Raw genomic sequence first — 72,089 nt, forward strand, 5'->3', positions numbered from 1 at the left:
ACTTGGCGCATGCGCAGTAAAGGCCCGCCGTCAGCTGTTACAGTGACGGAGCTGCACCGGAAGTGACGGGGTGAGGAATTTTCATAAGTCGCAGGAAATTTTACCACACCGGCAATAGAAAATTGTGAAAAAATGGCATGGGGGTGCCCCTAAGCCATACCGGGCCCTTTGGGTCTGGTATTATTTTAAGGGGTACCCCATGCCAAAATGAAAAAAAAACTGTGAGGGTTCTCCACAAAATCTATACCAGACCCTTATCCGAGCATGCAGCCTGGCAGGCCAGGAAAGGGTAGGGGCGAGTGCCCCCCTTCTGAACTATACCAGGCCACATGCCCTCAACATGCCCTTCCATGTTGAGAGCATGTGGCCTGGTATGGTTCAGGAGGGTGCTCGCTCATCTCCCCCTTTCCTGACCTGCCGAGCTTTTTTCACACAAAATAGAGCTTTCGTTTGGTGGTATTTAATCACCATTGGGTTATCTATTTTTTGCTAAACAAACAAAAAAATACAAAAAATGTTGAAAAAAAAGCAAAAGGTTTTTCATATTTTATTATAAAATTTTGCAAACAGGTAATTTTTCTCCTTCACTGATGTGCACTTATGAGGGTGCACTGATGGACACTGATGGGTGGCACTGATGGGCACTGATGGGGGGCACTGATGGGCACTGATAGGTGGAACTGATAGGCACTGGTAAGCAGCACTAATAGGCAGTATTGATAAGTGACACTGATGATGAAGTACTGATGGGCACTGATTAGGTGGTACTGATGGGCACTGATAGGTGGCACTGATGGGAACTGATAGGTGGCAATGATGGGCACTGAGATGGCACTGATGAGGCTGTACTAATGGGTGGCACTGAAGGGCACTGATATGTTGCACTGATGGGCACTGATAGGTGGCACTGATGGGCACCGATAGGTGGCACGGAGTGTTGGCACTGATAGGTGGCACTGAAGGGAATTGAAACATGGCACTGTTAGGCACTGATAGGCAGCACTGAAAAGTGACACTGATTATGAGGCACTGATGGACACTGACTGGCAGCACTGATGGGTACTGATAAGTGGCACCGGTGGGCACTGATTAGCAGCACTGGAGGGCACTGATTAGCAACACTGGTGGGCACTATGGGGACTGATATCCCGCAATCAGAAGCCAGTTAACGGCTTTCTTCTTTTCCCAAGGACTCGGCAATCACAGAGCAGGCCGCACGTGCGCCCCAACACCCTCCAGGCATTTTAAGCCCACACTGTAACCGTCTTTTGGCTATAGTGCAGGTGCCAAGTGGTTAAAATCCATACCAGACCCAAGGGGCCTGGTGTGAATTGGGGGACCCCCACGTTGTTTTCTTTTTACATTTTTGGATTGCCCGCAATGGTATTGTATTGCCGTCAATTTAAATGTCACTTTTTTTTCTTTATAAAACACTTACAACACTGTAAAAACAATCTCTTTAAAAAAAATGCATTGATACATGTCCTTCAGGGCAGTAACCAGGCCCCATATCCTTTTTATGTCCAACAACTTGCATAAAAAATGGGGAATTGTGACTTTTCAAATTCGGGTCCCATTGACTTCAATGGGGTTCAGGTCTAAACTTCTGTGATGTTTGAGAGTTCTAGTGTGAACCAAACCGGGGGGGGGGGGGGGGTTCAGCCCAACTCTACTAATAATACTGTAACTACATTGCATTGAATTTACAAGTACATTTAAAAAATCTACAAATACACTTATACATTTTTAGCTATTAGTCTTACATTACAGTTAGATCCAACTCTTGATAACTTGTTTCCTTTTGATGGGGTGGACCGGTGATAAAAAAAAAAACCCTTACAACAATCTGATTTGATGTTAAACTGCTTATCAGCATGTATTCTAGGCATAAGGGTTGCCTTTAAATAACGCAATTGCAGTTGTAACTTGTGCCATACAGAACTGAAGACGCCAGGTAAAATATCGTTTTTACTCTATTTATTATAAACTATTGTATATACATGTCATAGTTTCTCTTAATGTATCCATTGTCTGTATTGTATTGGAGATACTTCAGTATTTTTACAAAATAAATATGTGTACATGCCACCCAGTCCTTATTTTAGTTTCATCAGAGTTTCTTTTTATCTGTGAATTTCCCTTGGATGGATAATTCAGATATTTGGTGTTAAATGACTTTGTATTTAACCACTTCAGCCCCGGAAGAATTTACCTCCTTCCTGACCAGGCCATTTTTTGAGATACGGCACTGCGTCACTTTAACTGACAATTCTGCGGTCATGCGATGCTGTACTCAAACAAAATGGATGTGCTTTTTTTCCACAAATAGAGCTTTCTTTTGGTGGTATTTGATCACCTCTGTGGTTTTTAGTTTTTGCACTATAAACAAAAAAAAGTGCAAATTTTGAGAAAAAACACAATATGTTTTACATTTTGCTATAATAAATATCCCCAATTTTTTTTTTTTAAACAATTTTTTTCTTAGTTTAGGCCGATATGTATTCTTCTACATATTTTTGGTAAAAAAAAAATCACAATAAGCATATATTGATTTTTTTTTATTATTTCCAGCTCTAAAGAGCTGTTTGGTTTGAGCAAAAGTTATAGCGCCTACAAAATAGGTTATTGATTTATAGCATTTTTTTGTATTCCTTTTTTTTACTAGTAATGGCGGTCGATCCGCAGGATTTTTATCGTGACCGCAACATTGCGGCAGACAGATCAGACACTTTTGACACTTTTTTTAAAAACCATTGACATTTATACAGCAATCAGTGCTATAAATAGCTGGAAATAATAAAAAAAAAAGACAAAAAAAATGTCACTGGCAGGGAAGGGGTTAACACTAGGGGGTGATCAAGGGGTTAAATGTGTTCCCTCACTGTGTGTTCTAACTGTGGGGGTATGGGACTGACTGGGGGAGGGGACTGATCAGTATTCCTATATACTAGGAACACACAATCTCCTCTCCTCTGACATGATGTGGATTTGTGTGTTTACACGCACAGATCCACGTTCCTGGTCTGACATGAGCAATCATGGGTGCCCAGCGGACATCGCGGCCGCTGGGCACACTTATCGGCTCCTCAGAGAAGCGACGGCATGCGCGCACACCCTATACCTCCTAAAGCGGGAACCGTACAGCTACATTGGGTGGTGGGCATGTGGTTAAATTTGCCTTTTTGTTTAGACTTGTATAGATTTTAGCTTAGTAATTATGTTGAAGTCCAAGGTAAAGGACCATACAAATATAATTATGCAGTTTATAAGTTTAGGTAGATTTGTGCAGAAACTAAAAGGTACATGGGCTCATGTCAGATGCAATGGGGTTGTTTTACTAAAACTTGAGAGTGCAAAATTTGTGCAGTTCTGCATAGAAACCAATTAGCTTTGTCAAAGCTTAATTGAACAAGCTGTTGGAAGCGGATTGGCTACCATGCACAGCTGTACCAGATTTTGCACTCTTGTGTTTTACCAAATCAAGCACAAAGTATTCATACTAATTGGATGAGGTTGCATGAAACATTGAGGCTGATTTACTAAAGGAATAGAAATGGTTCACTTTGCAATTTAACGTTTACTTACTTTAGTAAATGTGGCAAAAATTTGCTTTGCAAACCATACCTATTCATATGCGAGAAAACTTTAAAAACATGATTTTTGCATATGTTTAGATGATAGTGGTTAACAAAAGCTTCATCTCAATCATTGAGATAAGTGAACATTTCCTAGACATGTGAATATTCACTTTGCAAAGAGGACATGCTTTACTCCTAATGCCGCGTACACACGACCAGACTTTTCAACATCAAAAGTCTGACGGAATGATTCCGGCATAGTATTCGATCGTGTGTGGGCTGCAGCGGACTTTTGATTTGCAAAAGTCTCACAGACTTTAGAAATGGAACATGTTTCAAATTTTTCCGAAAGAACTCCGCCGGACCCAGTTCCTACCGAGAAATCCGCTCGTGTGTGTGCTAGTCCGACGGACAAAAACCGATGCGAGGGTAGCTATTGGCTACTGGCTACGAACTTCCTTATTCTAGTCCGGTCGTACGTCATCACATTCGAATCCGTCGGACTTTGGTGTGATTGTGTATGGCCAAGTCCGTTCATTCGGAAAGTCCGTCAGAACTCCATCAGAACTCCATCAGAACTCTGTCGAAAGTCTGTCGGACCTAAGTCTGGTCGTGTGTACACGGCATTAGGCAAACCAGTCACATTAAAGTTTATGTGAAACACAAATACTGAAATTGCGTAACTAACTCCCTTTTTGCCTTGTAAATTAAAGTTTTTGTTAACTCACAGGGTAAACTTTACATTATCCTCTTTGATGATTAATCTAATGTCCTCCTATGCCTGTGCTTTATTAAAAAATGGACCTATATACCTTTTTACTGATCGCAGATTGCCGATCATGTGACATGCCGCCTTTCTCTTCTCTCGGAGACATGTACGCTGACTCCGGTATCAGAGCTCAGCAGCCCTGATATATCGCAGTCACCGCAGAGAGGGGAGGGTAGAAACTGGCAGAATCAGACAGGTATTACAGGTGTTACAGGGGGCCAAATGACACTGCACAAGCACTGTGCTGTATATAATGCTTTAAAGGAGCAGGATCTTTATTTTTTATTTTTTTGGGTTAACAAACTCTTTAAGTTATGCAAGTTTTTTAGATTGTATGAGTAAATGTTAATAAATACCCGTAGATCCTGCCAGGTTCCGTTCTCTCTGCAGTCTTCTTTATTATGGTAACAACGCAGCATACAGAGCCGCACTGATATGAACCTAGCCTTAGAGTTTACTCTACTGACTAATCTCCAAATTTCAATATTTAAAGTGAACCTTTAACTGAAAAAATATGAAAATAGGTGAGCAAGCTGGCTTTTGAATGCAGAATAGACATAGTGGGGGTGATTGACTAAAGGCAAATAGACTGTGCAATTTGCAAATGCAATTGCACTCATTTTCCCCAGGGCTTATTGAATGTGGTGAAGCTTCATTTTGTAAAGAATACCCAGGTGCAAGGGCGGAAAAACATTTTTTTTCGCTTACATAAGATTGGATGATGGAAATCAGCAGAGCTTCACCATATTTACTAATTTCTGGGGAAAATTAATGCAAATGCATTTTCAAAGTACAATCTATTTACTTTTATTCCATCAACCCCACTATGTCTCTTCTGCAAGGATCCTTACCTGATTATCAACAAGCTGGGCATGAGCAATTCAGTGTAAACTTTGGCACTGCTAGGATTAATGAACTCTTGTGCATGAGAGTTATATCAACCTGGAAGATCCCATACCCAGAAGGAGAATCAGTTGAAGCGGCTGGGGAAGAAGGTTGCAAATGTTGCATTAGTAGAGGGGAGTATACTTCTGCTTTATTGCAATACCAATAAAATATGAAAGAATACGCACAATGTAATAAAAGGTCAAATATGTGTCCATTGACGATGCACTATACTTTACCTTTAAGGTATTTATCAAACACTGATCAAGCATTGCCTTTGATCCACTCATTTTCTTTTCCTTGGTGGAATTCAATCTGCACCCCAAAAAAGACCAACAATTTTACTGATTAGGTTCATATGTGTATCAAAAAATATACCCAAAACTGTAAAGTTTGATTGAGGGTTTGTTTCGGGATAATGAAAAGGAGAGGTCATGATGACTATAAAGGAGAAAATATATGAGATGTAAACTTTTCACTTCTGCAGGATGAAGACTTTCCTGGTTTTAGCAACAGTTATTCTTGCAGCTTCAGCTGCACATTTTCTTGATGAAGAATGGAAAGTCTGGAAATCCAATTATGGTAGGTGAAAGTAATTTCAGTTTTACTACAATGATCATTATTTAGAAAAAAAAATGAAACATTTCACTTCATCTACAGCTTTCATAGAATATATGCTGTTATCCAATATCATAGCTCCCAACTGTCCCTTTTTTCGAGGGACTGTCCCTAATTTGGAACAATGTCCCTGTGTCCCTCATTCCTCTTCATTTGTCACTCATTTTGGTCTGATCTATATATTTTGTATATAAAATGCACTATTTATATTTTTAAAAAGTGTTTCCTCAGTGTTAAACCTTTTATCCAAGTTCTAAATTGCTACATTTGTAAATACCAAAAACCAGTATAAAGGAGTAGTAGTAGTAGTAGTAAAAAGCACTTTGGGTTTAGCCAATCATTTTTTTTATACAATTCTCCTTTAAGGAGGGCATGGCAGGGGATGTGTCCTATACCTACATACCTTTACTAATAGGTGTCCCTCATTCCCATTTCAGAAAGTTGGGAGGTATGTCCAAAATACTAAAAATGATGTAGGGAGGGAGGGGACACAGCATTTCATAACACTGTATTGACATTGGGGACAAAATAAGGAACCAAATGGCCTTTTGTTTTCAGAATATCTTCAGTCTGTTTTGCATGAAATTGCCATGCTTGCATTAGAAAAGTGGGTGGCACGGTGGTGCAGTGGTTAGCACTAGCAGTAAGAAGGGTCACTGGTTCAAATCCCAACCACAACACTACCTGACTGGAGTTTGCATGTTCTCCCTGAGCCTGCGTGGGTTTCCTCCAGGTACTCCAGTTTCCTCCCACAATCCAAAGACATGCAGGTAGGTTAATTTGCTTCTGTCCAAAATTGGCCCTAGTATATGAATGGGGACCTTCATATACTATGGATTACTATGGGTTGTAGGGACCAATGCGAGTGTGCAATGTACAGGGATAGGGACAATTGTAGATACTCACTCAGGTTGAACTGGATGGACTGGTGTCTTTATTCAAACTTACTAACTATGAAACTATGAAAAGTAACAGCTTGGAAGTTTTTCCCCAGATGGGATGCAATGGGTAGACTAAGATAATTTGTTTTGCATGAATCATGATATTCTACTGCAAGGTGCAATATGGCTACAGTTTCAAAGTGGGAGGTGGAAATAAAAAACCCTTAGGGCATGACAGAACCCACCAGTATAGGTGCAAAACAGGAAAAAAATAGTAAAAAAGAGAGATAAAGTGTTTATGTTTCATATTTCATATTCACAATGCATAGACAAATTCAATAGGACACCTATAGTTATACAAGTCAAACACCTACACCAATGTCATATGATAGTCTGATTACCCATCAGTTTCAGCAAGGCAAAGTAAATTGCTCTTACAATTCACAATAGTATCGATCTGGAAGATTGTTAGGTAATCACCCGGCACCACATCCCAAACTCATAAATAAGAAGAGGTTTGCTTATGGAATAGTGAGTCTTTTAAGGTACAATCCAAAATGTACAATAGGTTTAAAGACACTCAAGACACACAAAAATTACTGAATTAAAAACATATCAATAAACGAAGAAGCATTGGTAGTCACCAACACATCGTTAAACAGAAAATGCCATCCAGATTAAATTTCTATTGTACATAAAATACTACAAATATTGCATTAAACCTTAAATACGGGTTTCGATTTCTTCACACTAGTACAATAAATTAAGAAAATATATATTTTAATTATGCAATCACTTGAAAAGCAAATTCCTGTTGACACTGAATTTCCAGTTCTGTGCAGTCATGTGAATTTTCACGTAATGAAAATACAAATTGGATAATGGAAGTGAATGAATCTTTTTATTTATATTTTTAAAATATCCCTAATTACAATAATGCTGTATATATTACAAACATTATTATATTTTATTTACTTTGTGGCAATAATGACTGACGTGACTAAAAGCTACAGAGACCTAGGATAAAAAAGAGACCCCCCCCCCCATGTATCATGTATACAAAGAAAAACATGATTTGGTAATATTTCTAGAACATTTGGGTAACAGTTTACAAAAAAAAAAAGTTAGAATAAATTCAAATAAATAGTTTATGGTTGGGTCTAATGACCTCTTGGTAGCTCCTGTCCTCAGCATATAAATATGTCATAGCTAATGCATTCTACAATAAGGAATTACAGTTGATCTACAGTATAATAAAAGAGTGAAACTGAATGCTGTAGACATCCTGTTGATTGGATTGTATGGTGTATGTGTTCATTGTTTCTGCAGAAAAGAAATATGTTAATAGTAAGGAAGAAGCTATTCGAAGACAAATTTGGGAGGAAACTTGGCACAAAGTACAGAAGCACAATAGCTTGGCTGAGAAAGGATTGAAGAATTATACTTTGGCAGTGAATATGTTTGCTGATCTGGTGAGTTAAAAAGTTTAAGAGATTATTTGCATTGATAAGATAGTTTAAATGCAAAATGAATGCTTGCTTTTGATGGAAATAGTAAGGCTCCACTCACATCTCAGCGATCTGCAGTGGCAGCTGCAGCCGCTTGTTTTTTTTAGCTTTTTTTCTTGTTTTTTTACTTGAGCGTTTTTGGAGCGGCACCATTGCTTTGAATGGATTTTTGCAGCGAGTGTACTGTGATATGTCGCCCGACCATGTTTAGGCTGCCTAAACGTGTTCCGTGTTTTGCCGTGATGCTTAGGTGTGAATGGATCCTAATGCCGCATACACACGATCAGAATTTCCGACAACAAATGTTCAATGGGAGCTTGTCGTCAGAAATTACAACTGTGTGTAGGCTCCATCGGAAATCTTTTGTCGGAATTTCCGACAAAAAAAATTTGAGAGTTGATTCTCACATTTTCCGACAACAAAATCCATTGTCCGAAAATCTGATCGTGTGCACACAATTCTGACATACAAAATTCCATGCATGCTCGGAATCAAGCAGAAGAGCCGCACTGGCTATTGAACTTCATTTTTCTCGGCTCGTCGTACGTGTTGTACATCACCGCGTTCTTGGCGTTCTGAATTTCTGGCAACATTTGTGTGACTGTGTATGCAAGACAAGTTTGAGCCAAAATCCTTTAGAAATAAATCCAGGATTTTGTTATCGAAATGTCCGATCGTGTGTACGCGGCATAAGAGAAACACATATATAAAATAGAGCAAAACAAAAACACAACTGGGTTGATACACTAAGAGAACAGAGGGTGTTCACTTAGGAAAGTGAATACTCATTTTGAAAAGTGTATATTTATTTTACAGAATGAATGATAGTAAATAGGTTGGACTTGTGTTTATTGAATACCTAATCATGAACAAGGGACATTTTTTTATTATTTTATTTATTCTAGCATATGATAGAGAGGACCACAGGTTCGTCATATTTACTAAGTTCAGTGCACATCCATTTTGGAAAGTGAACAGCCTCTATTTCTGTTGCAATTGTTTTTATTTAGGATTTCAGTAAGCTTTCGTTCACACTGAACATGAGTTTGAAATCGCTGAAGTCGCCAAAAGTAGTGCAGGAACTACTTTTAGAAATCAGTGTAGTGCCGCAAAGTCGGCGGCGCACCGATTGGGACAGTGCCGTTAACGTTGTTCTATCGATTTGTGCCCTCCGTTGAAAAGTGCTCATGCAAGTGCAGAACAGAAAGGCCTTTCCAGCTAAGTTGCCAATCAGCTGGAGTGACGTCACCATAGCGCATGCGCACACCGTAGGAGTTTTTTTTTTAATGGGCGATACCATTTCACAGGCACAATTGAAAGCTATGCAAAGAGTGGAGGGACGCCGTAGATGTCACATTGTGCCTCACTGTAAACTCGCAGTGTAACATCGAGGCACACTATGACAAATACGGTGTCCCTCCACTGTTTGCATAGCATTAAATTGTGCCCAAGAAATTGTATCTCCCATCAAAAAAAGGCCCCTGCGGTGTGCTCATGCACTATGGAACATCACTCCAGCTGATCGGCAACTTAGCTAGAGTGCCCTTCAGTTCTGCACATGCACGAGCACTCTTTGATGGTGGCACATATTAGCAAAACACTGGCAATAGGCTGCGATTTGACATGTCAACTCGCATGTCAAATTGCACAGATGTGAACGGGGACTAAACAAAGAGGCATTCATCAGAGTTTCACATGAGAATATCACACAAGAGGAAACTATGTATGCATTTCCCGATCAGGTCCACCTGTCAGTTTTTCAGGTGGACCTGATTGGAGGCCCCATGCATGTCTATGGGCAGGTGGGTGTAAATAGTCTTGTGTCCGTTTACATCTGCCTTTCTCAATGCCCGACTAGGTCCAGACCTAAAGGTGGTGAGTCAGATGTAGCCTGATGTAAACAGACACAAGTCAGTTCACATCCGGTTGCCCTTAGAGCCATCATGGGTCCAGCATAGTCCAATGTCAAAACTTATATCTGTCCTGTTCTGCTCTGATCCAGCAGTGGATCTGTTCATAGATACCCTGCTGAACAGAGTAAGCCTAGGTTTACACTGACAGCGGGAATATAATCGTGCTAGTTCAGCTGAACTTGCACAATTTCATTCCCGCATGTCAGTCCTGACTTCGGGGGGGGCGATTTCAGAGACATCTGTGCGGGTTTCTGCACAGATGTTTATTGAAATTGCACCCAAAGTCGCCAAAAGTAGCACAAAAACTACTTTTGGGAATTGGTGTGGCTCCACAATGTCGTCGCACGGATTCGGACAGTGCCATTGCGAGCAATAGCCGCTGAATTGGCATGTGATTTGACATGTTAAATTGCATGTCTATCGCTGCAATGTGAACCAGGGCTTAAAAAGGTATGTGTGAAAGAACCCTTAAGTTCTAGTTCTTTAGTAAAACAAACCCATAGTAATGCATTGTATAGTGGTTGGCTCCTTAGTATGTAAGAAATATAATGGAAGGGATAACTGATACACTAGTAAACATAGGTTGTTGCCTTTTTTTTGCATCATGTATTACTGGATGACATTAACATTTTAGGATTATTTCAGTGATGCCTGGGATGACAATATAGAATTACCAAAAATAAAATGAAAATAGCTCATATTAAAGCAGATCTGTTAAATAGATACATTTTAATGAGTTGTGTTAGTGAAGCAGTCTAATTTGGAGCTTATGGGGTAGTGTGTTCTTGCATGTATTATTGCATTTTCTTTTTTGTATTAAGAAATTCAGCGAATTTGACTTACCTCTGAGTCACTCAGACTTATCCACTATATTTATACAATGTAATATGCACCCATCTTCATTAATTAAATATAATTGATTGAAATGGCTATATTATCTGCCAATATTTTGGCTGCTTCTCTCCTATCTAACTGTATTTGTGATATAAAAACTTGGATGGCCCATAATTTCCTTCAATTAAAGTGGTTGTAAACCCTTACAGCCCACTTTTACCTACAGGTAAGCCTAGATTAAGACTTGCCCGTAGGTGCAAGAAATATCTCCTAAACCTACACAGCAAAAGACAGGCACCACTGTCGACGGCGCATGCTACTGAGCGTGCCACTGCTAACGGCATGCCGTTAGTGGCGGCTCCCGCACGGGAGTGATGTCATTGCGGCTCTGGCCAATCACAGCGCTGGAGCCACGATACCCGGAAAGAAGATGGGTGCTTCGTGGAAGAGGGGACAGCGGTCACATCGCTGGCTCCTGTGTCAGGTAAGTCTCCTGTGTCAGGTAAGCCTTTGCAGGGAAACAAAGAGGAAGTAAAACCCATCAGGGTTTATTTCCTCTTTAAACTGTGAAAGACTTGGTCACGCTTATTGGCACCCCCATCAATTATGTAATGTCTTGATAGCTTATATATGGATGGCACTGTACTTGAGCTTCAGTCTAAACTGAAAAATCTTAGGGTGATATATTATGATAGTTTAACCTTTGATCCACATGTACAAAATATTGTCAGAACATCTTTTTTTCCACTTGACGAACATTGCTCGGCTGCGTCCTATGTACAAAATTCTACAGCCAGAATCCTGAGTAGGTCTGGTAAAGTGGTCACATCCCCTATCCTGGAGTCCTTGCACTGGCTACCTGTCAGGTTTCACATAAACTTTAAGATCCTCTTGCTCACCTTTAAGTTTCTTCATGGCTTGGCACCCCATTAATTATCTCTCTGAACTTTTATCAACTTACTCCCCCCTTGTAACCTCTGCTCCTCCAATTCTTGTCTTCTGTAAGTCCCTTCTACTCACCTAAAATCAATGGGAGATGGAGCCTTTTCCTGCTATGCTCCAAAACTCTGGAATTCACTTCAAAAGAACATCAGACAGTCGTTTTCTCTAAACTCATTCAAATTAAATCTAAAAACTCTTTTCTTTAGACAAGTTTTCACGTCAAAGAGAAGTAAGGTTTTTTTTTCCCTTTTATACTTACCTAGGTGGAGCAGCATTGGACCAATGCTGCATCTGTCCCCCCGCCGCCTCTACACTGAGAACCGAGCCACCGAACATCGCCGATGGCTCAGTTCTCTCCGCTCTGTCAATCAGCAGCTCTCCTCTCTGCTTCGCTGAGTTGTGGAGGGGTGAGAAGCGGCCATATCAGGCTCTCAGTGGCTCGCTGAGAGGCTGAGACAGGCATCAGTCCGGTCAAAACGGGTCACAGGAGTGCAAAACGAATTGCACTCCTATGATCTATAGGAGAAGCCCACCCAAACGAGCTCAGGCAGGACTTCTCCTTTAAGGGTCCCTTTTTCCTTTGTTTTATCCTGTGTATTCTCTGTGGATTTATTTTGTAAAGCGCTTTGAGAAGCTACCTTTAAAGGTGCTATATAAAATAAAGTTTATTATTGTTACTATTATTATTATATTGACTCTTATCCTCATATAATTTAATGCTAAATCTGTATGTGTTAATCACAGCTTCTATAGGCTATAATCATATCTAACTGTATAATGATTTATAAAATTCTTGTTACAGAGGGTTCAAGAACTGATACAAACGAAAACATGTAATGCAAAACGGATTCAGTCAGAAACATATACAAAACCAACATCCACTTCAAATTATACTTGTGATAGCAAAAAGGACGAGGATTTGGTGGATTGGAGGACTTCAGGATGCGTCTCCCCTGTAAAAAATTCAGGACTGCTTTGTCAAGCATGGTGGGCTTTTGGAATGGTAAGGAAAGTTTATATGCTTGGAACCACGTTGAATATTATGTCATTTTAGTTACATTTCATATTTACCATGTTGACAGTGGCGAGAATATAGTGTCCCATCACTAAGATCAATGAGAGAAACATAAAAGCCTCAGCATTAATGGCAGTCAGAGGAATATACAGGAATAACCCCAGTATTGGTGTCAGTGGGAAGAATATAGAGCCCCAGTATTGGTGTCAGTGAGTGGAATTTAGAGCCCCAAAGATGGTTTCAGTGGGATGAATATTGAGCCCCAGTATTGGTGTCAGTGGGAAGAATATAGACCCCAGCATTGGTGTCAGTGGAGGAATATAGAGCCCTAGCATTGGTGTTAGTGGAGGAATATAGAGCCCTAGTATTGGTGTCAGTGGGGTGAATATAGAGCCCCAATATTGGTGTCAGTGGGAAGAATATAGACCCCCAGCATTGGTGTCAGTGGAGAAATATAGATCCCTAGCATTGGTGTCAGTGGGAAGAATATAGACCCCCAGCATTGGTGTCAGTGGAGGAATATAGATCCCTAGCATTGGTGTCAGTGGGAAGAATATAGAACCCCGGTATTGGTGTAAGTGGGGTGAATATAGAGCCCCAGTATTGGTGTCAGTGGGAAGGATATAGAGCCTCAGTACTGGTGTCAGTGGGAAGAATATAGACCCCCAGCATTGGTGCAGTGGGATGAATATAGACCCCTATCATTGGTATCTGTGGAGGAATATAGAGCTCCAGCATTGGTGTCAATGGGAGGATTATAGATCCCTAGCATTGGTGTTAGTGGGAGGAATATAGAACTCCAGCAATGGTGTCAGTGGGAGGAATATAGAGCCCCAGCATTGGTGTCAGTGGAGAAACATAGAGCCCTAGCATTGATGTCAGTGGGAGAAATCTAGAACCCTAGTAGAGTTGAGCGGACACCTGGATGTTCGGGTTCGACGGGTTCAGCCAAACTTCAGAAAAAAGGACCCGAACTTGACTCGAACTTGAACCCGAACCCCATTGAAGTCAATGGGGACCCGAACTTTTGAGGACTAAAATGGCTTTAAAAAAGTAATGGAAAGGGCTAGAGGGCTGCAAATGGCAACAAAATGGTGTTAAGAGCATGACAAGTGCTCTGCAAACAAATGTGGATAGGGAAATAACTTAAAATAACATAAAAAAATGAAAAATATATATATATATGCTGGAGACCCCCTTCTCAGAAGAAGAGGTACAGGAAGTGATTAAGAACCTCAGATGGTGGGAATGCCCCAGAATATACCCTTTCTGGAAAAAAATATTCAATTTAATGGATAAGCTAGTGGGAAAATAAAATACTTTGAAATAAAAAATAAAAAATTCTAATCTTGACCTAGGACAGTGATGGCGAACCTTGGCACCCCAGATGTTTTAGAACTACATTTCCCATGATGCTCATGCACTCTGCAGTGTAGCTGAGCATCATGGGAAATGTAGTTCCAAAACATCTGGGGTGCCAAGGTTTGCCATCACTGACCTAGGAGGACGAGGTCCATATGGAGTAGGAGGTTGAGGTGGTGGTGGATGTGGCGGTGTAGGTGAAAGCGGCGGTGGAGAAGGACGAGGTAGCCAACACTGGTTCAAAAATACAACAATGGCTGGGTAAGGCCGGTGATGTGTCAAATTCTGTCCCCCGTCGGATAGTGTCCACCTTGTACTGTGCTTGCTCAGTATGTAGGACAAGGGGATTTCGAAAATCTCCAAAGACGAACAGCGATTCACGGTGAGTCCAGGTTCAAGCCATACCATCCGAGGTTCAAGCCGAGCGAAGCGAGGCCATGCCCGAAGCGTGGCGAGCAAAGTGTGGTGAGCAAGCGAGCCCTTGAGGAGCCCTGTTACTATGTGCTACCGTATGTCCACTTGGATGGTGGGGTTTGAACCTGCACTCACTGCGCAGGCGGCGTTCATCTTCCGAGATTTTCAGAATCTCCTTGTCCTCGGGCCGGACACTATCCGATGGCCAGACAGTTTTTATCAGAATACCGGTATACATGTCTATTTTGCACAAGTCCTGTGGGATCCATGCCTGGTTCATTTTAATGAACGTGAGCTTGTCCACATTGGCTCTGGACAGGCGGCTGCGCTTGTCTGTGATAATGCCCCCTGCCGTGCTAAATATACGTTCAGATAATACACTGGCTGCAGGGCAGGCCAGCACCTCCAAGGCACAAAGGGCAAGCTTAGGCCATGTGCCCAATTTGGAGACCCAGAAGTTGAAGGGGCAGACCCGTCATTCAGTACGTGTAAGCGTGTGCACACATACTGCTCCACCATGTTGGTGAAATGCTGCCTCCTGCTAAGACGTTCCATCTCAGCTGGTGGTGCTGGTTCTTGTGGTGTGCTGACAAAGCTTTTCCACATTTTGGCAATGCTAACCCTGCCTTCTGAGGTGCTGGCGGTTCCCGGGTGCTTTGGCGACCTCTTCCTCCTCCTCTGCCTTCGCCTTGTGCTTCCACCATACCCCCGCTGTCAGGTGGGAATGCCATCAGCAGCATGTCTACCAGCGTGCGCTTGTACTCGCGCATCTTACGTTCATGCTCCAGTGAGGGAATTAAGGACGGTATGTTGTCCTTGTAATGGGGATCCAACAGGGTGGCCACCCAGTAATCAGCACCAGTTAGAATGTGGCCAACTCGGCGGTCGTTGCGGAGACACTGCAACATGTAATTGCTCATGTGTGTCAGGCTGCCCAGAGGCAGCGAAAAGCTGTCCTCTGTGGGAAGTGTAACGTCTGTGTCCTCTGTATCCCCCCAGCCACGCACCAGTGATGGCCATGAGCTGGTCTGGGTGCCACCCTGCAGTGAACATGGATCCTACTCCTCCATCTCCTCCTCCTCATCCTCCACCTCGTCATCCTCCAGAACAGCCATTGTTGCCGGACAATTGTGTACCTGGCGTTTGTTGGTGCAGGAACCCACCCTCATAGCCACTTGTGAATGACTGCCCTGAAAGCCTTGGAAATGATCCCTCTTCCTCCTCCTGTGCCACATCCTCTTCCATCATCGCCCAAAGCGTTTTTTCAAGGAGAACTGGGATAGTAACGCTGAGAACGGCGTGATCGGCACTGGCCATGTTGGTGGAGTACTCGAAACAGAGCAACAAGGCACACAGGTCTCGCATGGATGCCCAGTTATTGGTGGTGAAGTGGTGTTGTTCCGCAGAGCGACTCGCGCATGCGTGCTGCAGCTGAAACTCCACTATCGCCTGCTGCTGCTCGCACAGTCTGGCCAGCATGTGCAAGGTGGAGTTTCACCTTGTGGGCATGTCACATATGAGGCAGTGAGCGGGAAGGCCGAAGTTACGCTCCAGTGCTGACAGGCAAGCAGCAGCAGGGTCAGAACGTCGAAAGTGCGCAAAAACAGCCCGCACTCTCTGCAGCAGCTCTGGCATATCAGGGTAATTTTTAAGGAACCTCTGGACCACCAAGTTCAGCACATGCACTGGGCAAGGGATGTGCGTCAAACCGGCTAGGCCCAGAGCTGCTATGAGATTTCGTTAATTATCGCACACCACCAGGCTGGGCTTGAGGCTCACTGCCACTAACCACTCATCGGTCTGTTGTTCCATGTCCCTCCACAACTCCTGCGCGGTGTGGGGTTTTTCCCCCAAACAGGAAAGTTTTAAAACTGCCTGCTGTCGTTTACCCCTGGCTGTGCTGAAGTTGGTGGTGAAGGTGTTACGCTGACCGGATGAGGAGGCGGTAGAGGATGAGGAAGCGGAGTAGGAGGAGTTAGCAACAGGAGGCAAACTGAAGCACCCTGCAATCCTCGGTGGTGGAAGGACATGTGCCAAACTTCTATCCGCCTCAGGCCCAGCCGCCACTGCATTTACCTAGTGTGCTGTTAGGGAGATATAACATCCCTGATCGTGCTTACTGGTCCACGCATCCTTAGTTAGGTGGACCTTGCCATAGATGGTGTTGCGCAGTGCACACCTGATTTTGTCCCCCACTTGGTTGTGCAGGGAAGGGATGGCTCGCCTGGAAAAGTAGTGGCGGCTGGGCACGATGTACTGTGGGACAGCCAATGCCATCAGGCTTTTAAAACTCTGCGTCTCCACCAGACGGAATGACAGAATTTCAAAGGCGAGGAATTTTGAAATGCTGGCATTCAGGGCCAGGGATCGTGGGCGGCTAGGGGGGTACTTCCTCTTCCGCTCCAGTGTTTGGGAGATAGAGAGCTGAACGCTTTCATGGGACATTGTGGAGATGGTTTGCGACCCAGGTGGTAGTGTGGCTGGCAGATCCTCTGTTTGCGGGTTGGCAAGTGCCACTGTCACTACAGAGGTGGATGAAGAGGCTGAGACTTTAGCAGAAGAGGAACCAGGAGGAGCCAGAGACCTTTCTTTTTTTTTGAGGTGTCTACTCCACTGCAGCTCTTGCTTTGCACTTAGATGCCTGGTCATGCAGGTTGTGCTCAGGTTGAGAACGTCTCAGTCTGAAGACCTGCCACGTTAGGGAAATCCTTGGACCTGGCTTTGGTGTGCTCGGTCCCTTGCTGTGTTGGGCAGTAGCAGGCGTACTGTCTAGGGGACGGACACTCAGCTTTTGCGCCCTGCTCTCTCTTCTGCTGTGCTGGTGGCTCTGTGCGACCACTGCCTCTTCCTCCGAACTACACTGGTCACCTGCATGACGTTGATTCCATGTGGGGTCCAGGACCTCATCGTCCTCCACATCATCTTCCACCCAGTCTTCACCCCTGCCCTCCTTGTCGGTCTGCACAATTGCAAAAGCAGCAGCAGTTGCCACCTGTGTTTCGTCATCATCTGAGACATGCTGCAATGGTCCTCCCATGTACTCATCATGAAACAGAAGTGGTTGGGCATCGGTGCACACAATCTCTTCCATTCCTGTGGCAGGGCTAGGTGGATGGCCCTGGGAAACCCTGCTAACAGATTCATCAAAAAGCAGAAGAGACTGCTGCATGATTTGGGGCTCAGACTGCTTGGCTGATTTGCAAGGGGGTGATGTAAAAGACTGATGGACATCGGCTGCAGGTGCCAACTCTGATCTTTCATCAGGAGACTGGGTGGGAGACAATGTCAAGGAACCGGAGGCACTGTCAGAAACCCAATCTACTATCGCCTGTACTTGTCTCAGCCTCAACATTCGTACAGCCGCATTAGGCCTGACCAAATACCGCTGCAGGCTCTGTCGCCTACTCGCACCTGAGGGAGGTGTTTCACTTGTACCTGTAGCTGGCACAGATCAACCACGTCCTCTCCCTGCAACAGGAGCTCCACCAGCAGCACCACGACTTAAGCCATGTCCCTTCTTTGACGTTCTCCTCATAGTTCCCAAATTTAGGATCTTGCCCTAAATGGGTGTTTTTGCAATAGTAGAATACACCCAGAGTATGTAACCGGTGTATCTCAGAGCTACAGAAATGCCTAAAATGCTATTCAAAAAAAATGTTTTTGCCCTAAATTTTTTTTTGGAATGGCACAATAGAAGAAAAATATATAAATTGTGTAACTCACACCTCCACATATGCACAAAACACTGCAAAGTGTTTTTTTTGCACTAAATGGGTGTTTTTGCAATAGCAGAATACACCCAGAGTATGTAATTGGTGTATCTCAGAGCTACAGAAATGCCGAAAATGCTATTCAAAAAAAATGTTTTTGCCCTAAAAAAAATTTTGAATAGCACAATAGAAGAAAAATATATAAATTGTGTAACTCACACCTCCACATATGCAGAAAACACTGCAAAGTTTTTTTTTTTTGCACTAAATGGGTGTTTTTGCAATTGCAGAATACACCCAGAGTATGTAAACAGTGTATCTCAGAGCTACAGAAATGCTGAAAATGCTATTCAAAGAAAATGTTTTTGCCCTAAATTTTTTATTTTTTTTGAATAGCACAATAGAAGAAAAATATATAAATAGTGTAATGCACACCTCCACATATACAGAAAACACTGCAAAGTTGTTGTTTTTTGCACTAAATGGGTGTTTTTGCAATAGCAGAATACACCCAGAGTATGTAAACGGTGTACCTCAGAGCAACAGAAATGCCGAAAATGCTATTCAAAAAAACTGTTTTTGCCCTAAATTTTTATTTGAATAGCACAATAGAAGAAAAATATATAAATTGTGTAACTCACACCTCCACATATGCAGAAAATACTGCAAAGTTTTTTTTGCACTAAATGGGTGTTTTTGCAATAGCAGAATACACCCAGAGTATGTAAACGGTGTATCTCAGAGCTACAGAAATGCTGAAAATGCTATTCAAAAAAAATGTTTTTGCCCTAAAAAAATTTTTTTGAATAGCATAATAGAAGAAAAATAGATAAATAGTGTAATGCACACCTCCACATATACAGAAAACACTGCAAAGTTTTTTTTTTTTGCACTAAATGGGTGTTTTTGCAATAGCAGAATACACCCAGAGTATGTAAACAGTGTATCTCAGAGCAACAGAAATGCCGAAAATGCTATTCAAAAAAACGGTTTTTGCCCTAAATTTTTTCTCATTTGAATAGCACAATAGAAGAAAACTATATAAATTGTGTAACTCACACCTCCACATATGCAGAAAACACTGCAAAATATATATTTTTTTGCCCTAAATGGGTGTTTTTGGAAGAGCAGAATACACCCACAGTATGTACAGGGTGTATGTCACAGTAACATATGCAGTGCTGGTGCACTGAGCTTGCAGATAAAAGTTATATTTTCTCTGGCACTGGGCTCATGGCAGTGTAAAAAGACTGTGCACTGCAACCCAACCAGGTAAATCTATGTAGATCGCTGAGTTATTAGAATAGATTTCTGAATCTGGACTCCTAGGTAATTCTCTCTCCCTCAAAGCAGCAACAGGAACCTTGCCCTACACTGTCTATCTTTTCTCTCCGTGCAGTGTAAAATCGCTGACTAATTAGAATAGATTTCAGAATCAGGACTCCTATCATGTAATTCTCTCCCTCACAGAAGCAGCAGCCAGGGACCTTTCCCTACACTGTCTAAAGCAGAGTGACTTGGTGACGTGCTATGCTATGTGCCTCTAGCTTAAATAGAGGCTGGGTCACATACTGCACTGGTCAATCACAGCCATTCCATTAGTAGTCGTATTTTGAGCCCAAATCGGACAGATGAGTGACTTCCTCTTCACTCTCATCTGTCAGGCTCAGAAACGTGTAGGCCTCTTCACTAGTGCACCTTCGATTGGACATTTTGGCCTCTATATTTACTGTTACATTTGTGAGACTCACAGGAAAATAGAGCACCCGCCTGTCAGTGACTGCTTCAAACACTACCAAAAAACTGTTAGTATTTGCAGGGATCAGGCCTGACTCTGCGAATGCTGCAGTTATGTGTTTAGTGTTTTGTAAGTGACAGTGATCGATTGATACTGCACTTGGGTGGGCTGGGGTGGGCGGAGGGGCTAAACGCAGGTGCTAGCAGGTATCTGGGCTGATCCTGCTAATGCTGTGTTTTTGGGAACCCTAAACTATTGGGGACACTAATATAGTTCTGATCAGATCAAAGATATCGGTCCATTCAGACACTATATTACTAAGGGAGGTGTATGGTGCGTGCGAGGGTGTTAGCGCTATTGGCACTGACCTGATGCTGCCTGGGGAGGCAAAGCCCCTAACTGATGCTAAAACCTCACTGATGTCACCCTCCGGGTGACCATATCAAGTAATATACGGTGGGCGCCCAGAAGCTATAAAAAAAAATAACTAACTAACCAGCATCACCCGTGACACTAATACGGTGATCACTGGTGACAGGGGGTGATCAAGGGGTTAAACCTTTATTAGGAGGGTCCTTAGACCTTTCTGGGCCTACTACTAAGTACCCTAACACTGATTATTGTCACAAATGACACCAGTACAGTGATCAAAGAAAAATATGAACACTGCACTAGGTGACACTGTGACAGGGAGTGAAGGGGTTAACTGGGGGGGGCAATCGGGGGGTGACAAGTGTGCCTATGTGGACTGTGTCAGTGTAGTGTTGGTGCAACTTACTCGGAGATGTCTTCTCTCCTCTCTCTGGAACGAAAAGAGTTCCATGAGGGGAGTTGACATCACTTCCCCTACCTGTGTTAACACTTACAGAGGCAGGGGAAGGATTTCATTCGCCAGAACCGATCACCAGGTCCAGGCCACATATCATTGGCCTGGGCCTGGAGACTGATCGGTTCTGAAGCCAATCCGATCATCACGGCCACTCTCAGGACGTAAAAGGTAATGTTGTTTCACCCAGCCGAGCCAACCTGCCGCAGTACAACTGTGGCGGCTGCTCTGGAACTGGTTTATTCATTAAAGTGTCATTTTTCCCATAAAATTGCACTTGAAAAACCGCTGCGCCAATACAGTGTGACATAAAATATTGCAATGACCGCTATTATATTCTCTAGGGTCTCTGCTAAAAAAATATGCAAAATTACAGATTTTTACTTGTAAGCAACAAATATCAGAAAAACACAGGGTCAGCAAGTGGTTAATATGTGTGTATAGTGTTTTTTCCGTTATTTAATATGTTCATTAACAAAAAAATTGATTTCTAAAACATTTTTTATTCTTAAATGGATTCATATTATGTGTGAATCTTTATTTTTATCGTTTACTGCCAGCAAATTGTGCTCTCCAAAGAGTAATTGTCCTGTGAAATAAAGCCTAATATCATTGTGCTGCTGTTTCTCCTCCCCAGCTCTATTGCAGTGAAGAACAGAGGGGATGTGATTGCTAATAAAAAAAGAGGAAAAAATTATTTATAATTTTTTATTTTATACATATATACAAATGTTTTGCAGTTCATTTCTATTTTAAACTGAATGGGTTGTTTACAAGGTGATCATTTACAATCACTTTGTTACAGTGTGTAAAAATCTACCATGCATTGATGGCTTAATAACCAGGCTGCACATACAAGCAGTGGCATCGCTATGGGGAGGCTTTTGGGGCTATAGACCCGAATCTGGGGCCCATAGCCCCGAGTCTCTGCAGGGGTCCCCAAGGGAAAGGGGGGCTCTCTGGGGACCCTGATGCAAGGGGGAGGTTTCACTGGGGACCCTGATTTTAAGGGGGAGGCTCTCTGGGGACCCTGATTTAAGGGGGAGGCTCTCTGGGGACCCTAATGTAAGGGGGGCTATCTGGGAACCCTGATGCAAGTGGGGGGCTCTTTGGGGACCCTAATGCAAGGAGGAGGCTCTCTGGGGACCCTGGTGTAAGGGGGTGGGCTCTCTGGGAACCCTGATGTAAGTGGGGGGCTCTCTGGGGACATATACACACACACACACACACGTATACTACTGTATATACATGTGTATGCCCGCTCAAGCATATGACTTTCTTTACTATGCTGTTATGGGCTCTAGCCCCAGATCTTTTGTAGACCAAGCGAGTAGCAATGCCCCTGCATACAAGCCTAATCAGTAAGCTAATACACACAGAAATGATAATGCATAATGTGCAGTAACAGCAACCATCCAGTTTAGTGAAATGAGAATGGTAGAAGATTACTTGCTATGGGCTACTCCATTTTATCCATTGCTGTCTGCCTACTGCCTTACTAATAAGCAGGCCACATTTAAAGAAGTACATTTTCAACTGTCATCTCTGAGGGTCCTTGCACATGATACTGATGTATGAACACCGGATCTTATTGGCAGAAAGTTCCTGCTCAAAAAAAAGTATGATCCATATAGTGCACACATACATGCACATCTATCCTAAATCTTGCAGAATGACAAATAATCTAATAATATAATTATTTTTTAAAAATGTGTTGTGCTGCCCCTTTAAACCAAATACCTCAAATAAATCCAATTATAGATAGATGTGATCATAATAAAAGGTCCAAGTGTCCAAACAAGTGACCCAATTAGTGATTCTAATGCCATATGTATAAATCTAAAAAAACAACAGTGAAGTAATCTGCAGTGCAACAAAGGAATCTATTGTGGTGAAATGCGTTGGACAGAGCTTAGCGGTAACGTCATCATGCTTAGTTATCTGAGCGACACTGCTGTTACATGTCTGAATTGCGATTGCACAATGATAATACCTTTCTTTTGCACAATATATAGGATGAATTGCTTACTAGTTCTGTTTTGAATATTAATGTTTTGATATTTGTTTTCCAATATCTGGTGAGTGCTGCTGCTCTGTTTTTACATAATTGGTTGCTCTGCACTAAATGTCATTTTTACACTTATATTTGCTTTATTTTGAATAAAAGTGTTACTGATAAGGTGGAAGGAGAGATTTACACGTTTATTCACACATATTCACTGGTATGCATGCAAAATACTGAATAATAATGCAGATTTCTGGTGTTTCTTGTTTTTTTATACCGATCTAAATGTGTAGAGATCCATTGAAAGCAATGGGCTACATTCAAATCAGTAAAAATAAAATGTGGTGTTTTTGTTGCCCATGTGCAAGAGCCCTGACAACATGATCCATCTTATTTATTGTATGTGGATTTGACTCTATAGGTGGGCGTCCTAGAATCACGTTACTGCATTAAACAAAAGCGACTATTTAAATTCAGTGAGCAACAATTGATCGACTGTAATGATGACAATGATGGCTGTTGTAGTGGAACATTTGAATCCAATTTTAAGTATGTTAGTGAAAATGGGATCATGGTGAGCAAGAAGTATGGATACAACGCAGGGGTAAAGTATTTTTCTCTTATTTATGTACTTTATTTTCATATTACCAATAGTTGGATGTTTAATACAATGTATTCAAAAACAATTGCCTCAAACAACAAAACTTTTGGGGCTCATTCACACTTTTGAGTTGTGGTAAAACATGCATGTTACTGCACCCGCTTTATGTTTGACATCATTGTGAATGCCACCCCAATGCCCCATACAGGAGAATGCAATACACCACAGTGCAGCACAATACCCAGTGGCAAACCCTCCATATGGGGGGTGAAGGGACACCACCCCCCCATCAATACGCCCGGCCCCCTAATTTATATGTGGGGTGCTGAACGCATGGATTCCCATGGGTTTTTTTTTTAAGCACGTGATTAGAGGGTCAGAAACAATGAAATCAGACGGAGACAGAAGTACAGTTAAATCACACTTGTTTAATAATAAAAGTAAAAAGAACAAGCTTGGTCAAAACATAGCCAAAGTTCAGGAACTGGAACGGATAGTCAGAAAAGCCAAACGTCAGGGAGCCGTAGATGAGCATAGTAAAACAGCAAGCAGGATCTGGAGCCAGAAGGGATGTCAGCCAAGCAAGTCTTTTAACAGAAATGCAGGAGAGCGTCTCTATGATGTTGACCAAGGCAAAGGCAGAGATTTTCCAGGCTGGACGTCTTAAGTAGGCAGGATTGATGAGCAGGATAACATCAACAGCTGAGTAACTGTGGAGAGATAGGAGCTGGCAATTAGTCGACAGCTGAGTGGCCAGCACAGAGAAGGAAGGGCTGACCCCATCCCTGACATAGAGCCAGAGTCTCTAATAGGCTTAAAAAAAAGTGGGCACCCACTTGTGTGACAATAGCAAATTAATATTTACACTGGGGGCTCTGCTGTGGGGTGGTAGTCTGGGGGCTCTGTCGTAGGGTTCCACTCTGGGGGCTCTGCCGTAGGTGCTACTCTGGGGACTCTGCCATAAGGTGCCACACTGGGGGCTCTGCCATTGAGTGCTACTCTGAGGGTTCTGCTGTAGGGTGCTACTCTGGGGCTCTTCCGTAGGGTGCTACTCTGGGGCCTCTGCTGTAAGGGGGTAGTCTGGGGGCTCTTCCGTAGGGTACCACTCTGGGGGCTCTGCCGTAGGGTGTCACTCTGGGGGCTCTGCCGTAGGGTGTCACTCTGGATGCTCTGCCGTAGGGTGCTTCTCCGGGGGCTCTCCCGTAGGGTACTACTCTGTGGGTTCTGCCGTAGGGTGCTACTCTGGAGGCTCTGCCGTAAGGTGCCACTCTGGGGGCTATGCCATAAGGTGCCACTCTGGGGGCTATGCCATAAGTTGCCACTCTGGTGGCTCTGCCGTAAGGTGCCACTCTGGGGGCTCTGCCATAAGGTGCCACTCTAGGGGCTCTGCCATAAGGTGCCACTCTAGGGGCTCTGGCATAAAGTGCCACTCTGGGGGCTCTGTTGTAAGGTGCCATGCTGGGGGCTCTGCCATAAGGTGGGACTCTGATGTAAGGGGGGACTCTGCAAACAGTGATGTATAGTGAGGATGTTGGAGGTTTGATGTAAGGGAGGACTCTGATGTGAGTGTAGTGCTCATCCTGACTGCTGTGCTCTATATGTTGATTTATTTGTTACTTACTCCTGACCAACATACTCTGTACATTATACTGTACATAGACCTGACCAAGGTGTTCAATGCCTCAACAGTTGCTGGTTTTAATTAAGTTCTTCTGTAAGGTAGCCTTAGTTAGACAAATATCTTTTTGCATAAAAAACATATATAATGGAAACATTTATTTTAAAAACAAATGGTGCTCTGACTCAGATTTATTTGTGTCTGTGAGATTATCAGTTTTGACACAGTAATTAGAATTTTATGGGTACAAGGCCTGTGATATGTTTGCATTGTATACAGCAGATGAAGATTCTGCTCAATCCTCCTTTAAGACTCTCCCACTGGCCATGCCCATTGTTTGCCATGGTGTGCTATGCATTCCGCAGGTCATCATCTCCCTGGTAGGGGTCCCAGTGCAGTATTTTACCCGGGGGCCCATGATGCTGTTAAGGTGGCACTGCCCATGAGAGGCTCCTGGTGCCTTTACTGGGTCACCAGCTTTAAGTCACCTGCCACTCTGCATGTCGCTGAGCTTAGTGCCCCTCCACATGGGTTATCCCCACATTAATATTGCGTTAAAAAGATGGCTGCCACATGGGGACCATCTGTAAGCCTGGGGGCCCCATAATCTTCTATTTCCTGGGGGGCCTCATGGGTTGTCAGTCCGCCCCTGGTCTTGTGCCTTTTTCGTCCATTACAGTACGTTGGTAGCCCACTCATAATGAATGGACTATGTTACCATAAGACTGGTTTAACATGTGATGTAACGCACATAAGCACACATACACTCATTCACAGCAATGGATTACTAAACTGTGAACAGATCCTTGGGGGTCTATGTATAAACAGTTCGCTGAACAAATGTGACACATATCCGCTCAGCTACAACAACAATTGCTATAATCTATGTTATATAACTATCTTGTATGATCAAAGAACCATCTAGTGGCCAAAATGTGGTATTTATTTTTGAGACCCTCAATCCAGATTTTTTTGTATTTTGGCCACTAGATGGAGCTTTGATCATAGGAGATAGTTATATAACATGCAATATGACAACTTTTCTTGTAGCTGACTGGATGTGTGTCACATTTGTTCAGTGCACTGTCTATACATAGACCCCCAGTCATTTTAATATCTGTCATTAATAATTGCCAAAAATTTATTTTGTAATGTCTATAATGACAACCATTAACAATGGAATAATATATTACTTTAAAATAAAAAAGAAATAAATAAAAAGAATGCTCAAGTTAAAAACGTCAATCAAATGTTATTAAATCCTTAACCCCTCTACCACAGCAATACGCACATACACTATATTGTCAAAAGTATAGTGATGTCTGCCTTTACATGTACATGAACTTTAATTGTATCCCAGTCTTAGTCTGAAGGGTTCAATATTGAGTTGGCCCACCCTTTGCTGCTATAACAGCTTCAACTCTTCTGGGAAGGCTGTCCACAAGGTTTAGGAGTGTGTCTATGGGAATGTTTGATCATTCTTCCAGAAGCGTATTTGTGAGGTCAGGCACTGATGTTGGACAAGATGGCCAGTCTCACAGTCTCTGCTCTGATTTATCCCAAAAGTGTTCTAATGGGTTGAGGTCAGGACTCTGTGCAGACCCTGTGACAACAGGGTGAGTGGGTCTTAACACCCAGCTGCTGCATACATACATCATTGTGTTGTTCTGGGGCATGCTTCATTGGCGCCCCCATAACTGTGTCTGAGTTTTTGTTGTTGACAATCAACTACAGGCAATCAGGCACTGGTAGGACAGGCTGCCAATGACATTGGCACTGTGCAGTTGGCTCTTAGCATCAGCACCGGGGTAATCAAACATACAAATTTTGTTTTCTATATACATTCTGCCTACTAATGAAAGCACAGTGTATGCTGCATTCAAGGCCTCTTGATAACTGCTACAGTTACCAGTGTGTCTATGTTAGCATGGTTGCCAACTGTCCCGGGATTTAGACCCTTTTCCCGATTTAATCGTTTCCCAGGAAATGTCCCGGGAAATTAGTTTTTTCCAGATTTTCGCCGCCGAGGTCCCCGCCGCCGGCTTTTTAAGAAGACCATAGTAGAAGTAGGCTGGCCGGATGGCTATGATAGAAATTGAGCTGTGGCACTGCCCACCCCCCGCTCCGCACCGCTCCGCCCTGCTCCGTCCCCTGCCAATCTGTGTGTCCTGTTATGGAAAGGGGCGGGGGGATGGGCGGCGCCGCAGCTCAATCTCTATTGTAACCACGCAGCTCCGGTTGACCAACTTAGCAGCCCGTATAGTCTGGATGTCACATGGGGGGACAGTCTGGATATCACATGGGGGGCCAGTCTGGATGGAGGGGGGAGGCCAGTCTAGATGTCACGGGGGGCCAGTCTGGATGTCACAGGGGGGCAATCTGGATTTCACAGGGGGGGGGCAGTCTGGATGTCACGGGTAGCCAGCCTGGATGTCAAGGGGGGGCCAGTCTGGATGTCATGGGGGGCCAGTCTGGATGTCACAGGGGGGGCAGTCTGGATGTCACATGGGTAGCCAGTCTGGATGTCACAGGGGGCCAGACTGGATGTCACGGGGGGCAGTCTGGATGTTGCGGGGGCAGTCTGGATTTCACAGGGGGCAGTCTGGATATCACGGTGGCAGTCTGGATGCCACATGGGGGGCCAGTCTGACTAAACTCTGGAAAACACATATTGCTATTGTGGTGTAGGATCTGGGGCTGCTGTTCCTCCATCCCTCTCCCCTCCTTTTCCCCTTTCCCTCTCCATCCCGCATTCATCTCAGATGATAACCACACCCCTTTGAGCCACGCCCATTTAAGACACGCCCATTTTTGCGTAAATCACGGCCATTCTTTACCGCGGCGCGCTTAGCGCGCCAAATTTTTACATGTTCCCCTATGCCACACCTGCAAACGCATGCCCTGCCCCTAATTAAAATACAACTCCGCCTACAGCCAAAAAAGTGTCCCGGAATTTTTTCTTACAATGTTGGCAACTATGTGTTGGCTCTCGGTCAAACTTTTAATCCCTGAAATTACTTTCTCATAGCTGTTCTCACGTGGAGGACTATGGCAGCTGCAGGTCTAAATAGAGACAAAGATGGTGCCATCTTGAACTGTAAATGGACAGAAAGGTTAAGTTCTGTTTTAAATGCATTTTTACACAAGGGCAACTAAATTAAAAATGCAGGCAAAATCCAAAAGCACTCTTACTAGGAAAATACTGTATATATGCCATATTATAAAATAAAATGCATATTATAAAATCAGGTTTATTTTAACCAATTTTACGTTCAATAAATTTTTAATGTTTACAATGCAAAGATTATTGTGACAGTGACATTATTATGTAAGTTCCAACCCCCCCCCCCCCCCCAAAAAAAGCAACCAAATAAATACTAATACCACGACAAAGAGACAAAAAATACAGAAAAAAAATACAAAAAAAACAGAACTTTAGGGAAATTGACATGTGTAGCGAGTAACATAAAAAAGGAGAAGGGTTCTCCTATTTATCTTCAATCGCACGTAATGCAATTAGTCACCAATAATGCTATAACAATAAGTCATCATAGTTTAACTTTGAGAGGTTGCGAAGAATAAGAAAAAGGAGAAAAGAGAGAGACAGAAAAAAGAGAAAGGGAAAAAATAAAAAGGAGTAATGGTATGGGAAGAGAATCCCCGAAACAAAGAGAACTAGGACGGAGATCATAGGCGTGCGCACAGGGTGTGGCAGGTGTGCCCAGGCACCTTCCTCCCTCTTCCCCACACAGCTCTGCTGGCTTCCCTCCACTCCTCTCCCACAAGCTGTGGTGCTGGGATGTTTGAGAAAGTGTTAGGGAGGGGGGACCGGTAAATACATCATTTAAATAGCCCCTTCCCTTTCTGAATTAACATCATGAGTGACCGGTAGTGTGTGTTTGAGCATTGGGGTGCAAACCTTTATGCAATAGGCTGCACCCACCTATCACAGAGATGTAGATATATTAGGAGGGGGGAGCTTGGTGTCTGCATAGCACCTGGAGTAAAGGACAAAGGTACGCAGATATATGACGCTCGGGGTTCCCAAGTTCGTTTAAACAGAGCACATCGGTCATTGATAATACTAGCAATTTTTTAATGTATCATAATTCATGATATTTTGTGTTATGTCATCTAAAAGATACTAGGGGTGTCCTCAATGCTTCCGCTAAAGTGATTTTCGTTGCCAGTAACATAAAGTAGATCTGGCGGTTCAACGGACGTGGCCACTCAGTAGGCAAAACATTAAGCAGAGTCAAGTTTGGTTGTTGTTTAATAGAGAGCCCCCGTCAATTTGCGGAGTATCGAGAAGACCCTATTCCAGAATACCCTCATTTTAGGGCATTTCTACCAGATATGCAACACTGAATCCCACAACATGCAGCCCTGAAAGCATTCCATAGTTGCCGTAGTAATCATCCTGGTCAGGCGAGTTGGGACCAAGTACCATCTGGTCAGCACTTTGAGTTCGGCCTCTATAAGGGAGATGTTTATCATACCTTTATAGGTGACCCAAAGCCTGGATGACCAGGAATTCAAGTCATCGTCACAATTGAGATCCCTCTCCCAGGCCAGCATGTATGGCTGTTTCCGAGATGGGGTGAGCAGCGACTCATACACCATAGAGATGCCCTCTCTAGTGCCCTGAACCCTAGTGCACCATTGTCCGCATGTAGTTAGTGAAGGGGGTTCTCCTGCCGACCAAATCTAACGTAAAAAATGAGCAATTTGAAAAAAACAGAATCTTTCTGAGATGGGCATCTCTAAGACTGAGGAACACTGGGAGAATGAAGGGACCTCAATGAGTGAAGAAATGACCGATACAATATATGCCCTTGTCCGTCCACCATTTAAATGCTCCTATGTCCATATCGGGGGGGGGGGGTTATGGAATATATGTACCTATGGGGTGAATACAGAAGTCAGCAACAGGTTAGGTCGCAGACAATCCCATAAAGCAAAGGAGTGGGTTAGGGTGGGTGATCATATTAAGGGGCGATCTTTTGTAACCAATTTTATATTTCAACTCCAAACAAGCAGCTAAATACACAGATTAAGTAGTTCTAAAGGCGTGTTTTTTAATCTGATTCAATTAGTATTAAATGTCACACTAGGGACCTATGGTATGGCTGCTGCCTTACCCCAATTACCCCCCTGAAGATGGCCTTTACAAAAGTGAATAAGGAAGGGTATGGGTGGTGCTGCCCGGTATTGGTATATGGTGTGTGTACAAATAAATTGAAGGTAAAAATAAATCATTGTACACTGTCACTTTAAATAAAGTTCTGAAACAAAAATGTGTGTCTCAATTTGTTATATTACCTGTTAGGAGTCACATCAGGTCCTAACAGGTGATATAACAAATAGAGATACACATTTTTGTTTCAGCACTTTATTTAAAGCAACAGTGCAAGGTGATTTAATTTTACCTTCAATTTATTTGTACACACACCATATACCAATACTGGGCGGTGCCATCCATACCTTACCTTTTTTTTTATCTTAACCCATTCCCTCCTTTACCCTGTGCTTAGACAGTGAAAGAAAATCACCAGACTGATGAACTAATCACTCTTTCACTTTGCTTTCGCCTCCTATCATCATACTCATTGTCAGGGCTGGACTTGGGCTCAAGCCCATAAGCCCCGCCCAATAGGGGGCCCCGCCGAGATACATAGCCAAGTGTACTTGGCTTGGCTCCGCTCACAGTCACGCCCAGTCCTGCCCTATGATGGACATGGACTGGGCGTGACTGTGAGACTGTACACTCGGTTACTCTCGGCTCCACTCGGGACTGAGAGAGGACCCGAGAGCCGCTGTAACGACATATTCGGCGACCCGTGGCAGTTTTCTACGTAAGTGACGTTCCATCGCCGCCATCTTGCTACACCCCACACTCGTCCACAGTAAGGATACACTAAGAAGGGGTAAAGCGGACATGTTGTTACACATACCGGAGTTCTGCATTTTAGATGTATTTATAACATTAAAGTTAGTATATAGTGAAATACAGTACTTATAACTCCGTCTGACTACTTAGATGTTGAATTTTAAAAGCAGTGAACTTCTGGCAGATTAGCAAACCTGCGAGATGAGCAGGGTTGCCGCTGCTTTTAAAATTCAAGATCTAAGTAGTCAGACGGAATTCTAAGTCCTGTATTTCACTATATAAACTGACTTTACTGTTATAAATACATGTAAAATGCAAAACTCCGGAGGGTGTAAGATGTCCGCTTTACCCCTTCTTAGTGTATCCTTACTGTGGACAAGTGTTGGGTGTACCAAGATGGCGGTGACGGAACGTCACTTCCGTACCAAACTGCGATGGATCGCCGAATATGTCATTACACCACCGAGAGGACCCGAGAGCTGCCGAGATACCCAGGACTCTGTATCTCGGTGGCGCAATTTTTAAACTTCAAGACTGCAATGACAAGGCTGCAAATGACACTGAGGCAAGGCTACACTGACAAGGCTTCAATGACACTGGACAAGGCTTCAGATGGATGGGCAAGGCTGCAGATGGACACTGATAAGTCTGCATTGATGGGCATTTAAATGTTTTTTCCTAAAATTCCCTCCTAAACTTGGGGCGGGTGTTATAGGCGGGTGCGTGTTATACTCCAATAAATACGGAAATGTATAGAAGGTAGGGCCTGAAAGTGACTCAAGCCCAGGGGCCCCCACCACCCTAAGTCCTGCCCTGCTCATTGTCGTTGACAGCTGTATACTACAGCACAATTGTCTGTCTCCTTGTGCTGTTTCTCCCAGTTTGAGCTTTGCTGTACAGGAATTACAAGCTGATATTAGGTAAATTTTATGTACACTTTTTGCATAAATTGAATGATGTATTAATAAAAACCAAACTGCATTAATTTATGCATTTTATATTCGCCTGAAGTTGCACATTTAATCCATTTCTGTTTTTTGACATAATTTATTAATATACACAATATTTCTAAAGTAACACACATGAACTTAAAGAATAAAACAGGCTTGTATGGTTAGTACAGCACTATGACAGTGGCCATCATAAATAATTGTAGTATTGTATCTTCCTCTTTTTATATCCACATTCAGCAGATTATTTTCAGTTCAGAGGACACGTTTTCTTGGTTTTTACCTTTTATTCAAGAAAATCCATCAGGTTTTAAAATATTTTTGCAGAGTTCTCTATTTTTCCCATTCACCATTTAGCTGGTCAGTATGTTATAAATGTGGTCTACAACGGCTGGTGTGTAGACTTCCAAAAGTGTAATACCTGGAGATATCATTCTAATTTTGGTGATCACATTTTTATTAAAACACTTTCTGGATGTGTTTTCTGAACTTTAGTACAGAATAGAAACCATGAAACAAGTATTATTATCAGCCATTTTACTTACAATGTTTTCACTCTGGTTTTTCCATTCAGCAATCTGAGTGTAAATACGACCCCAAGAAAGCAGTAAAAGTAAAGGTCTCCAAATATTACACCCTCTTAGGAGAAGACAGTATTGCTAATGCAGTGACAGAAGATGGGCCAGTTGCAGTAACTATGGGTGTTCCTCCAGATTTCCTCTTGTATAATGGAGGTAATTTGACATATATTGATTTAATGTAGTTAGTTTGTTATCAGGTACATGTAATATTCTGAATCTATATGTGATGTTTCTGGATGTGTTTCTGGATGTGTGATAATGAATTCAACTTTACAATAAGTTGTTTAAATAAATTTGGAAATTCGCTCTTATTTTCTGATGGCTCTATAAAATATTATGAACTAGCCCTCTACCATACCTTCCTGTTTTTATCAGCATCCAAGCTACAACGCACATTTATCTGCACAAAACAACATTACCATGCAAAGTTTCTCCATCAGAACAAATGTTTTTTTATGGTCAGGTTTTGGTCTTTGAAATCTCTATAAACAACAATGGTATACAGTGTTACAATGGTGAGGATGGTAAGGACCCTAAAAAAATTAATTTGTTTTCCATGAAGGCACCCTTTTAGAATATGGAATTGATTCTATCCTAGGTGTCTAGGGATAAGCCAAATGTACTTGGTGATTTGTACATATATACTGTATATATATATATATACTGGGGGTTTTCAAAATGATAATTTTTTAATTTCTGAAAAATAGTTTTATGTATATATTTTTCAAATTTTTACTTCACCAACTTAGACTATTGTGTTCTGATCCATCACATGTAATTCAGGCTAAAAAAACATTGAACTAAAGGCTGTAATGTAACAAAATAGGTAAAAAGCCAAGGGGGGTAATACTTTTGCAAGGCACTGTATATATATCTATTTTAGCACAAACTAATTAATACTGGGAACATACTCAGAACAATATTTTGGCAGTTTTTCTCCCAGTAATAAAATATATTAGAATGTTGATTTATACATTTGAAGTTAATTTCAAACCAGGGTGCAAATTAACCACTTACAGACCGGACCATTTTACTAACAATTGCGCAGTCGTGCGACGTGGCTCCCAAACAAAATTGACGTATTTTTTTTCCCACAAATAGAGCTTTCTTTTGATGGTATTTGATCACCCCTGCGGTTTTTATTTTTTGCGCTATAAACAAAAATAGAGCGTCAATTTTGAAAAAAACACATTATTTTTTACTTTTTGATATAATAAATATCCCCCAAAAATATATAAAAAAACATTTTTTTCCCTCAGTTTAGGCCGATACGTAATCTTCTACATATTTTTGGTAAAAAAAATCGCAATAAGCGATTATTGATTGGTTTGCGCAAAAGTTATAGCATTTACAAAATAGGGATAGTTTTATAGCATTTTTATTAATAATTTTTTATTTTTATTTTTTTTACTAGTAATGGCGGCGATCAACGATTTTTATTGTGACTGCGACATTGTGGGGGACCCATCGGACATTTTTGACACATTTTTGGGACCATTGTCATTTATACAGAAATTACTGCTATATAAATGCAGTGATTCCTGTGTAAATGACACTGGCAGTGAAGGGGTTAACCAGGGGGTGGCAGTGTAGGGGTTAAGTGTTCCTAGGGGTGTGTTACTAACTGTGGGGGGGTTGGGCTTTCATTTAGTGAACACTGATCTCTGCTCCAATCACATGGAGCAGAGATCAGCGTCACTAGTTGCTAGGCAGAATGGAGAAATGCTGTTTACACGGCATTTCCTCCATTCAGCCGTCCCCTGAGACGATCGCGGGTATGCCCGCGGCGATCGAGTCCGCGGGTCCCGCGGCGATCGAGTCCGCGGGTCCCGCGACCCGACTCACGGGGGTCCCGAGCAGCACGGGAGCGCGCCGCCGGCGGTGCGCTCCTGATGGCAGGGCGGCATTGAAGATTGGACGTACCTGTATGCCAATATGCCTGCCCGTGCCATTCTGTCGACGTACATCGGCGTGCGCTGGTCGGGAACCGGTTAATGAAAGCCTTATTCCATATTTTGTGTTGCTTCAAATAGTTTATTTGAGCTAAGCTGGCCTAAACAAATGATTTCCTTAAGAAACGCAGCCACTGTCCGCACTATAAAAACTGTATGTAGCGTCAGCTAAACAAAGCATACAGCGCTGTGTTCCAACAGCGTTACAGGGACTTCTCATACTGTCCCCCCACAGCTAAATTTTTTTGAGGCACAACTACATATACGCACATACGCATTGAGGGTGTCTATGCATAAAAATGTTGATTGCTATACACATGTTACATATTGCCACGCATGCCGGAGTGATACCCTGTACACATGGTCGACATCCCAACCACAAAATCCGTCTGATTTTTTCAGACGTATTTTGGGCGAAACCTGTATTGCATAGATACGGTCGGACAAAGTTGTTGGAAAATCCGATCATTCGGAACGAGGTGATGTTCGTTCCGTAAGACGGGACTACGTAGGGGCTAGTAGCTTTGGTCTCGTAATTTAATCTGAGCATGAGTGGCACTTTGTCCGTCGGAAATTCTCTACAAACGATCAGAAAAAGTCCGATCAGATTTTGTTGTTGCAAAATTTTAGATCCAGCTCTCAAACTTTTTCCTTTCGGATTTCTGACAGAAAAAGTCAGATAGAGCCCACACACAATTGGATTTACCAACAACATAATCCGATTGGATCTTTTCCGACCGTGTGTACAGGGCATTAGAGCAATAATTCTAGCACCTCTAAACCTCCTCCATAACGCAAAACTGATGACCTATAGGTGGCTTTTGAAGCGTTACCTAAAGAAAATATAGGGTACTAAACTTCGTCGCCCACACAAATTTAAGGTTTGGCACGTTGGGTATCTATGTACTCGGTGCAACCTCATCTTTTATATTCTACAATTTTTTTTTGTTTGCCCTAAAATTCACTTTGCGACTTTTGCAATAATATTGTGTGACATAAAGAATTGGATCTACCACTATTTTATTCTCGAGGGTGTCTGCTTTCAGAAAATATATAATATTTGGGGGGTTTTCTGTAATCTTCAGGCCTAAAATGATTTTTTAAACATGTGCTCTGGCAGCAAAAAGGTTAAAGTAACACAACTTGAAGTAAGGCTCTAATACTGGGAAAGTACTCATTGCAATATGTTTTGGGGAATAAGTCGTACGTTAATATTTATTGTTACATTTAAGCTTTATATTTATTTATAGCTTTTGGGGGGGCTGTTCAAATCTGGGCTTGAGCACAAATAAATTAATACTGAGAAGATACTTACGACAATATTTGGGATGTTTTTTCCTAGGAATAAATGATGCTTCAATGGGGCTGTTTAAAGTTAGAATGTCTGAAGGTGGTTCTATTCAAATTAGGGCTTAGGGCTAATAGGTTTTATACTGCAAATGTAGGCCAATCATTTGTTTGAGGGCCTTAACCTGAGAAAAAATAATACTCTAATGTTGATTTCTAGATTTCACAATATTTGTTGGAGGTTTCCAAATTAGGTTCCAGTGCAAATAATTTTATGCTGGGATGTAGGGGAAACATGTTTGTGTGTTTTTTGTTTTTTTCAAACATAAATTACACTGTAATATTAATTTCTATATTTTAAAATGACTGTTGGGGGTCCTGTTCAAAACTGAGCCTACTACAAGTGATTGAGTACTGCATATGGACTGTGTATGTACAGAGGCAGAGGTTATGTACATGCAGCTAGTGGGGCGTCTGCTATTGTCTGGACCATTGACCACAGCCAGCATAGCACTCTGTAATTTTAAAGTTTACAATAAATCCTGTTGGGTCTCTACTTGTGTAATTGCAGCCCAGAAAAATCACTTACATAGTGTGCAATTTAATGTTGGGATCCTGTTGGCAAATGGTACAAATGATTAAATACTGGGCATGTGGGTAGCAAAATATTTTAAGAGAACATTTCTGTTCACTCTATTGTACTATTGTTTTCTTAATTTTGCAAAGGAAGATGGGGGCCCTACATTAAGCAGGGCCTAGTGCAAATGATTAAATACTTTTCCATATGTGCACAAATCATTTGGGATGAAATTTTATGTGAAAATATTAAACTGTAATGTTGATTTCTTTATGAGAAAATGGCTGGTGGAGACCCTGTTCAAAAGGTTGTCTAGTACAAGCGATTCAATAGTGCTTACATACACTACAAGAGTCCTGTTCAAAATTTGACCTTGTTAAAGTGCCTAAACACTGTCCATTGAGTCAATATAGTTTTTTATTTGTAACTTAAAAAACCTCACTGTTCTCTCTCTCTCAAACCGTGGCCTGTTAAAGATTCCTATATTGTCTAAATCAAGTGCAACATTTTGTTTTTTTTCCAGTGAACTAATTCACTTCAATTAATATATTTATTTTATTAACGGTTGCCTGGTCTTTCCCTCTTAAACTGATGTTTTTTAAGCAGCTTACACACTTACACTATGTATTCTGTGCAACTTTGTCACTGAAAAATACACTTTTTATTTCAACATTTAAAAATGGTTGTTAGTGGTCCTGTTTTTAAAGTAGAGCTATAGGAAAAACTTTATTTTTTTTCATTTTGGATAGAGCAGGAGGGTTATAACTCTGTCAGATTTGTTTTCGCCATTTTAGTCCTATTGCGGAGATTTCCCTTAATTTCCTGTCCCATAGCCAAACAGGAAGTGAGAGGAAATCCCTGCACATTAGTGGAATTCCTTGGGGACCCCCAGGTCAGCAAAACTTGTGTCCCCAATGGAAGATTTCCCCTCTATTACTTTTCTGGGGACAACCCAGAATTTGGGTTTTCTTTTTACATTCACTTTCAATGATAATTGTAAACAGGACAAATATAGAGGGTGAATCTCCCTAACGGGGGCACAGACAGCTATAAAAATGACAGGTTTTCTAATCTTTCTCCATCTCATTCAAAACAAAAAAAAAAGGCTTGCCTTTAGGTATACTTTAAGCCCTGAGTCCTATGGCTTGAGTGCAAACTATTAATTGGAATATACTCATGGCAATATTTGTTTTTTTCCTGGGAATAAATCATACCGTAATGTTGATTTATACAGGTAAAGTGGCTAAATTAATGGCATTTTTTTTCATTTTTAATAGAGTAAGAAAAGGTTATAATCTTTGTAAGGTGTTTTTTTTGCCATCTGTGTGGGGAGAGTTTCCTTAACTTCCTGTCCCATAGTCACTATAGCAAGTGAGAGGAAATCCTTCCAAAGTAACAGACTCCCTAGTTGTCAACAGGGTCACAAGAACATTTGTCGCCATTAAAAAATGTATCCTCTACTCCTGTTCTGGTTACTTATGGGCTACCTTGTGCTACAACCTTCACCTAATCCTAATATAGTATGGAAAACACTGCGCTGACCAAAGAATATAATCATAAAAAATAAAAAATATATAAAATACTAATACATAAATAGGCAGCAGAAATGTGGGATAAACACAATGTAAATGATAATATAAAAAACTGTGCCACCAAAACTAAAATGTGAAAAAAATATATAAATAAATAGTAATAATATCGAATGCCCAAAATAATTTTTTCTTTAGGACAAATAATGTGTAAACCAGTGAAAATCTCAACAATTTGATGATGATGAAAATAAACAATGATTATACTAAATGTTCATATTTCATAAATGTGAAGGAAACATGATGATGAACAACCCTAAACAGCTGGCATTTGAGATGAAAAAAATCCGCCAACAAAATGTGTATATATAACATATGTTGTGCTAAAATCAAATAAATCAATACTATTAATTCTTCAAATCGTGTACTATATAACCATACACCTACTATATATCTGTTGCAATAATACATAAAAACATGTACCCTGTAAATAAAATGAATCCACAAAATGGGCATCACATTGATATATAAATCAAAACACATTAATCAATCTCCACACGTGAAAAAGGAAAATAAAAGACTTGAAAGCACGGTGTCTATAAATTACATCCAATATCATAGGGTAGGTGGAGAAGGTGGAGGTCACAACTGTTTTGGCACCAGTGTATTTTTATGACTTTACATACTGCACAAGGAGATGTACCGTAATTTATGGACACTGGCATTTGAATATATTGCTTCCAAGTTTTTGATTTTTATATTAATGTGATACGCATTTTATAGATTTTTTTTATTTACATGGTACATGTCACTATTATTAGAATAATAATTACAAGTATTATTGTAATTGATGATACATAGTAGGTCTATGGGTCTATAGCACATGATTTAAAGCAATAGATAGGCATGATCTATTTGCATTTAGCACCGTATATTTTATATATACACATATTTCTGTTCTGGCGACAACCCAAAATGTAGGATTTTCTTTTACTCTTTGTGATAACAGTAAACATGACAAATAGAGAGGGTGAATCACCCTAATGAGGGCACAGACAGCCATAAAAAACACAATAGGTGTACTAAGCTCTCCATCCAGTCCAAAGCTAGATTTTATTTTGCCTTTAGTTACTTTAAAATGGCTGTAGGTGGTTCTGTTCAAACTGGGGTCTATTGTAAATAACCCAAGTGTGGGATCATATTCAGTATAATATTTTTTTCTCCATAAGAACAAATGACACAGTAATGTTGGTTTACAAACTTTTCTGTGTTTGTTGGTGGTCCTGTTCCAATTAGGTTCCTATGCTAAGGTTTCATAATGCAAACATAGACCAAAACAATTTGTGGGCTTTTTTTTTTTTTAGAATAAATTTCACTCTAATGTGGAGTTTTAGACTTCGAAATGAAGGTAACCACGATCGAAATAGAATCCAGTGCAAATAATTTCATAACAAAATTAGGCAAACTTAAAAAAATAATTTTGATGTACCAATCAATTCCATATCTCGGTGTACTGTACAGTACCAAAGAATTGATACCGGGTTATGGGCCGCTAACTGCAGGTGATTGGACACTGGTAAAAGCTTTGTTGGCACCCCTGGTGTACTTATATAATCCCACCCACTTCATGAGGCTCCAGTTTTATTAGCAAGCAATAAGGAGATCACAGAGAAAAGAGAGGAGGGAGCAGTTTTCTGTACTGTACGCCAAGATATGGAATTTACTGGGAGATACCTGGGTAAGAGCCTGCATTCACAAATGAAAGATGCAAGGCAAGTGTAAACTGTATGTACATAAGGGGCTACTGAGAACAGAGGCAATGCAACCTTTTCCAGTAGTAATCCGGTGAAGGAAGTTCTGTGAAGAAGTCAAAAGGCAACCTTGTAATCCTCGACCCTAATAGAGGAAGGATGGGCTTATCAAAAACTCAGGTCAGAGTCTGAGGGTTGTAGGCTAGGGAGAGATGTGTAAAAAGGCAAGTCCATGTAATGGATCTAACCTCCCTATGTAGTGAAGAATAGAGTTTCAATGACCTTGAATGGAGAAGCTGGGCACTGGCTTTTCTGAAGGGGTATGGTTTGTGTTTCTGATTGGAGCTTTCAGGCAGAAACAAAAAAAAACTCTCCTAAACTTGTCTAAACTATGTACAAAAAAAGCTCTTTATGAGCATTTTTCTGCCAAAGGAACTGGCATTTTTTTTAAGCTCAAAGTGCATGAAGCTTTTGTGTTATGAGTGCTGCCTGTGCCCCTTTCTACAACTTACAAACATAGTTTATAAGGCTGTAAAAAAAACACTGGTCTATCCAGTTCAAACTATGTGTGTGTGTGTGTGTGTGTGTGTGTGTGTGTGTGTATATAATTTTTATTATCTAACAATTCCCATAGCCCCATATATTCTACTTTGAATTTGTCAACAATCTCAGCTAGAACCATTTCCTGGGGAAAGGAGTTCAACATTTTATTGCTCTGACAGTAAAAAATAATCTTTCTAATTTTAAACATCCTTTCTTCCAACCTCAAATCGTGATGCCCGTCATATTTTAGAGTTAACAGTTTATTACAGTTACTGGAGTCATCTTTGATATATTGTAATCATATCCCCTCTTAAGCACCTCTTCTCCAGAATGATCTATTTAAATTGAGCCTCATAGCTGAGGTCCTCCATCCCCTTTATTATCCACTTGCCGACAAGCGGTGTACCTATACGTCTCCAGATTTCAAGTGGTTACACCTGTACGTTTTTTTTAGAGCCGGTGTTGGCTCTCTTGTAAAAGAAATCCTAGCAGTTAACTAGCCACTGGATTGCTATTACAAGCAGCGGGAGGGGATGACACTGTCGTCTTCTGAAATACATCCTGATCCTTTTTTGAAAATAGGTACCACACTTGCTCTATGCCAATCGGTTGGTACAATTCCAGTCATTAAGGTGTCTTTAAAATTAGAAGTAGTGGCTTGGCTGTAACTGAGCTAAGTTTCCTAAGCTTCCAGTTTTTGTTTTAGTCAAAACTTAATTGAACAAGCCGAAATTAGAAGCTGATTGGTTACCATGCACCAGATTTTGCACTCTCCGATTTAATAAATCAACACCTAGCCTCCTTTTGACCTGGTTTTCAGTCAACCACAGAGGTAATTTCATTTTGAAACATTATTATTACTATTAAGACTATCAAACTCCCTAGCAAGTCAAAATTACTATTGCTGAAGCATGGAGGAAACCTTTGGTTTCTATAGCACGTCTGAGAAGAAAGATCTCATGGATTATGGTACAACAAAAAATAGCTGGAATCATAAATAATACTGCTAAAAACAGGAGCCAATTAGCCTAACAGCATGTCTTTGGAGTGTGGGAGGAAACCCACACAGGCACAAGATAAACATGCAAACTCAGTGCAGGTAGTGCCATAGTTGGAATTTGAACCGATGACCCTAGTGCTGCTAGGCGGAAGTGCTAACACAGGCACAAGATAAACATGCAAACTCAGTGCAGGTAGTGCCATAGTTGGAATTTGAACCGATGACCCTAGTGCTGCTAGGCGGAAGTGCTAACACAGGCACAAGATAAACATGCAAACTCAGTGCAGGTAGTGCCATAGTTGGAATTTGAACCGATGACCATAGTGCTGCTAGGTGGAAGTGATAACCACTTAGCCACTGTACCCATTTAAATGCTTTCTTGAAGCAAGGTTCTTGTTTTATGTTGTATACACATAATATTCCTGAGATGAGCATGTGTTACTCATATACAGGCGCATCTAAAAAAAATTGAATATCATCAAAAAGTTAATTTATTTCAGTAATTCAATTCAAAACATGAAACTTATATATTTTATATAGATGCGCCACACACAGAATTATATATTTTAAGCATTTCTCTTTTAATTTTGGTGATTATGGTTACAGCTAGTGAAAACCCAACATGCTGTATCTCAGAAAATTTGAATATTACATAAGACCAATAAAAAAAAGGATTTTTTAATACAGAAATGTATGCTTACGGAAAAGTATGTCCATGTACAGTATAGTATGCATTTTTTAGCACTGATCACTGTATTGGTGTCCCCAAAAAGTGTCACTTATGCCACGTACACACAGTCAGAATCTTTTCGGCCAGCAAAAGACAGATGAGAGCTTTTCTTCGGAAAATGCGACCATGTGTATGCTCCATTGGAATTTTGCTGCCCGTATTTCCGCCAGCAAAAGATTGAGAGCAGGTTCTCAATTTTTCTGACGGAAAAAGTTTCTATTATGCTATTCCGACGCACAAAAACTCACGCATGCTCAGATTCAACTATGAGATGGAAGCTATTGGCTACTGGCTATTGAACTTCCTTTTTCTAGTCCTGTTGTATGTGTTGTATGTCACCGTGTTCTTGATGGTCGGAATTTGGGGTGACCGTGTGTATGCAAGACAGCTTGAACGAAATCCAGCTGGAATTACGTCGGGAAAACCATCAGAGCTTTTTCTGACCAAAATTCCAATTGTGTGTATGTGGCATTAGGGTCTGATTTGTCTGCTGCAATCCCGCTAAAAATTGCAGATTACCATCATTACCAGTAAAAATAATAAAAAATAATTAAAAGTCCCTAAATCTGTCCTATAGTTTGCAGTTGCGATAACTTTTGCGTAAACAATAAATATTCGCTTATTGAGATTTTCTTTTACCAAAAAATATGTAGCAGAATACATACTGGCCTAAATTGATGAAGAAATGTATTAATTTATTTATTTTTTTGGATATATTTTATTGCAGAAAATAAAAAATATTGAATTTTATTTTTAAAAATTGTTGCTCTTTTTTTTGTTTATAGTGCAAAAAAAAACCTCAGAGGTGATCAAATACCACTAAAAGAAAGTTCTATTTGTGGGAAAAAAATATTTATTTTAAATATGGCCAGGAAGGAAGGGGGTAAATCTTCTGGGGCTGATGTGGTTAAACAGTCCACATTCAGTGAAAGTTCATGTACCGTTTGCAGTACATGAACTTTCACTGAATGTGGATTGTTTAATTAGTTTATAGCACGGATCTCTTTATTGCAATAAGGTCTGTATATTTATTTAATCCATATTTATATTTGATTCGTAGCTTGCCACACGCACATGATTACAAAAGTAATAGTAATTGATTTTACCCACTGCTGTCCTAGCTGCCGCCTGGGGGTTCCTGTCGTCCTCCTCCCTCTCTCTCTCTCTCTCCTCCTATCTTCACAGACAGACCCCGTCCCGTGCCGGGGAGAAGATGCAAAGGAAGGACGCCGAAATGGAGGACGGTAGGCGGAGCCTGGCCTGGCCAGTCACCGGCCATTTCATGGGGGCGCCAGTCGCTCCCCTACCCAGGCCAAGTACACTTAATACCTGCTATGACATTAGGTGCCGCTCTAAAGCAAGTCGGCCGCCGGAGGCTGTACCCGTGCAGGAGATGGCCGTGGGCCTTGTCAGCCTAGGCCAAAACACAGCACTGGTATGCACTCAATACTTGGTCGGGGCTCCTTAGGCATGAAATACTGCATCATGTGGTGTGGCATGGGGCGATCAGCCTGTGGCACTGCTGAGGTATTATGGAAGCCCAAGTTGCTTTGATAGCGGCCTCACCTGCATCGTTGGATCTGGTGCCTTTCATCTTCCTCTTGAAGGTAACCCACAGATTCTCTATAGGGTTTAGGTCAGGCCAGTTTGCTGGCCAATCAAGCACTGTGATACCATGATCGTTAATCCAGGTATTGGTATTTTTGGCAGTGTGGGCAGGTGCCCATGTCCTGCTGGAAAATGAAATCAGCATCTCCATAAAGCTGGTCAACAGAGGGAAGCATGAAGTGCTCTAGAATTTCCTGGTAGAGGGCTGCGCTGACTTTGAACTTGATAAAACACAGTGGACCAACACCAGCAGATGACATGGCTACACAAATCATCACTGACTGTGGAAATGTCACACTGGACCTCATGCAACTTGGACTCTCCACTTATCCTCCAGGCCCTTGATTTCCAAATGAAATGCAAAATTTACTTTCATCTGAAAAGAGGACTTTGGACCACTGTGCAACAATCTAATCCTTTTTCTCCTTAGCCCAGGTAAGTCGCTTCTGACGTTGTCTCTGGTTCAGGATTGGCTTGACAAAAGGAATGCGACAGTTGTAGCCCATGTCCAGGATATGTCTGTGTGTGGTGGCTCTTGAAGCACTGACACCAGCCATAGTCCACTTCTTGTAAATCTCCCCCAAATTCTTTAATGGCCTTTGCTTCACAATCCTCTCTGCGGTTATCACTGTTGCTTGTGCACCACACTTTTTCTTTCCACTCAACTTTCCATTAATATTCTTGGATACAGCACCCTGTGAACAGCCAGTTTCTTTAGCAATAACCTTTTGTGACTTACCCTCCTTGTGTCTTGTGGACAACTGTCAAGTCAGCAGTCATCCCCATGATTATGTAACCTACTTTTACCAGACTGAGAGACCATTTACAGGCTCAGAAACCTTTACATGTGTTTTGAGTTAATTAGCTGATTAGACCGTTACACCATGAGTCTACAATATTCAACTTTTTCACAATATTCTAATTTTCTGAGATACTGAATTTGGGGTTTTCACTAGCTTTAAGCCATAATCATCAACATTAAAAGAACGGAATGCTTGAAATATATCACTCTGTGTGTAATGAATCTATTTGATTTAATATGATTTTTACTTTTAGAATTGAATTGCTGAAATACATTAGCTTTTTGATGACATTCAAATTTTTGGGGATGCACCTGTATAAGGAGTGGTATTCAGCTCTAGATTATAATGTGGTGACTGAGAATCCCTTGATGTAACGGTTATTTTGCAGCTGTTGAAATACCATCTCCTGTTAATGTCTTTCTTGTGCATTTTCGGGTCTGCCTGTTTTATACTTTTCTCTCTTAAAATATTGAATACGAATGTATTGAAAATTAAGACTATCAAACCCATTTCATCTGTAAAAACTGAAGAGAAAAAAATGATTGAATACATCAGCCTTTTCCCTTAATTTGTGACCATCTTCCAATATTCATCTATTATTAGGCCTATTTGCTGTTTTATAACCTTTTTACTATTGATATATTTGAAAGAATTTTGGGGACTTGTTTTAGGTGCTGATTGCTCACATGCATTTCTTGTTGCATTCTTTGTAAATCTGGAATGCCAGCCATGTCCCTTCTACTTTGTACTTTTTAAAGGCCTGTTTTTTCTCATTTATTTATTTATTTATTTATTTATTTATACTTTGGAATTTCGCCTTAAATGTTTTAATGCTGTTCTTGTATGCTTTTTACCCAATGGAGCACAATGACTAATGCATAATGCAATTATTTGAATCAATTAATTAAAATTATAAATTTAAATAATCTTTAAAGTCTCATTCATTTGGGGGAAATTAAGCTTACACCTGTGTGAGGCCGTGTTTTGCTTGCACAGTATGTACATCATGCAGGAAGTCTGAAATAAATTGAGATGCAGCAGCTGCAAAGACATCGCCACTGCTCCCAATTTGACATCCGTGCGGGTGCATGTACCCAAACTCAAACTGTCTGCACTCAGGGACCCACACAGATGTCAAATTGGGATTTGCCTATGCACCCGCTTTGTCCCAATCGACATGAATAGGACTGTCTACACTTAAGTACACCCAATATGAATGAGGCCTAGAATACTCCCACTTGCCTTGTGTATTCTTTGTTTCAAATATTTTATCCCATAGAGTGTCCCATAGAGTGTCCTGCTGTAAACATCACAGCTTATCGAAGATAGCTTTTTGAAATTTAGAGTTCTTGTCATACCCACATGATTCTCTTTCTTGTAATGTATAGAAAATGTGAACTTTCCAGATTCCCTGCATGCTTTGCAGCTCCTCCTCTGCTGTTTACTTTCCATTTATAAGGACTACATATCCCATGGTACCTTTCTGTCTGCAAGCCATGATATATGTACTGACACTGCCTCCTGAAAATCATCTTCTCCTCTGTAATTCAAAAGGCAGGCTCTGTGAAATGTGTGACACAGCAGCTCCTACTCACAGGACATAGTGAATGCATGCTACAGAATTCAAGGAAGTAAATGTGTGAGGACTAGGGATGAGCTTTGAGTAACGGAAACCTGCGTTACATCAGAGGGGGGCAGGGTCACCCATACGTCATTGGGGAAGCCAGGCTTCCCCACTTGTGTTAGAGGGGGGTGGGATCAGGTGACGGGTGGCCCCACCCTCCTCATATAAGAAATGTCAGGTTGCTGGGATCCCACAGTGCCTCCGCCAGTGGAGACAGAGGAAGGATGGATGGACCGTGCTGTGCTGGACGGAGAGATCACCCATCGCTGGATCAGATCAGCCATCGCTGGACCCCGGAGAGATGATCATCCGTCGCTGGATAGCAAGAGTGCATTACCACTGCTGGAAACTTTTATTATTTTTTTATTTTTAATAAAGGACTTTTTCAAAAGTGTGTTTGTCTTATTTAACTATTTTTTACACTTTCTTTGTGAAATGGTAGGGGTACAAAAACCCCCTTACCATTTCAAACGGGGTGGCCGGGATCTGGGGGTCCCCTTGTTAAAGGGGGCTTCCAGATTCTGATAAGCCCCCCACCACCACCGGCCAGGGTTGTGGGGATGAGGCCCTTGTCCTCATCAACATGGGGACATGGTGCTTTGGGGGGGACCCCAAAGCATCCTCCCAATGTTGAGGGCATGTGGCCTGGTATAATTCAGGAGGGAGGGTGCTCTCTCGCCCCCCCCCTCTTTTCCTGCAGCCTGCCAGGTTGCGTGCTCAGATAAAGGGCCTGGTATGGATTTTTAGGGGGAACCCCACATCATTTTTTTTTTTATTTGACGTGGGGTTCCCCTAAATATCCATGCCAGACCTGAAGGGCCTGGTAATTGAATTTGGGGGAACTCTATGTTTTTTTATCAATGACTTTCAATGAGTGTTCTCTGTATTATGGGAGCCGACAATTCATTATAGCCGCGAGTGATTTTAAATGACTTTTTTTCCTGCAGAAATTACACTTTGTGCAGGGACAGTTCTAAGCACGGGAAACATGCGGAATATTACACTTTTACTGTTTCACTTTAATCATTATTAAAATCACTGCTCCCGAAAAAACTGTCATTTTTAAAACTTTTTTTGCATTGATACATGTCCCCTGGGGCAGGACCCAGGCCCCCAAACACTTTTTAGGACAGTAACTTACATATTAGCCTTTAAAATTAGCACTTTAGATTTTGAACGTTGGAGTCCCATAGACTTTAATAGGGTTCTAAAGTTCATACGAAATTTAGGTTTGTTCACGGGTTCTGGTATGAACTGGACCGGGGGGTGTTCGGCTCATCCTTAGTGAGGACCTGCATAAAGTAGTTTTCCAAATTTCAAGTACATTCGGATTTATAGGAGTAGCATCATGTACCTGATGGATGAGCCTGACGTGTAGTGGGAAGGCTTTCTCTTACAACCTCAGCTCAAGGGCCACCGATGTTGCAACAGTGGCCGCAAGAGCCTGGCGATGTATGGGTGCCTGGGTCATCTTCAGTGTAGTAGGTGTGTCACCAGGATAGGCCAGCAAGTTTAACGGCAGGTGTAGTAAGTTTAGCTGATGCAGCAGGAAACAGGAACAGGTAGCAGGCTGGTAAGTGCAGATCTGAGAAAACACTGAATACGTAGTCAGACAAGCTGAGTTTGGTAACAGACGATCAGATGCAGATATAGACGACAGGCAGAGAATGATCAGGCAGAGTTCGGCAAAAGGATGTCAAGCATTAGAGAGGTAAACATAGTCAACAAGGCAAGCTGGGGTCAGGGCAACAGAGAGCAAGCGTAGTCAGAGTGAGCCAGGTCAAACACAGAAATCAGGATCTCAGGAACAGGTTTCACAGGTACAAGCTATCAGACAACAAAGTCTCTGTGCAGCTGGGGTGTTTTAAATAGGAAGTCTTTGGCGCCAGTCCCACTGGTGTGCACGTCCGTACGCATGCAGGTGTCTGCACGCATGCCCACACCCATGTGCCGGGAAGATCCCTAACAAGTAGACTTGAAATAATTGAAATTCATCTTGGACATAAATATATATTACATTTTGACCATAGATGCAACAATAGCAATCCAATAGCAGCTCTAAAAATAACCAGACAACCTGGGATAGCAGTTAACAACGGCCCTACCCTCATTTACACCCAATGTCTCCCTATTGTTTTTCTTTTTTAGTACTTTTATTAACCAATAAAAATAGTTGGGAGGTGCGGAGAGTCCAAGGTTGATGTTTACAGGGAAAGTCAAGATTTGCATATAGCTTCAGCTACAGAGGAACCCTTGAAATAACATTACGGTCTCAGGGAACCCCAGCTAATAATTACTAGATGTACAGCTCACGGTACATTAGTGTGATAAGGAACGGGAAGAATGCTCCTTACATTTGTGTTCAGTAGGAACAAGCCTCGCTTTTACAGATAACCAAAAAGATCAGTGTCAGTGATTACACAAGGAACCCCTAGTAACCTCTGGAGGAATCCTAAGGTGAAACCTTGGTTGAGAAAGGCTTATTTAGACAGTTTAGTAATGGTAACATCTGTTTTTGCATTTTTCATCATATCTTCAATATGACTCACCAAGGATTACGACAGGTTTACTTTTAGGTTTTTGGAGTATTAGGAGTGACCCATCACCTGTTCAATGTGTAGATATAGCCAAGATGTGTGTCTTTTAGCATCAAGTAGAGAAGAGAAGAAGCTTGGTTAGAAACTTTGTCAAGTTGTTATTGCTGTATGTGCCCCTTACTGGGTAAACTCATCCTCTCTTTTTTTGGTGGCCATTGTCACTGAAAGAGAGAAAGTGATAGAAGGGCCAAGACATTACAGAGGGTACCAGGTATGGGATGTGTGAAAAAGGGGAATTAGTTTGTAGAGATTATCTCTCAGGTCTTCTTTTATCTCCAGGACAGGAAGTGAAAGATAAGCACTTGAACAGGACACAAACAACTACAATTACACTGACTGGGGTTTTAAGCTTTCCCAACTCTATTTAAAATAAAAAAAGGTTTGGCTATACATATACATTAGCTTGTATTATTGCATTGTAATAAAATTTCATAAAAATAATAGTATGCAAATGTGTTGTTTATTTTTGTAATCAATATTTGTTACCAATGTAAGTCTTTTGATTCCTTTCAGGAGTTTTTGATGGGCAATGTTCCCACGGTCTCACAATGGGGATGACAATTGTGGGTTTGGGGTCTGCTTGCGGAACAGACTATTGGTTGCTCAAAAACAAGTAAGCTGCCTTCTACTATGATTATTAACACAAATAATTTCAAAATGTGTAGATGTAAATGTGCTTAGTGTCAATATGTCAGTAATTATGATTATTATTGTTTTATTATTATTAATATTAATATTATTATTATTATAATTTATTTGATAATTTTAATCAAAATGTTTTTTGCTTTTTTTTTTGTTTTATTTTACTAAAGGTAAAATATCTGCTGAATTTACAATGTGTGTCATTATTGCACAGATTTTTGCTCCTAAAAAAAAGCCTTTCTAGGCTGAGATTAAATAAAAGCCTAGGAAATACAATGCAGATTAAGAAAAAATTTGAGTTTTTGATAGTTACATGTTCATTTCCTGTGTAAAAAAAAGTATTTCCACCACAATTTGATATGCATTTTTAAAACCTGAACATTATCCTGGAAAAATATAATGTGATAAAATAACAAATGCATGTAACCTAAATAATTTAGGGACAGAGGTGCATGTACATTATGTAAAGCACAGTGTAAAGTGTCAGCACTATATAAATACTTTTGATAATTGGTAAAGAATATAGAGCTACACTTTTACTAGATCCAAAGTGTCAACTGTTTTAAAAAAAAAAATTGGTGGCTGATGTATTTTGCTTGTAATGTGGCTTAATCATAGAGTTATTTCTTTATGTCTAAGCCTAGTTATGGGCGAAATGGCAGACATGTTCATCTTTTTGAATAAATTATTGACACTTTAGATTTAGTAGCAGTGTTTTCTTTATTTTTGGATTAGGGACATAGGACAGATCCACTGAGAACTGTGGCACCTGCGGCCTGTTTTTACTAGTTATATGGGCCTGGAGCAGTGCCTGCAGCCCACATCTATCTTCCAAGTTCTATACGGTTGGTATCAGTAAGAGACCCCCTTGGTGCAATCAACAGTGTTCCATCTCTGTTTTTCCTTCCATTGATGCCACCATAAAATGTCCTGTGTAAACCTCATGCCATATAGTGTCAGAGGTTGTTTAAGGGTTGATGATATCACCTCATCAGACCTGGCAACTGACCACTCAGACCTAAGAACATCATTATGGGAGGAGATCACATGCTGCCCCATACCCAGAAGTGATGACATTTTGCCTCATCTGTAATGTAAATGGGGCAATCAGTGGGTTAACAAGGGACTCTGTCACTTTGTCATGATTGGGCAGTCTCTTAAAATTTAACTTAAGTTCATTTTTTTATCAGCACATGGGACGGTACCTACATTGAATGAAAAGTGTCCCTTCTGCTACTTGCTTCGTTAAAATGTTCAGTCCTTTGCCCTCTCATACTCAGTAGTTACGATTTTCTGGTGCTGTGGGTAATCTGAGTTGCTGGATCATTTGCGAAAAGTTCATTCATAAAAGCTGCCCGTAATGAAAAGCATCCTATTGCTGCCCATAATGAAAAGCATCCTGTGAAGGGAGGAATGGGAAGTAGAGACAGCTCCCAAGGCTGATCTCCACTAACAAAGAGGGGGGGGAGGGGACTATCTTGGTACCGGTAAGTAATATACACTTCTAAGATTTAAAAAAAACATATTTTATTTGACATATAAAAGGACTGAACATGATTTCCGATAATCAATACAAATCAATATAAAAACAAGAAATGTTTATATAGTTAACTGGATACTTGAATGCTCCAGGGATGGAGTCAAAAGTATAGAAGGTCCTCACAGTACATGTGGTCCTCTACATGTTTCGCGGTCAAAGGACCACTTAATCAGGAGGATGAATCTACGAAAAAGTAACAAAGTATCTTACAGGACAAAGTAAACAAACAATAATGTACATAGGTGTAGTAAAACTACAGACATGTGCAAATTAGATATAAAATATTTTGATCGAATAAAGAAGGGGGGACAAAAGAATTTAGTGCACAGTCGCTTACCTGAGAGTAGGGATGAGCTTCGTGTTCGAGTCGAACGTACGTTCAACTCGAACTTTGGCTGTTCGGCCGTTCGGCGAATTCCGAACGTTAGGGCCGTTCACGTCAAAATTCGAGTGACGCGCGCGCGGACCACAATGCACTGCGGTGGCGCAGTGCATTGCTGCCCCATGATTGGCCAAGCATGCACTGTGACCCCGCATGCTTGGCCAATCGCAGCGCCGGCAGCGAGGAGAGCCATGATTGGCCACAGGCATCCTGCCTGTGGCCAATCATAGCTCAGGCTGTGTAGTGCACGCCCCACACTTTATAAGGCCGCCTTTGAGGCGGCCTCGTGTAGTGTGTTACTTAGCATCTGAAGCAGTGGGTGTTCTGTGTACCTTCAACACAGTACACACCAATCGTTTTTGGCTGATTTCCTATCTTGCTGCTGTGTAGTGGTTGTTGTCTGTGCCCTGACTGCAGTATACACCACTATATTCACCTCACCTATATAGCTAGTGATCTAGCTTTAACCACTTAACAACTGCCCATTGCCGATTAACGGCTTCAGGGGGGTTGTTTAACTCTGAGAGGCCGTTAATTAACGGCCTCCCAGAATTCTGCTCTTGCGTGCCCTGAGGTGTGCGCACTCGAGAGCATCCGTGACCGCCGGGTCGCATCACGGATCACGGTAAACGGCCGCTCATAGCGGCCGTTTACCACGTGATTGCTCCGTCAAATGACGGAGTGATCACTTGGAAACAAACCGGCGTCATGTTATGACGCCTGTTCCTCCCTCCCCTCTCTGTACCGATCGGTACAGCGGAGGGGAAAGAGATCGGTGTCAGCAGCGATGTGGGCTGCATCTGCAGTGCCCACATCGCTGCTCACCGAATTTAACCCCTCAATTCCCTGCCAATACTCTGCAATACCAGTGCATACTCTGCAGTACCCTGCCATTACTCTGCAGTACCCCGCCATTACTCTGCAGTGCAGTACCCTGCCATTACTCTGCAGTGCAGTACCCTGCCATTACTCTGCAGTACCCCCCATTACTCTGCAGTACCCCCCAATACTCTGCAGTACCCGCCATTACTCTGCAGTACCCCCAATACTCTGCAGTACCCTGCCATTACTCTGCAGTGCAGTACCCTGCCATTACTCTGCAGTACCCCCCATTACTCTGCAGTAACCCCCATTACTCTGCAGTACCCTGCCATTACTCTGTAGTACCCCCCAATACTCTGCAGTACCCTGCTATTACTCTGTAGTACCCCGCCAATACCCCGCCAATACTCTGTAATACCCTGCCATAAATTGCCATACCCAGCCATACTCAGAGATACCCAGCCATACTTGGTGATACCCTGAAATACCCAGCCATAGACGCCCCCCACCCCTCACCGCTCTCCGGTGCTTCTACCAACTCGCCAGTACGATCAAAGCCAGAATCTTTTTTTTATTTTTTAGTTCAGGCTTCCCAGCCTAGAGGTGAGATGTGGGGTCATATTGACCCCCCAGATTTCACTGTAAAGAGGACCTGTCACCCCATATTCCTATTACAAGGGATGTTTACATTTCTTGTAATAGGAATAAAAGTGATCAAAAATATATTTTTGGGGAAAAAAATGTCAAACTAACATAAATAAAGTAAAATGAACAATAAAAAAATAAAATAAAAATTAAAGCGCCCATGTCCCCATGTGCTCGCATGTGCCACACATGTGAGGTATCACCGAGAATGTTAGAGCGAGAGCAATAATTCTAGTCCTAGACCTCCTCTGCAACTCAAAACATGTAACCAGTAAAAAAAAAATTAAAGCGTCGCCTATGGGGATTTTTTAAGTAGCGACGTTTGGCGCCATTCCACGGGCATGTGCAATTTTGAAGAGTGACATGTTTGATATCTATTTACTCAGCATAACTTCATCTTTCACTTTATGCAAACATTGGGCTAACAAGTGGTTAATAATAGAGCTTGCAGTCAGTAGTGTTAGGAGATAGTGCGTGCTGTCTGCGTGCTCTGTACCCAGTACATACCGCTATAATATAGGGCAGGCCCCTACTTTCAAACATCCAACTTACAAACATCTCCTACTTGCAAACGCAAGGAGACAGCAGCAAGTGAGATGAAAAAAGATGGACGACAAAACAAATTATACAGGGGTGATAACCCTTCCCTATGTTTTCCAAAAAGCTTAAAGATAGTTTTTTTGACTGGAGCTACACTTTAAAAATGTACCGGTTGAAAATGACAAACAGATTCAACTTAACACAACAAACCTACACAGTCCCTGTCTTGTTTGCACCGCCTGTATACTGCTGTTCTGAGTATATAGGGCCTGGGGGCCACACGCATTTCCTTTTTTTAATATGGGTACGGGGTTCCCCTTAATATGCGTACAAGACCCAAATAGGCTGGTAATGGGCAGGGAGGGCTACCCATGCCATGTTTCTCAATGATTTTCAACCATATTGCAGGAACCAGATATAACATTAAAACCGCAAGCAGTTTTAAATGGTGTTATTTCCGTTTAATGTCATTTTGTGCAGGGACTGTTCTAAACACGGGAAACACGTGGCACTTCACAGGCATACTACAGACACCCCCCAGGCACCATATTTAAAGGAATATTTCACTTTTTTTTTCACTTTAATCGTCATTAAAATCAGTGCTCCCGCCAAAACGGTAGTTTTTAAAACTTTTTTTTGCAGTGACCCATGTCCCCTGAGGCAGGAGGCAGGTCCCCAAACCCTTTTTAGGACACTATCTTGCATATTAGCCGTTAAAATTAGCACTTTCCAATTCGAACGTTCGAGTCCCATAGACTTCAATGGGGTTCTAACGTTCGTTTCGAACGCGGGGGTCGTTCGCAAGTTCTGGTGCGAACCGAACCGGGGGGTGTTCGGCTCATCCCTACCTGAGAGTCCAAACATAAGAGCCCAGCCAGGACACCACAGGGTTCCCTTACGGTGCATATGGGGGATGTGTGCAGATGGATGGTGTATCTCTACCCCCCCCCCCCCCCCCCCGTCCCTGGTTCATCTTTATCTAGCAACACCTTTATACATATATTTTGTCTAGATACACCATCCATCTGCACACATCCCCCATATCCACTGTAAGGGAACCATTTGCACATATGTGTAGTTTTATTACCCCTATGTACATTATTGTTTGTTTCCTGTGTTCTGTTTGATCATTTGTTACTTTTTTGTAGATTCATTCTCCTGATGATCACTTGTGTAGGTTTATTGAGTTGTAATCCTTTCAGCTAGATAAAGTTGGCCAGGGCAGAAGCTAGGGTGTAAGACTATAATGTGAGTTACAATTACACTGTAGGTGTGATTTACCTATGTTCACCCAAACCGTCCAATCATATAAAGACAATGTTTCTGGTTTTTATATTCCTCTTTACATCTTTGGGTGTATAAAGTGACCACATACTCCCTTCACTTGACCTCACTTTCCTTCACTTTGTGTAATTTTATCAAACAAGTCCTAGTATGTATGTGCACCTGGAGTAATATTAAAAAAGTAAGAGCCTGGCTGGTGGGTTCATTGCTACCCAGGGGAGGACTGACCATTGGGCCACTCGGGCACTGCCCGAGGGCCCCATGCCACTAGGGGGCCCCATTAGGGTTGCCAGCCTCAGTAAAACCAGGGATAGTATGTAAAAAGTTGTGTTTTTTTTTTACATCTGTCTCTGAAATGTCCCTTACCGACATCCTTTTGGTCTAAAAATCCTGAGATTATAGCTGCCCCACCTCTCCAGTACCTTCTCAGCCAATAGAAACCTGTCTGTGCATACTGTGTGATTGTATACTGTGTGTGTGTGTTTGTGTCTACTGTGTGGCCCCATAATCTCTGATTGCCTGGGGGCCCCATAATCTCCTATTGCCCGGGGGCCCCATGAGTTGTCAGTCCGCCCCTGTTGCTACCATACATCTTTGGTGACCTAGTTACTTCATGTGGCTATAGACATTAAAGGAAACCTGATCTGAGAGAAATAAGGAAGCTGCCATTGATAACTGCCATCTGAAAATGCTAATAGCCTGGCTGTGGCTTCAGCTGTTTCTGGCTCTTGGATCTGCATACGAGCAGGGGAACTAGAGTGTTTAGGAGACGTCAGTAACAGCAGCTCCCATACATTCCTTAGTGCAGATTTCCTTTAAAGGTAGAACTCTATCTTCATGCTCAGCCTTGTACAATTTTACAGACTCCTCTCCTGTTCTGACAATAAAGTCTGACTTCACTGCACACTGTGAGCTTTTCTAGCCTCATCTTGCAATTACCACCCACGTGTGACTGCTGTCCCTGGCCCACCCCTTAATCTCAGTATCACATGTGTTTGTTACCTAGGCATCCTGCATGCCAAATACAGTCTCCCTAGGAACACCCACTCCTCCATATTAATACCAAGTCATTAGGGCTTGTTAATATTTGCAGAATTCCTCCCAGGAGCCTGCCCATTGCTGTACATACCATAACAAAGTATTACTAAACCCACAACAGTAAAATCAGTCTGTATATACAGTAAAGCATGCTTGTCATCAAGGGCGTACCTAGAGCATTTGGCAACCCGGGGGGGATCCTATATCTGGACACACTCCCAGGCGGGCAGTTGGCGCACCGCACGTTGACGTCAAATGACATCATGTGTAGCACCTCCACACACTGCGGCCCGGAACCCAGAATAATCCTCCTCCCTCTGCTTCCGCAGGCAGCCAGGCCCCTCCTCTGCAAAAACGGCACAGACCGAAGATTGTCATTGTGTGTGCTGCGCCAGGCAGAAATACATGTAACGAACAGTGGCACACTTACGATGCTGCTGCCAGTGGCGTCACTAGGGCTGGTGTCACTTGGTGCAGTAAAACATGGTGTCACCCCCCCCCCCCCCCAAAAAAAATGTCTTCTGAAAGTGCACCAAAGATGCAGACTTTCAGGGCGCTTTTGGAAAATGCAGAAAAAAATATGTAACCTAAGAGAAATCTATAGCATTGCATCTATAACTGCTGGTAAAATGTAGGAAGACCACCTTTACATTACACAGCCCCCGTACCTCTGGACCCCTTCACATTACACAGCCCTAATACCTTTGGACCCCTTCACATTACACAGCCCCTGCAACTCTAGACCCTTTTACATTACACAACCCCCAAACCTCTGGACCCCTTTACATTGCACAGCCCCCATTGACACCAATGCTGTGAGGGTAGTATTGCATCCACTGACACCAATGCTAGGGGTAATTTTAGTATCCACTGAGATTGCTTGAAAACTCCTCCACCAAGCTTTAGCTAGACACTGATAGAAGTCACAAGACTTCTATCTACTGCTGATGAGAAAAGGTATTTAGCAGTTTATATTTACTAAAATAATTGCATTTCCATGTTCTGTGTACCGTGGTAGACCAGATAAAGTGAATATAGGGTCCTGGGTTTAGTTACACTTATGCCGCATACACACGACCGGACATTCCGGCAGACTAGGTCCAAAGGGATTAGTCTGTCGGACAATCCGATCGTGTGTGGGCTAGTCCGATCATGTATTAAAAAAAAAAAATCTGACGGACCTAGAAATAGAACATGTTTCAAATCTATCCGACTGGCTCAATTCAGACGGAATAAAATTCGGGAAAACCGTCCATCTGTATGCTGGCCCGATGGACCAAATATGAAGCAAGGGAAGCTATTGGCTACTGGCTATTAAACTTCCTTGTTTAGTCCCGTTTACGTCATCACGTTCAAAACGAACGGACTTTCGAACGGACTTAGTCTGTTCTTGTGTGGCCAAGTCCGTTAGTTCGGAAAGTCCGTCGGAACTCCACTGAAAGTCCACCAGGAAGACCATCGGACCTAGTCTGACGGAAAGTCCGGTCGTGTGTACGTGGCATAATGCCACGTACACATGATCGGAATTTCCAAAACATTTGTGCGACCGTGTGTATGCAAGACAAGTTTCAGCTAACATCCGTTGGAAATAAATCCATGGGATGTCATGGGGTCTAAAAAAGGTATATAATTACCTGTGATTATCATGTTGATGAAGGGGTGAGACAGGAACCAGGAAAGGCAACATGTAAGCAGATTAAACTTCAGCTTTAGGTGGAACTGTTTCCTTGGGGTTCATACTGGCAAGAGCAGCCTAGATTACAAGTAATCAGAAAGTAGATGGTAGCTGGTTATAGGATCTTAATATTTACTGCTACATTTTTGTGTCTATCTCTATTAATTTAAGTATCTTTTATATGTGCTTTACAGTTGGGGAAAGCAATGGGGTGAAAGCGGCTATGTAAGAGTGAAACGCAACGATAATCATTGCGGGATCGCCAACAATGCAGTGGCTGGAGATGTTGCAGCTTCAAAATAAAGAAGGAAAGAAAAACCAGCTTAATATTAGCATTTTTCTGTATTATTATATGCTTACATCTCTGAGTATATTATGACTTCCATCATCCTTTTTGTGTAGCTTATAACAGCATGAAAAATGCCATTTGGTAGCAATGCCACCTTACTGTTTTTGGCTATATAAAGAGGAACTGCAGTCTGCTCACATAATTTGTAATAAAAACATTTTTGCCATTCTGAAGCTTCCCTCCAACCACTTTTCATATTATTTTATATATACTGTGATTCTGTACTTGCCAAATATGCTGCAGAAATCTCCCTCCACCGAGTCCATTTTAATTGTGGGCAGCTGAAGCTGCTGCCTGTTCACTTCCTGGATTTACACAGACACATACCTCCAGCCCTGCAGCTCTCATTGGCCCTCTTATGACCCATCCCCCTCCCTTCCTAGCAAACTCTCACAAGAGTGAGAGGGAGAGCTGTGTATGATGTCATAAGCCTAGGCTTTTTACCAGACAAGAAAGAGGAAGAGGGCTGTATAAGGTATTTACTGGCAGAAAAAAAGCATGTTTTACTATCAAAAGTTAAAACAACAAGGGCAAAAGATTTAGTAGATGGAAAGTTAAATGTATGATATATTTAAAACTCCTACCTGCTACTGTTCGAGATACCACACCTAGTTCATACTGACTGCTCAAATGTAATCAAATAATAGGTTCTGAAGGTAAATTGTGGTCAGTGCAGAGCTTGTCACGTGAGCCAAACGCCTACCTGTCTATTTTCCTCAGTGATAAATGGAGGCAGGGAGGGGAGCGGAGAGCAGACAGATTCAATGCAGTGATATAAATATTTAAAGATGCTTTTTAGTTGGCAGACAGGTTTGTTTCGATTAGCATGAAAAAGTATATTTAGTGAATTACTATTTTAATTCTGTAAGTGTAAGCTATTTTTTTCCTTGGATTGTTCTTTTCAATCATTGTCATTAAATAAAACTTTGCATGATTTGCATTTTAAGCATCCTTGTTTATTTCTGTTTGTTGTCTTAAAATCTGGGAGTGGATTGAGACGCTGGGCCAAATTGGAGAAATTTCAGTCTTAAGGCCCACCTGGTCAACCCATCACATTTTTCAACTATACACAATGAAAATGTTTCTCGAAATAATTGCCTTTATTTTTGATGCTATGACATAACAAGAAAAAAAATCCACTTTGCATTGTAATTATGACACAAATGTGCAAATACAGTATTTAGTGTAATGATCTGTCAGACATGTACGGAGCTGTAATAAAATGTAAGCGAAGGACATACATGACTGGGTGGAAATAGCTACTAGGACATAATAGGTTGAGTTATGGGGCTGGTCAAAATGGAGAAATAGGCTCTTACCTGATTGGACGAGCTACGGGGTATGGGGAGGAGACGGATAGTTAGTAGTTGAGGGGAGGAGCGAAAGGGGCGTCACTTGCAGAGTGGAAATCGGAATAGGAACATCCCTCCCTCCCGCTCTGGTGAAGAGGTCTGTTTTAAGTCCTGGAAGAAGATGGTTGTTGACGGGTGGGGTCCTTGACAAAGGTATACAACATTTGGTATATTGATGGAAAAGTGGGACCCATTTCAGGTATGGAGTCCTCCCGGTTAGTCTGGTTTCAGTCTAGACTGGCCGGGTAGTTAAGGTGGTAAGGGTCTGTGGTCAGTTAGGGAGTCCTCGAGGCGGTATTTGGTGGCTGGGGACAGAACCTGACTTAGCGGTACCACAGATTTCAAAAGTTGTGGGAGATGGTGTCGTCTAGGATCTACAACCAGTTATTCATATTTGATCTGGTATTTACAATGTTTATGTTTAACTATGGTGTTGGTTTAACTAAAGAAACGTACAGGCCATTTTAACTCCAACAGTGTTTCGGTGTCATTATTTAAGTTAAGGGCTATAGTAAAAGTTTGAGTATGGTAGTGGCTTATCTGAACTACCCTAGTCACGATTTCTACATAATTGTGCTCAGTGTATAAAACTGTGTTTGTATAGAACAGCTAAGAAATAGATGACAGGAAAACTACATAATCAGCAATTGGTCAACCAAGTGTTGCTAAATATGATAAGGATGATTACCTATGGTACAGAGTCATAATCGTTGTATTACCCACTTAAATAATGTCAGCACTAGTTATGTAGACTTTAGTAATATCTTACTAGTAAGTGCAAAAGAGAATGAGCAAATATATCAAGAATGTCATCATAAACTAAAATGTAGCTAATATCCCTTTTGCCCTGTACACATGACCGGTTTTCCCATCGAAATAAACTCTGAAGGAGAATTCCGCTGAAACTGTCTTGCATACACACGATCACACCAAAGTCCGATCGTCAAGAACGCGGTAACGTACAGCGCATACAACGGGACTAGAAAAGGGAAGTTCAATACCCAGTAGCCAATAGCTTTCATCTCGTACTTGCTTCATGTGTAGTTTTTGGTCCGTCAGAACAGCATACAGACGAGTGGTTTTCCCAATATGAATTGGTTCCGTCTGAAATATTTAGAACATGTTCTACTTCTAGGTCTGTCAGAAAGTCCCATGAGACATACACACGATCGGAATATACGATGAAAAGATTCCGTCTGACTTTTTCTTTCGGACATTCCGCTCGTGTGTACGCGGCATTTCAGTATCAGTAATAGGGATTCCAGAAGATCCTGTCCAATCAAAGACCTTTATTTTTTTTTGTACTTTGAAAAAGTTCTATTACTAGACGCTTAACCGCTTCGCGCTATAGCCGAAATACGGCTACAGAGTGGACGCTAACTGCCGGGAGGCCGTTCCTGAACGGCCTCCTGTTTACTTCCGCAATGCGCGCTCCCGCGAGCGCGCATCAGGGAAGTTCTGTGCTGGCTGTGTCCCTCGGACACAGCCAGTCACAGATTGCTTTAAACGGCCAATCATAGCGGCCGTTTACAGCGCGATCGGCGTGTCCAATGTGAGATGATCTCATATGTAAACATATGAGATCATCTCTCAGCGCCGCTCTCCCTCCTCACACAGACAGCATGGGAGAAGGGAAAGATCAACGGCTGCAGCAGCCGTAAGTAAAAAAAAAAAAGGAAAAAAAGTGCCATCCGCCCCAGTGCCATCCTCCCCCAGTGCCATCCGCCCTAGTGCCATCCTCCCCCAGTGCCATCCACCCCAGTGCTATCCTCGCCCCAGTGCCATCCTCGCCCAGTGCCATCCTCCCCAGAGCCACCTGCCCCCAGTGCCACCTGTTAGTGCTATCTGTTCCCAGTGCCACCTGTTAGTGCTATCTGTCCCCAGTGCCACCTGTTGTCAGTGCCATTTGTCCCCAGTGCCATCTGTCAGTGCCACGTATAAGTGCCATCTGTCATCAGTGCCACGTGTCATCAGTGCCACATAGTGCCATATGTCATCAGTGCCACATATTAGTGCCATCTGTCATCAGTGCCACGTATCAGTGCCATTTGTCATCAGTGCCACCTGTCAGTGTCACGTGCCATCTGTTGTCAGTGTCACGTGTCATCAGTGCCACTTATCAGTGTCACGCGTCATCGGTGCCACGTATTAGTGCCATCTGTCATCGGTGCCACGTATTAGTGCCATGTATTAGGGCCATCTGTCATAAGTGCCACGTATTAGTGCCATCTGTCATTAGTGCCACGTATTAGTGCCACTTGTCATCAGTGCCACGTATAAGTGCCATCTGTCATCAGTGCCACGTGTCATCAGTGCCACATATTAGTGCCATCTGTCATCAGTGCCACGTATCAGTGCCATTTGTCATCAGTGCCACCTGTCAGTGTCACGTGCCATCTGTCAGTGTCACGTGCCATCTGTTGTCAGTGTCACGTGTCATCAGTGCCACATATTAGTGCCATCTGTCATCAGTGCCACGTATCAGTGCCATTTGTCATCAGTGCCACCTGTCAGTGTCACGTGCCATCTGTCAGTGTCACGTGCCATCTGTTGTCAGTGTCACGTGTCATCAGTGCCACTTATCAGTGTCACGCATCATCGGTGCCAAGTATTAGTGCCATCTGTCATCAGTGCCACGTATTAGTGCCACTTGTCATCAGTGCCACGTATAAGTGCCATCTGTCATCAGTGCCACGTATAAGTGCCATCTGTCATCGGTGCCACATATTAGTGCCATCTGTCATCAGTGCCACATGTCATCAGTGCCACGTATCAGTGCCATCTGTCATCAGTGCCACGTGTCATTGTCCTGGTGCTCCAGGGCCTTCAAAAGTGTAATAGGTAGTCAACAAGTTAGATGTGTAATTTATGCTCCTAGAACATGTGACGGCGCTCCCTGCATGGGCCTCTCTATGTGGCCAGGCTGTGAAAAAGTCCCACACATGTGGTATTGTAATACTCAGGAGGAGTAGCAGAATTTTTCATGGGGGTGTCATTTGTGGTATACACATGCCACATGAGAGAAATAACCTATTACCATGACAATTTTGTGGAAAAAATAAAAAAAATAAAAAAATCTTAATTTTGCAAAGAATTGTGGGAAAAAATGACAACATCAAAAAGCTCACCATGCCTCTTACTAAATACCTTGGAATGTCTACTTTCCAAAAAGGGGTCATTTGGGGGGTATTTGTACTTTCCTGACTTGTTCGGGTCCCAAGAAGTGAGATAGTCCACCAGTACATCAGATGTGCCAATTTTGTGCGATTCGCACCACAGCTTGTAGACTCTCTAACTTTATCAAAGACCAAATAATATCCACTAATTTGGGTTATTTTTACCAAAGATATGTAGCAGTATAAATAGTGGCCAAAATTTATGACGAAAAATTAATAATTTGCAAAAGAAATATGCGTTTTTTTTCAAAATCTTTGGTCTTTTTTCATTTATAGCGCAAAAAATAAAAACCCCAGAGGTGATCAAATACCACCAAAAGAAAGCTCTATTTGTGGGAAAAAAGGACAGAAAATTCATTTGGGTACAGTGTTGCATGACTGAGTACTTGTCATTCAAAGTGTGAGAACACCGAAAGCTGAAAATTGGTCTGGGCAAGAAGGCTGTTTAAGTGCCCAGTAAGTCGTTAAATACCTGCCAAAGTAAGAAGTACTTTAGCAACTTTAAAAAGGTGTGTGTATATGTGTGTAGGTGTGTATATTTGTATATGTATACGGTATCTCACAAAAGTGAGTACACCCCTCACATTTTTTTAAATATTTTATTATATCTTTTCATGTGACAACCCTGAAGAAATTACACTTTTTTGTACAATGCAAAGTAATGAGTATACAGCTTGTAGAACAGTGTAAATTTGCCGTCCCCTCAAAATAACTCAACACACAGCCATTCATGTCTAAACCGATGGCAACAAAAGTGAGTACACCCCTAAGTGAAAATGTCCAAATTGGGACAAAAGTTGCAATATATTGTGTGGCTACCAGTATTTTCCAGCACTGCCTAAACCCTCTTGGGCATGGAATTCACCAGAGCTTCATATGTTGTCACTGAAGTCCTCTTCCACTCCTCCATGACGACATCACAGAGCTGGTGGATGTAAAGCCCCATACACACTATCAGATTTTCTGCAGATTTTTGTCTTCAGATTTAACAAAACCATGTAGTGCAAGGGCCTGCCTGAATGCATACAGATTGAAACTCCTAAGGTTTGACCTCATATTATATGGTTTTGTTAAATCTGAAGGAAAAAATCTGCAGAAAATCTGATAGTGTGTATGGGGAGATCTTGCGCTCCTCCACCTTCCGTTTGAGGATGCTACATAGATGCTCAATAGGGTTTAGGTCTGGAGACATGCTTGGCCCGTCCATCACTTTTACCCTCAGCTTCTTTAGCAAGGCAATTGTTGTCTTGGAGGTGTGTTTGGGGTCATTATTTCGTTGGAATACTGCCCTGCAGCCCAGTCTTTGAAAGGGAGGGGACATGCTCTGCTTCAGTGTGTCACAGTAAATGTTGGCATTCATGGTTTCTTCAATGAGCTGTAGCTCCCCAGTGCCGGCAGCATTCATGCAGCCCCAGACCATGACACTCCCACCACCATGCTTGACTGAAGGCAAGACACACTTGTCTTTGTACTCCTCCCCTGGTTGCCACCACACACGCTTGATACTATCTTAACCAAATTAGTTTATCGTGGTCTCATCAGACCACAGGACATGGTTCCAGTAAACCGTGTCCTTAGTCTGCTTGTCTTCAGCAAACTGTTTGCAGGCTTTATTGTGCATCATCTTTAGAAGAGGCTCCCTTCTGGGATGACAGCCATGCAGACCAATTTGATGCAGTGTGCAGCGTATGGTCTGAGCACTGACAGGCAGACCCCCCACCACTTCAACCTCTGCAGTAATGCTGGCAGCACTCATACATCTGTTTCTCAAAAACAACCTCTGGATATGACACTGAGCACGTGCACTCAACTCCTTTGGTTGACTGGGTGGAACGCGTCCTGTTAAACCACTGTATGGTCTTGGCCACGTGCTGCAGCTCAGTTTCATGGTCTTGGCAATCTTCTTATAGTCTAGGCCAGTGATGGCGAACCTTGGCACCCCAGATGCTTTGAAACTACATTTCCCATGATGCTCCAGTACACTGCAGAGTGCATTAATATCATGAGAAATGTAGTTCCAAAACATCTGGGGTGCCAAGGTTAGCCATCACTGGTCTAGGCCATCTTTATCCGTTTCCCGACCGGTGCACGATGATGTACGTCGGCAGAATGGCACGGACAGGCAAATTGGCGTACAGGTACGTCCATTTAAAATTGCCGCCCTGCCATCGCGTGCGCACCACCGGCGGCACGCACGCATGCCGGTCGTGACCCCCTTGAGACTTAATCGCCGCGGGGATAACCGCGATCGTCTCACGGGGAGACAGAACGGGGAGATGCCGATGTAAACAGCATTTCCCCCTTCTGCCTAGCAACAAGTGACACTGATCTCTGCTCCCTGTGATTGGAGCATGCCCCCCACAGTTAGAAACATGCCCCTAGGACACACTTAACCCCTACACTGCCACCTCCTGGTTAACTCCTTCACTGCCAGTGTTATTTACACAGGAATCAGTGCATTTGTATAGCATTGATTGCTGTATAAATGACAATGTGTCAAAAATGTCCAATGTGTCCGCTATAATGTCGCAGTCACAATAAAAATCGCTGATCGCCACCATTAGTAGTAAAAAAAAATTATTAATAAAAATGCCGTAAAACTATCCCCTATTTTGTAAACTCTATGCCCTTGTACACACAGTCGGACATTCCGACAACAAAATTTCCGACGTATTTTGCCCGAAACTGGTGTTATATACACACGGTAGGACAAAGTTGTCGGAAAATCCAATTGTTCAGAACGTGATGACGTTTGTTTGTTACGACGGGACTACGTTCAGTCTAGTAGCCAATAGCTTTGGTCTTGTAATTTGATCTGAGCATGCGTGGCACTTTGTCCGATCGGAATTCTCTACACATGATCGGACAAAGTCCGATCGGATCATGCTGTCGGAAAATTTTATATCCAGCTCTCAAACTTTGTTGGTCAGACATTCCGATCGGACATTTTACGTTGGAACTTTCTACCGTGTGTACAAGGGCTATAAGTTTTGCACCAACCAATCAATAATCGCTTATTGCGATTTTTTAACCAAAAATATGTAGAAGAATACCTATCGGCCTAAACTGAGGAAAAAAAATTTTTTTATATATTTTTTGGGGATATTTATTATAGCAAAAAGTAAAAAATAATTGTTTATAGCACAAAAAATAAAAACCGCTGAGCTGATCAAATACCACCAAAAGAAAGCTCTATTTGTGGGAAAAAAAGGACGTCAATTTTGTTTGGGAGCCACATCGCACGACCGCGCAATTGTCCGTCAAATCATTGCAGTGCCGAATCGCAAAAAGTGTTCTGGTCTTAAGCCAGCAAAATGGTCCGGGGTGTGGTAGTAAGGTACCCCACCAGCAGAAGAATCTCCAATCCTGGGACCGGGTTTTGGGAACAGCCAGAAGTCTGGCTGGATGATTGCACAGGTGGGTCCTGGGTTTAAAACAGAGCCAAGACCATGGTTCTGGGCTCCACCCTCCCGAGGAGTCCAGGCGAGTAAGGGAGAAGTGTGCATGTCTGCACAGGTCGGTCTGTCAGAGTAGACAGAGGGTCCAAGCTTGTGGGCTGAAAAAGAAGCTAGTAAAGAGTGCTGAGGTACTGGGTGTACAGGAACTCTGTTACAGAGCCAAGAGGGCTGCAGCATAAGTCTGAGCAGCAGTGCTGCTAAAGAGAGCCAGGTGGCTTGGTATTTTTGGTTCTACTTACATTATTGCTGTGGAAAGCTGAAACCCCTGTGTGGGCAACTCTTCTGTTATTGGACTTTTCTTTCTTTAATAAAAGTGGGCCTACAAGCCCTTAAAACTGCATATCTGGCATGGACTCAGCTCACTGGTAAGCTCTACCCTTAAGCTAAAATAACCCCCAAATATTACAAGGGCTTAAAGTGGAAGTAAACTCCCCTATCGTTTTCAGCCAATGAAGCTGCCATCTTTGCCTCTGTTTAATCTTCAACTGCTATGGTGCTGCACATGTGATTCGTTATGACACCAGCCATTGGATGGTTTGATAGTTTGGTAGAGAGCACAGCCAATGTGCAGTTAGCATTCCCGGCATGCCTTTTTTTTTTAACTGTTTAAATCGATGGGTTTACTTCCACTTTAAGTGGTTATGTAGAGCAACAATTCTTTTTTCAGATCCTCAGAGAGTTCTTTGCCATGATGTGCCATGTTGAACTTCCAGTGACTAGAATGAGAGAGTAAGAGTGATAACACCAAATTTAACACACCTGCTTGGTGTTCACACATGAGACCTTGTAACACATGACACCGGGGAGGGTAAATGGCTAATTGAGTCCAATTTGAACATTTTCTCTTAGGGGTGTACTCACTTTTGTTGCCAGCAGTTCAAACATTAATGGCTGTCTGTTGAGCTATTTTGAGGGGACAGCAAATGTACACTGTTATACAAGCTGTACACTCACTACTTTACATTGTAGCAAAGTGTCATTTCTTCAGTGTTGTCACATGAAAAGATATAATAAAATATTTACAAAAATGTGAGGGGTGTACTCACTTTTGTGAGATACTGTACATAGGTCACGTATGGAAGCCCTCTTCACGGCAAGGAGGTCCTGGAGGCTATTACATTTTCACCCCAGGCTCTGCCCCGGGAAGGATTTCCAGCTCTCTATTATCACGTTTCAAGATTCCCTGGTTCCACAGCTAGTTTGATACTTTAATGCTCGCTTTCCCAAATGGCCTGTATTTCGATGGTGCCAAAGCCTAATAAGGACCCTGGGGAGGTTGATAACTATCAGCTCATCTCACTTTTTGATACTGATCTTAAACTATTCACTAAAGTGTTGGCCAGCAGACTGTCCTCCTTCATAAATACATATGTCCATATAGATCAGGTGGGCTTCATCCTGGGTCATCAAAGGACCAGATCAGATTTGCAGAGCAGTGGATATTATCTCATTACTACAGTCTGGTTGGTCGGGGGGCCCGCTCAAGAGGGACTTCTATCAATAGCTTGCAGAAGGCCTTCGAATCGGTGTCCTGGAATTATATGTTTCAGGTTTTGAAAAACTGAGGCTTTGGCCCACTTTTTTTTACGTATCCTGGGAACACTTTATTCTCACCCACAAGCTAAGGTGAAATTGATGGTATATCATTCTGGCCCATCACAATTGAAAGAGGCAGGAGACAGGAGTACATGCTGTCTCCGTTGCTCTTCGCTATTGCAATTGGGACAGTGGCTATAGCTACCCGAGAAGACACAAACTTACAGGGTGTGCAATGTGGTTCTTCCATGCATAAGTTTGCATTATTTGCAGACGACATGTTGTTCATCACGTCTCCCATTATCTCCCTTTTGAGTATACTTGGAATCCTACATGATTTCTGTAAGGTGTCTGGGCTCAGAGTGAACGAGACAAAATCCTCCACCATGAACATCAACACCCCTGATTCAACGATTTCTCATTTACGGGACTCCTTTTCATTTCAATGGATGAACACAGCTTTCCCATATTTGGGAATTTACATCACTCCCTCATACTCAGCCTTATATGCAGTGAATTACCCTGCCTGCTTTCAGCGTTTAGAACAGCTGCTTTCTAGCTGGGCCCTATAAATCTTTTATGGCTCGGTAGAATACATGCAGTCAAAATGACTCTTCTGCCTAAACTTCTCTATTTATTTAGATCTCTGTCGGTAGCGGTCTCTAGAGTGGATTTACTGTGTTTTCAGTCCAAAGCGTTAAAGTTTATTTGGGGCACGAAGGGCCATAGATTGGCTCGTTGAACTTTATTTGCTCCTAGGGCAAAGGGAGGTCTTGGGGTAGCAGACTCTGCATATTATAAGGCAGCCCAACTGATGCAACTGTCGGTTGTGTACTCTCACCATTTAAGACCGGAATGGGCTCAGATGGAACGTTAAGCTATCCCCTTCTTCACATTGATTATTTACTATGGCGCCCTTTAAAAGATCGTCCCTTAATAAGAGCACCCACCTGATCTCACTCTTTGCTTTCTGGGATTGTCAGGGACCTAACCTGTTATTAACTTCTGCATTCACCCCATTGTCACATATATTTCACAGTCCTGCCTTTCCCCCCGATATGAACATAGGATCATTTAAGTGGTGGACGGACAAGGGCATATATCGTATCAGCCACTTCTTAAAGGTCCCTTCACCCCTTCTCATTGTTCCTCTGTCCTAAAAATGCCTATGTTAGAAAAATTCATTCTTTTTCAAATTGCTCACTTTTTACATTTGATTTGGCCAGCAAGAGAACCCCCTTCACTAACTACATAAGGACAATGGTGCAGTAGGGATCAGAACACCAGAGGGGGCATCTCTATGGTGTATGAAATCGCTGCTCAACCCATCCCAGAAACAGCCATGCATGCTGGCCTGGAAGAGAGATCTCAATTGTGAGAATCACCTGGTTGGCCAGGCTTCAGGTCGCCTATAAGGGAGTACTAAATGTATCCCTTGTGGAGGCCAGACTCAAAGTGCTGACCAGATGTTACTTGGTCCTAACTCGCCTGGCCAGGATGTATACTACAGCACCTTCGGAATGTTTTGGGGGGCTGTATGTTGTGGGGTTTGATGTTGCATATATGGTGGGAATGCCCTAAAATTAGGGTATTCTGAAATAGGGTGTTCCCGGTGCTCTGCAAGGTGACGGGGCTCTCTATTGTTGATCAGCAATTAAGTTTGGCCCTGCTTAATGTTTTCCCTACTGAGTGGCCGCGTCCGTTGAAACGTCTGATTTACTTTATATTACTGCCGGCAAAAATCACTATAGCAGGATCTTTTAGACGATTTAAACATAAAATATCATGGATTATGATACATGAAAGAATTTCTAGTATTATCAATGACCGAAGTGCTTTGTTTAAACGAACGTAGGAAACCTGGGCGTCAAATATTCACGTACCTTTGTCTGTGACCACCACAGGTATTATGCAGATACCGAGCTTGTCTCCTCCTAATATTTCTACATATTCATCCTAGTTCTCTCCTTGTTTCGAGGATTATAATTCTCCACCCTCTTTTTTTCTCCCTCTCCCTTTCTCCTTCTTCTGTCCCTCTCCTTTTCTCCTTCCCCTTATACTTCACAATGCCGAGAAATTCTGTCTCGAGGTTCAGCTGTGGGATTTATGGTTATATCTTTGTTGGTGACAGATGACATTACCTGCGATTCAAGACTAATGAGAGAACTCATCCCTTTAGCTCATATATTCGCTACACGTGTAGTGATTTCTGTCTCTTTGTCTTGGTATCACTACTTAGTTCTAATGTTCTTGGTCTTAGAACTTACCTATCTATGCTACTGTCATGAAAATTTCTGCATTATAAACAAATAAAAATGTATAAAGTAAAGCAATTTAAAATAAGGGTAGGCTGTGTTGTCGTTGTTCCCCCCCCCCTGGTCACAGTTTGCTCCCTGGCAGGGTATTCTGACTCCGACTGTTGTGAAGCGATCTATCCCTTGTGAGACCTCTATGCCTGGCCTGTATAAGCAGATATAATCACTGAGGACAACCCTCATCAGATAGCTTGAACTCACCAATACCGATTTCCATCCACAAGATGCTTTTATTGTGAACATCAGATTACAGCCGATGACAGGATACAAACAGATGAACAGGTTGTAGTATTGTGCGTTCAAAAGATGATATTGTCTGTAGCTTACATTGTAGAATACATGTGCTCTGCTACATGAGGCTGTTACTCCATTGATGACACAGGCAGTACAAACACAGGAAGAAGGGTGGAGCATTACATACAAAGGAAGTATGTCGTGACATAAGGGAAATAAACTTGAGAACACAAATGCATTACCACAAAGGTTCACTAGATGGCAGCATGTGAACTGAATATAAACGTCCATAGAGAAAATGGTTAGGATATATAAATTCTATGCCCCGTTGGGGCAGCACACAGGGAGTGTGGTGTAACACCCCTCACTTTATGCCTAACACTACATAGTGCTAATAATGTTCTTTTATAATTGTTACTTGACTATGGTATAAGATTTCATCCATGTGATTTTCTTTAAAATGTCCAAATTTATGAAAAAATTTTTTTTTTTACTTTTGTTCTCTATGATAAACATCAATAAAAATATTGAAACAAAATTTTTACAGTATTATATTTGTGGTAGCCTGGTAGGAGGGTAACCAAGGCCCAAACACCTCAATTTATCATCTTAAAAAGTATATGTTTACTCTCAATTGGGGTGGGACATTAACCACTTAGACACTTCTTGACTAGGCCATTTTTTGCGATACGGCACTACGTCACTTTAACTGACAATTGGGCAGTCATGCAACATTGTACACAAACAAAATTCATTTTTATGTGCTTTTTTTTCTCACAAATAGAGCTTTCTTTTGGTGGTATTTCATCACCTGTTTTTATTTTTTGGGCTTTAAACAAAAAAAGATCAACAATTTTGAAAAAAACTAACAATATTTTTTACTTTTTGCTATAATAAATAACCCAATTTTCTTTTTATAAAAAAACTAAATTTCTTCATGAGTTTAGGCCAATATGTATTCTTCTACATATTTTTAGTAAAATAAAAACTTAAAAAAATCACAATAAGTGTATATTGATTGGTTTCCACAAAATTTATAGATTCTACAAAATAGGAGATATACTTATGGAATTTGTATTATTCGACAGGGTAGACTGGGGACTCATGTTTGAAACGCTGGAAGTGCTGGGCCTTGGACCAAGAATGATCCAATGGATCAAGGTGTTATACAATCACCCTCAGGCATCTGTAAAAGTGAATGGGATGTCATCCTCCCAATTTCAAATGGAGGGGGCGTGGCGAACGAGCGCTAAGATGGACGCTTAAGTCTACTGCTCCGCTCGTCCACCGGAGAGATTCGTATACAACCGAGCGCACCGACACATCCTGCGACCGTACACCCCTCGATCGAATCACCGATCGTCACAGGAATGTCGCGGCGGAGAAAAAACACGCCGCAACCACACAAACTCAAAGATTTCTTCTCAGCGAGGCCTGGTGATCAGCCACAAGATGGCGGCGACGCGCGCAAACAACATCCAGCTAACCAGGCAGTGAGGCACAGCGCTGGCCGGGAAGATCAGGGCACGTCAGTCACGCCACCGGGGGGACACAGCGGATCCCCCTCTGGAACCTCTAGCCCTTCCAATTTCAAATGGAGAATGGAACAAGACAGGGGTGCCCTTTGTCACCCCTTCTTTTTGTATTGTCCTTGGAACCGTTATTGGCCTCCATCCGTGATAACCCAGACATAAAAGGGATTAAGGTGGGTAAGGAAGAGCACAAACTCGCAGCATATGCAGACGATGTGCTGTTCTACATCTCCAACGATTCCGAACTTGCTGAGGTTATTGGAAAAATACGGGGAAATCTCGAATTTAAAAATAAACCTCAACAAGTCCGAAGTTCTAAATATTAATACCAAGGGACAGGAAAAGGTAAGACTCATCGAGGAATTCCGGTTTCCTTGGCGAAAGGAGATTAAATATTTAGGAGTTCTCCTTTCCGATACTATTAAGAAAATCTATGTTAACAACTATATTCCATTACTAGAGGAAATTAAGAGAGAAATAAAAAAATTTTCAACATGCCACCTCTCCTGGTTAGGGCGAATCAACGCGGTCAAAATGGTTCTGGCCCCAAAGATTCTATATAAGTTTCAAATGTTGCCCATTTCTCTCCCCCTAGCTTTCTTCAGGACACTAAAAGGGCTAATCTCAAGGTATATCTGGCAACATAAAAAACCAAGAATTGCTTTTACGGTTCTGAGCAGGGAAAAAAAAAAGGGGGGACTTGCAGTCCCGGATTTAAAAAAATATTACAACGCGGTGGTACTTACACGAGTGGTGGAATGGGGGAAAGAGGCTAATAATAAAAGGTGGGTAAGTGTAGAAAAGGCGATGAGCCAAGCACAGTTAGGACGGATAATATGGAATCCCCCTCAGTATAGGTCTGTAGGAGTAAACACACATGAAATAACACGTAATGCACTTAAGTTATGGGATCGAATTCACGCACATAAT

At 42.1% G+C, this 72,089-nt stretch overlaps 1 protein-coding gene across 1 annotated transcript; it reads left to right on the plus strand.

Moving 5' to 3' along the window:
• The first annotated feature begins 1,861 nt into the window (after positions 1 to 1,861).
• Positions 1,862 to 58,502, plus strand: LOC143963396 (cathepsin S-like). Its single transcript, XM_077473024.1, has 8 exons — positions 1,862 to 1,954; positions 5,720 to 5,814; positions 8,061 to 8,203; positions 12,731 to 12,931; positions 23,420 to 23,602; positions 32,632 to 32,791; positions 49,153 to 49,252; positions 57,402 to 58,502. The coding sequence occupies exons 2-8, from the start codon at positions 5,721 to 5,723 to the stop codon at positions 57,508 to 57,510; spliced, it is 990 nt and encodes a 329-aa protein (XP_077329150.1). The 5' UTR covers positions 1,862 to 1,954; position 5,720; the 3' UTR covers positions 57,511 to 58,502.
• Positions 58,503 to 72,089: the final 13,587 nt, after the last annotated feature.

This window comes from Lithobates pipiens, unplaced genomic scaffold (assembly GCF_037356315.1).
Source record: "Lithobates pipiens isolate NorthernLeopardFrog02 unplaced genomic scaffold, aLitPip1_a1.2 Scaffold_8, whole genome shotgun sequence".
In the NCBI taxonomy this organism is placed as follows: Eukaryota; Metazoa; Chordata; class Amphibia; order Anura; family Ranidae; genus Lithobates; species Lithobates pipiens.

Bases quoted from the DNA above. Each gene is read 5' to 3' on its own strand.
- LOC143963396 (XM_077473024.1), top strand. From the start codon at position 5,721: ATGAAGACTTTCCTGGTTTTAGCAACAGTTATTCTTGCAGCTTCAGCT. The intron at 5,815-8,060 runs GTAGGTGAAAGT...TTGTTTCTGCAG, and splicing joins AGTCTGGAAATCCAATTATG to AAAAGAAATATGTTAATAGT. The intron at 12,932-23,419 runs GTAAGGAAAGTT...TTGACTCTATAG, and splicing joins CATGGTGGGCTTTTGGAATG to GTGGGCGTCCTAGAATCACG.